Consider the following 72089-nt stretch of genomic DNA (forward strand, 5'->3'; position numbering starts at 1 on the left):
GATGGTGGGGACTGCCATTTGTGACCACTATCCGGGTTTCTTTTTCCTTTCATATTCCACAATGCAACGTTCCAACTATCCTTGTTTTCATGTTTCTACCCTCTTCATGGAGACAGATGCTTTCCCTTTTTTTGGTTGCATCATGAGTCTGCCAGCCAATGTGGAACTATCGCCATGTGTATTACATTTGAAATGCGTCCTGATCTATGTCACATTGGTGCGGGTGCGGCAATGTGGTACTTTAAAAAAACTTGGGTGCGGGGGCTGCAGGAGGGCATATATATAACAATTTTTGATCCAAGGCTGGGTTCAGCAGAGCCAAACCCAGAAGGGTTGGGTTCAGTAGAGTCAAACACAACCCTGTTGGTTCGGCACTTGCGGCAACGGGGGGGGGAGGAGGAGGAGGAGAGAGAGAGAGAGAGAGAGAGAGAGAGAGAGAGAGAGAGAGAGAGAGAGAGAGAGAGAGAGAGAGAGAGAGAGAGATTGGCAATCGCTGCCGTCGGAGGAAGAGAGGAAGGCAGATGAATCGTGCCCTAAACCCCCGCCCCCCACCCCCCTTTCTTCTTCTTATTATTTTTGGGTCCAAAATGGACTTGGTCAGAGTTGATCGAGTCCATTTTGGACAGATATAACCCTGGGTGTGGTTGATCGCATGCAGGGCTTTGTTGACTGCACCGGGTGCCGCACCTGCACTTGCATTGACGCGGGTTCGACACCTGGTTAGCCGAGTCACTGTGACTTAGGTCCAGATGATTAAATACTCATTAGATTTCTTCTCTTAGTTGGCATCTTTGATATTCCTTTATCTGCTGAGTTCGCCTTTATGCAGATGCGCTTGGTTTATTGAATTCAATTAGCTAGGGAGATGGGGACACACTTAAAAGCTTGGAAATTCTTACCCTTCAATATATGAGGTGGATATTCTGGCATATCAATTTCAATATGTTTGACTTCATGCACTAATTGGGTGTATTGTATGCTCTTTTCATTTGGATTCTGCTGACAAATGTTTTTTCTGTGATTTGCTAGGATAACATAATAGTGGAGATTCACAGTTTTCATCGTGGAACCATGGATAAATCCAGTACTCTAGAATATATAGATCAAAATGTTCCCAACAGGTTAGTCAATTCTTTCCATGTTGAAATATTCTTCCCATAGTTGCATATCTTACATAACTAGGGATGGCAGTGGACCAGGGTGGGGGCGAGGGACAAGGTCTCCTCTCCACCCCCGCCCTGTCTCAAAATTCTGCTCTCCAGGTTTTGATTTTAACCTCCATCCTCGTTTCATGTCCTCCATCCCCGGTCCAAACGGGGCGAGGTGGGGCGGGGCCCCGTTTCACCCCGGTCCACTGCCATCCCTATACATATCTTTAATCCATGTAAAAGTTTAATCATCAAGCTTTGGGGAAAACTATTACTGGTTTATGTGGGCTTTCATTTTTAGAAATAAATACCTGTCACACGAATCTTCGTAACCGTGATTGTTGTTGAATTTCACATACCGCCAATAAAGTTATTGTTTTCAGCTAATGATTCTATAATCTTGGAGTTGGTTGCTTCTTCACTCTCTATTTTATAACTACTTAGTTTTCTTTTTTGCCAATATTAAAGGTTCTTGGTGATGTCTTGTTATTCTTACTTTATACATAAGTAGTTGCATACCAAATGTTTGATTGTAATAGAAATGCTTGCCAAATGTTTGATTGGAGTGGAGCACTTGGGGGAGAGTGAGCCCCCTAAGTTCCCTAGAAGTGACTTAGTGCTCATTTCTCCTCTATGTGGATTGACGCCTTGCTCATCTCCAAAGCCTAAATGCGTTCTATTTGTAACATTAAGGGTATTCAGAAAGACTTCGACGCTATGTCACATAGGTACAGGTGCAGGTACAATGTATGACATGGTACAAAGGGATACGTATGGGGGTATGACCACACACACACACACACATAAACACACAGAAAAATGCACAAATGTACTATAATTTACAAAATGCTCTACAATGTAGTTGTAGATTGTGAATATGAATTGAAGGTCTAAAACATATATAGTTAACGTTGGGCTCTTTTCATCCTGACTGTTATCTACATGTTGATTGGATCATTTGAGTAGATAAAATTGGTCTTGTCAAGTCCAAAACTCAGTTGACCCATACCCGAAGTACCCAAGTGCTGGTGCGGGTATGACACGTGTACGACACGAGTACAAGGGGCTGGTAGAAGTACCCATGTTACACAGCTCGGAAGCTAGAGCAAAAATAAGGTTAATCCTGAGAAATGGGAATTGATCCTCATAAACCTCAGTCCTAATTGAGTGGATCAGTGGTGTGTGGACATTGGTTGGTGGGGGCCACACCCGTTAAATACATTTCTTCACTATTATTTGCCAGAGGATGTGCACCAAATATGGTTAAACGGAATGGTGAAGGTTGAATATTGCCTAGTTGGATGGAAGGCATGATTGCTATCCTACACTGAACAACTATGCTTGCTGAAGCATGTGCCTATGATTCTCCCCTTCTTTTAGATTCTAATGTTCAAAATCCTTAAGCTAGTAGTCTAATTCTCAACCGATGCCTCAATGATTTTCTCTAGTGTGGGAATGGAGATACCAATTAAACTCCACCTCATTGGGTGGGAGACGCTGTGCCTCCCTCTGCTCGAGGGAGGGCGGTAGAATTGAGAATGTTGAAAGATTGAGATAAGGTGTTCTTGGGTTATATGGATTAGTCAGCGGTTAATGGAAATTTAGCCTGGATCATATTCACAAATGTCGTTCTCAGTAAATTCTTTGCAATGGAATATCTTGGGAGATTTTGAAAATTTTTATTTTCTCGGAAAATTCTTGTACAATATCGGTTATTAAACAATTATAAATAAGTATTTAATAAAAAATATTAGAAGGAGTTATAACAAAACATTATTGATAATATGAGGTATAATATTAATTAATATTTGATAAAGCTTATAATATGGTAATACATAAGTGCCATGGGGCCATGGGTAAGTATCACCCAATCAAATTATGGGTAATGATTAATAAACCTAAAAAAAAATATTCCTATGATCGTTCAGCAAGAAGAGGAAGGGATTCTTCCTTTTCTATTTAAGAGGCAAGGCACCTCATTGTTTCCTTCATCACTGAATGTGGTAGGTGGCTGCATTGGGTTGTGAATGTCATGAACCAATGCTGTTCTTCAATCTGCCGCTTATGGGCTAGAACCAACACAAGAGATAACCACTTATGGGTTCAAACACAATAACAAGATTCAAGAAAGCCACTTAAGGGCTAAACACTCATGAAAAATATGTATTTGTATTAGGTAAATCCCTTAAGAGAAAGGAGTACCTGAAGAGGAGGGGGCAACCCCTTTATACACAAGAAGTAGGCTCTATAGAGCAAGAAATATAGCCGTTGGGTAGCCTCCAATGGCTCTAGAGAGCTTCCAAAAATGCCCTCAACAAAAGGCATATTTTACAATAAAAGGAAAAAAATAAAATACAAAAAGAAAAATAAGAATATGCACTATTGCAATTCTACATGTGAAAAAACCAAAATGCCCTTGAGAAACATATGTATATATATATATATATATATATATATATATATATATATATATATATATATATATATATATATATATATATATATATATATGTGTGTGTGTGTGTGTGTGTGTGTGTGTGTGTGTGTGTGTGTGTATACATGTGCGTGTGTGTGTTTACATGTATATTAACAGTGAAGGAGATAAACATCTCTTTAAATTCTTTAAAGAGTTTTAAAGGTTTTGAACATTGGGAATTGGTTTGAAAGAAGGCAATTTACAAATATGCCTCTTCATACCAAGCCTTTTTTCATGATAATACTGTAATAATATCACGATATTTTAGGAATAGGCGAGAATTTGAAAAATATCTCAATATTATCAAGAATACTGTGTGTTTCAAATATATCACAATAATATTGTGAGATTTTCAAAATCTCAATGATATTTATGACTGGCCTGGATGAGGTTTGTAAGGAGTAAATACCTCACAACCACAGGGAAATCCCTGTGGATGATAAAATATCTGGCTTGCGCATCATGGGCTTACAAGGGGATCCAATGGGGTTGGTGGGTTAGCCAACATTGGTGGTGGCAGGCTAGCAATGGCTGGACATTCCAATTCTTGGCTAACAAGTGGCAGAAACATGCCCTCATTTTAAGAGGTGGATGGAATGATGTGTGGGAGAATTAGCAAAGGGCTTGATATGACAGTAGCACAAGTGGTTTCCCTATATCAGGTGGACCCACATGCCTTCATTTTGGGAAGGGGATTCCTGTAGGTGGACAAAGCGGTGCTATCGAAGTTGCCTGACCAGCATTTTTGGAATGGCAGTGCATTGGTCAATATAACTTGTAGTGTGTTTTGGAGGAAATTCATGGTAAGGCCTGAGGGAGGATTCATGCATGCTAATTTGGTTTAGTGGGTGCATTCCACACACAACGTGGGTGGCTACCTTAGATGTGCTGGTCAGCTGTTCATGTTAGACAGGCTACAAAAGTTGGAGCGGCTCTCTCCAACCGTTGTTTTCTCTACGAAAGAGCATAAGAGGACGTGACATGTCTGCTGGTAATGAAATCAAAGTCGCACAAGGGTCAATACAAATGCCAAAGGCAAAACAAAAGCACATAAGTGCATGCAATGGGTACAAAGAGCTTAAATATGCATGGGCACAAGTTCACAAAGGGACAAAACACAAGCCAATCAATGACTAATACATAAGATCACAAGAGGTACCAATGGGCATACACAAAGGACACCAAAAACATAATAATAATAATCCTTTATTGAGTTAGAATGCTTAATAAAGCATTAGAAACAAATGAGGGTTTTTAACCCTAGTTATATACAAGAGGTGGTGTCAATAGTAGGGGTGGCAAAATCTGACACGACCCGCCAACCTGCTTTTTAGCCAGGTTCAGGTTTGGCTTAAACGGGTTCGTGTCGTAAACGGGTCGACCCGCCTAACCCGTTTATTAAATGGGTCAGGTTCGTGTTAAGGGTATGCCAACCCGCCAACCCGTTTACACAAACCTGTCAACCCGCAACCCGTTTATATTTAAAATGGTTCTTTGGGATGATTGAATTCGCAACCCGTTTGTAATCCAAACTGGTAATCGTGTCGACCCGTTTTAAATATACACGATACTTTTAATATTTAAAACCCGCACTGCGGAAGTGACAAGACTTGAGAGCAATAACATTAAATGTGAGAGAGAGAAAAAGGTGAAAAGTTAACCGCAGAGGTGACAAGACTTGAGAGCAATAACATTAAATGTTCTCATCTGAAAAAAGCGTTAATTTTTTTTAACATCAAATCAAGCTAAAAGTATAACTCTTTAATCTTTTTAATTTCTTCTTACTTAAAATAACCCCCCCCCTTCTTATCTCCTACTTGCAACATCTTTTAACGGAGAGATATAACCGTGTCAGATCGACCCGACCCGTTTATTAAACGGGTTAATTGTGTCGGGTCGGGTTACCCGTTTAATAAATGGGCCGTGTTCGTGTTTGCCACATTCGACCCGTTTAATAAATGGGTTGGGTTCGTGTTGAGGTGTTCTGACCCGCCCACCCGACACGATTGCCACCCCTAGTCAATAGAGCTATTGGAACAGTCCAACAGCTAGAAATAGAGTTGTTGGACTGTTCCAACAACTCTATTGACTAGTCAACTCTATGTTGACTTGTCCAAAAACAACCTAACTAAAAGAAAAAGAAAGAAAAAGAAAAAAAAATAGTTTCAAATAGTTATAACATATATATATATATACACATTATAACAATTACATGTGTAAAATGACCAAAATGCCCTTATATGGGAAAAACCTATTACAATAATAAAATAGTTAATATATATATCTATGTATTCATGTCCAAAGCGGAGAATGCATGAAGAAGTATTTGTGAGAGGTTCGGGGTGTTAAGATCCCCTTTCAGTGGGATCAAAGAAGAATTCATTAGGTGGTTCTGCTAGGACGTTAGGGAGAAGTGGAAGGCCAAATGCTGGAGGCAAATTTATCATATAGTCCTCTGGGAGTTGTAGAAAATTCATATAGGCAGCCCATGTTGTGGCTGTGTATTCCGTTCGAAAGGTAAAAGGAGAAATGTAGGCAGGTTGTATCCAGAGCTTCCTTAAAATCCCTTGGTCGCCGAACGAGAGGCTGGTTATTAGTGTTTGGTCAAGTCTTGGATGAATCCCAAGTTGCTGGCTTCTGACTGGTCTGCAGGCTATTGACTTCTAAGTGGTATCCTCCAACATGGAGGGCAATATGAGTGAAGCTGGCATTCAGTGTTCGGAATAACAAGGACGTGTTCATTCTAGCAGGTGTAAGCCTTACAACGGGGATGTGCTGATCTCAGACATAAACATGTCAGTGAGCTGCTCAAATGAGGCGTCTCGGAGATTGCTGAAATCCATTAAGGCAGGGAGGAGAAGCTTAAGCTGTGAGTTCCTCCGGTTAAAGTGGGCACTTTCCGAACTGGTTTTGCTGGATTCCTCCCCCTCTATAGAGGTCTGCCTGCTCCTCTTTAAGAGGGTTCGTAGAGGGGAATGGTTGTTATGGAGGGATAAACCTCCTAACTGAGATGTTTTGTCAGATTGTGAAATTCTTTTGTGATCTGGTTATCTTCTAACTTGTACATATTGAAATAAAGGAAGGGGCCCTACCCCACAACGCACAATATGTCATTGGAGTATGTTATTAGATGTTAAACATGCACTCTTGAAGATATATAGTCAAAAAGTCATGCGTGCAGATTAAGGTGTGCTCTAGTTGCTATAAAACAGACTATAAGAGCTTGGTTTGAGGAATTAATAATAACAATTTCTTCTCATGTGTTCAATATGTGATCCACCAATGTCTGAATCTACCTCTAGAGGAAGAGCTGTTGGATGATATGGTAATCACTCGAGATGCCATTACTAGCATAAGGAACATTAATGTAGCTTCGACCAAGCTGTTCAAAATTGGAGTCTTGGGTGTTGTAAAGTATTTGTTATGCTAGAGGTGGCATTCCTTAAGAAGGATACCTCTTACTTCAACAAAAATATGCATCTAGATATTAGAGCACATTCAAAGGAGGAAACAAGGAAGGTAGAGAGAACATAAGTGAATGTGAAGTTTAGAAAGGATGGTGGTGTTCCATCAGTCTATCCTACATTGTGTAGGCAGTTAGTATGGAGCCTCATATACTGAACCATATCTCATCCTGGTCCTATTTCTGAGGTATATTAGTTCATGACCATGCTTGTTCAGTTTATATATTGTTCAACAGGTTAGAGAGATGTTAGAACATGGTTTAAAAATGCCATTGTGTTGAGGTGAGTGGTGCCTTTGAGCTTCCATCTTTTTGCCTCACCTTCCATGGGGGAGGAGGGGCATAAGCTTATCATAGGGTGAGGCTTTATACCTCACATGGGGTGTGTAAGCCTTCCCTTTCCACACATTTTTCTTTTTCAATTTCTTGTAATAAGAAGATGGGGTTTCTATATTGATCTTGTTTATATCTTTTTTCTCTTTAGGTTAGATTTTATTTCTTTTCAAAACATTTTTACTAGGAATTTGATGTTTAGTAAATGATCAAGTGTTTAATATTATTTTTTGGTTACATGTTAAAATTTATTTGCTTTTTGAGTTATGCTAAATGGTATGCATCTTCATTTGGTAAATTATGAACTGCCGTCATATGTTTTCATTAAAACAATTGTGCATTCTTTAACATGCAGAGGCTTCATTATCTGGAGTGGAGCTACTCATTCAAAAGATACGTTGTTGTGAAAAGCATTGAGGCGTAGTGAGGCGCTCCACCAAAATCTGAGGCGAGGCATAAAGCGTAAGCCTCAATTTTTTTTTTGAAAACTAAAAAAAAAAGTATAAAAAATATCTAAAATTATAAATAAATAAAAACTGCTTTATTGATGAATGAATTACGCTTTATAACAATACAAGAATAGCCAAAAAATAATAAACAGAGCATGTTTGGGCTTGGCTCATTTACCAAGGGTATGAGCTAGTGACTCGTCTTCTTCTTGGAAGGACATAGGACATTTAGGAAGATGGTTTCTTGAGGAAACCATCCTTACAGGTTGCTGGTGTGTGGTGTTGGTTCAAGTCTATCATCTTTCCATTGAATGAAAAAATAAGAAATTCTTTTTCCTACTCAATAACCATGTTATGTTGACATCTTCAGAGTTTGCTAATTTCATAATATTAGTTATTTGCATTGATCACCTAAAGTTTCCCTCTCTTTGCCTTAATGAAAGGCAAACCAAAGAAACTTAAGCCTCAAGCTCCTCTTCAGGTCGGAAACCAAAAGCAATTCTATGAGCAATACAAGTTCAGGTATCCAGCTTCCAAGCGGACCTGTACAAGTCATAGTGGAAAGCTACATGATCCTTCATGAATTGCAGAACAAGTGCCTTATAACTAATTTCAAGAAAAATATGATCAACTCATGGTTATGAGGAATGCTTACAGCCACTAGAAGTTCTACATTGTAGAAAATCTGAAACCGTACACATGAGCATTCAACATACCAATCACCTTTAAGGCTATAAAAGGACTTGTCAACTTGAAGCTGAAAAGTTTCATAAACTCAGACAAAAAACTACTCATAAATGTTCAAGTGGATTAGATATATAGTCAACAGACAAAACAAAAAGAATGAGTGGAGGAATCATGCAGATACATCATAGATCAAGGGAGGAAATAGGCATAACCCCAAATAGCTAAAAACCTATGTCACACGGACTCGGCTAGGGGGTCGACTCACCCGCGTCGACACACCCCGACATGAGTGCAGACACGGGTGCGGCTTCGGACATGGGACATACTCTGTCAATAGGTGTCAGACTCGGTCAACGCACTTGAGCCGAGTTCTACTTTATAGACTCGGTCAACTTTGTTTGAGTCTATATTCATCCATTTTTTAGGACAAAAAACTAAAAAAAAAACAAAATTTTTTATATTTTTTTAATATATATATATATATATATATATATATATATATATATATATATATATATATATATATATATATATATAGCCAGACTGTATGCACAGTCAGTCACAGACTATGTGCACAGTCACATGGCCAGTGCTATCTTATTACTTTGATCGTTCTCAGTGCTATCTTATTAATTTATTTGTATATATATATATATATATATATATATATATATATATATATATATATATATATATATATATAACCAAGTCTCTGTGTCCAAAATTTTTGAAATTACGCCGCACCCGCACCCATGTGACATAGCTAAAAACCATACATCATACACAAAGAACTGGTATATGTGAAAGACAAACATAACAACAATATGAGGATAAACTTAAATGAGGTGATAAAATATTCTTTTTAGGGCTACAATTCAGTACAACTCTCGTGCAACAGCGAGATGAACCCTAAAAGACCAACTTTTGAAAGCTCGGGTTAGGTTGATGATGAGACAAAAAGAGGTGGGAGAGACCGAGACGAGAGGTGAGAGAGAGCAGAGAGACCAGGGAGAGGCGAGAGAGAGCAAACGAGTGAGAGACGAGAGTGAGCAGCGAGTGAGAGAATGAGGCCCCCCGACCCTAATTTGCAATCCTAAATTTTGGTCAAATAGGGGCTTTGACCCCCATTTGACCAAAAAAACCAGGCGTATATGCCTCACCTCGAGGCGCGCCTTGCCCTGAGGCATACGCCTCAAGGCCTTTATGCTTTATACCTGCGCCTCAAGGCATAAAGGTCCTCACCTTAAGGCGAGGCATGATTTTTGCGCCTTGAGGCACATTTTTAATAACACTGGTTCTGAGATTTGCCATGTGGATGCAGAAATATTGGCAGCAGTTCACCAACAGGTTTGACCTTTTTCCATCAATTTTCCCTCCATTAGTTTTAGCTGATTCTTTTCTTGATCTTTTCCCTAAAGACAAAATTTTTATTGGTAAAAAGGATGAGTAGTAGTAGGATGGTAGAACCATTCAATTTCATTGATAGAGGAAAAGTTAGTTCATGAGAATGATACATCATATCAAATGGGAATCTCCTCAGCCATGAAATTCTTTTATTGAACCATCTTTCTGAGCCGTTCATGTGCTTGCAAAATCAATGACAATCTAATGTAGAGTTACCATAAGCTTCATAGATAGGTGGGAAGCGCACTTCCTCAACACTCGCTTCAAAAGCGCAAAACTCTTTGCTTCCAAAACTTGATAGAAATCTCAATTCTCCCACGCTTCTTCTATGCTTTGCATACGTTTCTTCTATGCTTCCCTACATGATTCTTACACGTTTCTCTCATGCTTCTTTTTATGTTTTTCATGTGCTTTTTTAACGCTTACCGCTCACTTCTCGTGTACTTTCTCTAAATTGGCAACCATCATTTTTATATTTTGAGAAGAATTTAATTCTTACACTATGAAATCACAAAATTTAAGAATAATCATTTTTATTTTAGTTTTTATTTTTTTCTCCTTTGATTTGTATTTTGCTTCCCACTTGATCCCATGTCACTTCCTCTTTTATTCCTATTTCGCTTTTAAATTGATTCCTCACTTCCCGCTTCTTAAATTTTTTAAAATATCTCACTTCTCACTTCCGCCTTAAGGGAACAACCCATCTTACAGGAATTCCAAGTGGGGCAATATCCAAACTGTTTGACTTGGAGGATTTGTATATGGATGGAAGTGCTTATGCTTGAACTGTGGAGGGCCTTCAAGAACTTTACTTGTTGCCACGTCTAAATTGTTTGGATATAAGAGTGGCAAGTGAAAATGACTATGATTACATCAAACAAGCTGCCACACAAAAGTGGACGGATTTCCCAGAATTGAACTGTTACATTCAAGGAGGTCACAAATATACAGAATTTGATCATAGTACAAAGATGTGGGCGACTAAAATAGAGATGGCCGATTTAATGCATCAATACTCGGAGCACGCAGACGTGTAGATGAGTTGCATATTCATTTGGAAGATTTTTTCATGCTTCTTGTGTGCATGATATACACTAAGTTGAGTACGTACTTTGGAAATGTGTTCTTTTTGGTATTTTTGGTTGCTGCATTTAACTGTTCAGTGTATGATTTGGGACAAAATATGAAGTTATTTCACTTGATCATCTCCATGTTTGAATCTATATTGCTGCCAAATAAAGCTAATATTTTATTTTTGAACTATTTTTGCTTCCCCCTCTTGGAAGTCACTTTGGGTTGGTTCATCTCCTCCATTCTATTCCATTTATATCAAAGAATGACATTGTTTCCTAGTGACTTACATTGTAAAGTTGCTTCTAGAGTTTGTTTTGCTTTCGTTGAGTCTGATGTAAGTTGCTTGGTTCTGGTTAATCAATACCCATAAGGGGGCTACGGGCTATGGGCTAAATTGTGAATGAATTAAATGTATTGAGCTTTCTTTTATTCACCCTCGTTGTGATTGCAATTCTTGTCTCTTTCTTCTCTCTTGCACTCTGATAACAAGCTTCCGCGACTAGCAATCGAGCGATAAGAAGGCTTGCAGTGATAAGGAAAGACCGTGATAGTCACATGTTTTTGAAAATGCATTTTAGGCCAGCCAAAATATGCAAGTTTATCTGCCCAATTATATATATCCATATAGGATTTTTACACCAGGAGGTAAGAGAAAACAAAAGCTCATAAAATGAAGATTAATTGTGTACCTATAATGAAATCTATGCATCAACTCCCCTCACTTCGCGATTTGAATACTTTGAATAAGGCCTTCCGTATTAAATGGCTTTCGACTTTGTGTTGCATGGACAAAGAATGGGTTGTGGTCATGAAAGCGAAATATAGGCTGAATGGATGGCCTTGGTGGTGGGCCAATAATTATAAGTCGCAGGCAGGATACAGAATTTGGAAAGCTTGGTGGAAGGAGCTTCAGCATCTTGTCGATGGGTCTATGGTGAAGGTTGGTGATGGGAGAAAACACACTTTTTTTGAAGGACCCTTGCTCCTCCAATCACCCTTTTTGGAGGAGTTTTGTTTCCTATATCGAGCGGCTAGGGATAAGGGATGTCTCATCATGGATCGTTAGTCCGCTCTTGGTGGGTGGGACGTTACCTTGCGGGTTGTATCATCTCAAGTGGTCGCTCATGAATGGTTGCTACAGATGGGTCTCCTCTCTTCCATCTCACTTGTCGGGGTCACGGATCAACTACATTGAAAAGCGGATGGGGGTAATGAATTACCACTTAACCTTGCATTTGAATGTATAGTTGTGCCTATTGGTGCAATGGCTTCCGGATCAAGCCTTATGGGGTAATTGTTCTCCCGGCAAGGGCATCCTTTATTGGTTGGTTGGTGCTTCTAGACAAAATTTTAACGGAGGAGAATTTGCAGATGCGAGGCTTTTGCTTCCCTAGTCGTTGTTCTTGTGCTTCTAGACAAAGTTTTTTTTAGGGTTGTTCTTAGGTTCAACTGTTAGCAAGCCTCTTTTTAATGATCATTTTAGTTTTGGTATGTTATTTTTAGTGCTGAAACTTTTTAATGATCATTCACCGTGTTCCGGACCGCCATGTTTTTCACCTTCTTGCTCTGATGTATATACCTCTTTTGCACTCTAGAGTGCCCCACAAGGCCTTACTGCCTAAGAACCCCATGTATTCAGACCCTCTCTTCCCCTCTTGATGTACTTTGCTTTCAAGTATCTATAAAGAAGCTTTTTGCATCTCTCTCTCTCTCTCTCTTTGTGTTTGTGCATATGCGTACTCTTGCTTCCGCTCGTGCGCGTGTATTATGCGTTGCTTGTGCGCTTAAAAGGCCTGCCTTCAGTGTTTGTGATTGCCCGAAGCTACGTCACGGGGGCCTTCGCTTCCAAGCCCATGACAAGTTGGTATCAGAGCCTTGTCGACACTGGGAGTGACAATGGCACCAAAGAAGATTGCCATGACCCCTTCAAGTAGTATGGTTCCTGCTGAAGAGGACTTCATGGTTGATGATCGGGTGTCAGCCATCTCGCGCGATGTTGCGGAGCTGATTGTGTCAGTGACCAACATGGAGAAGTTGGTTAATGGAACTTGTGTCGCTTTTAGAGATCTCAATGCAGAGATCAAGACAACAGTAGAGAGAGTAGAAGACTCAGTGGAAAGTCTTGCCACTAAACTTAACTACTCGGTGGAGAACTTTTCCACCAGATTTGATGATTTGTTGGGTCAGTTCAATATCATGGCTGCTGAATTGGATGTTGTTGGGTGAAAGAATGAACAGTTGGAGCGACAGTTGAGAACTACCCCGGCTGGAGGTGTTACAACATACGTGGATAGGCCACGTTACAGGCTACCTAAGCACGCAAAGTATAAAGACACGCAGGACTCAAAGGATCTTGAGAATTTTATCTACGAGATTGACCAGTTTTAAGAAGCTGCGAGGACAGAGGATGATGCAGATAGGCTGCGGACCACAACAATGTACTTTGCGGATGAAGCAACCCTTTGGTGGAGACGTCGCTTGAGTGATGTTCGACGAGGATTGATTGCTATAGTCTCATGGGAAGACCTCCAGAAGGAAATGCGAGACTACTTTCTACCTAAAAATCAAGAGAAAATGACCCACAAAAAGTTGTTGGCATTGAAACAGACAGGGTCAATGCATGACTATGTCAAGGCATTTTCTTCAATAATGTTGGAGGTGGAGAGAATGGATGATCAAGATCAGTTGTTTTACTTTGTCAATGGGCTGCAAGGATGGGCAAACCAAGAACTCATTCGGCATGACCCTGCAATGCTAGCTGAGGCGCTTGTGGTTGCAGAGAAACTTGCAGAGCTTGATAGAAATGACCATGCATTTCAAGGCAAACAACAGGGAAACGATCGCAACAATCGAAGAGACAACCAAGGACAAATGCTGGTCGGGGAAACCAGCAGAATCATGGCCGACAAGATGGCCAAAACAATAATCAAAATTGGAATAACTTTCAAGGCGGCAATTATCGTCGCCGTGACTGTCGTATCTGCCATGAGGATCATTGGCAGGATACATGTCCCAATAGAAACCGCGGTCAAGGGAATGGAGATAACTGCGCACCCCGAGTTACGAATACCGTTCAGGGTGAGGAAGATGACCAACCTGCAGAGGCACAAACAATTGGCGCAATGCAGATGATGAATGCAATAAAGGTCACAACCGTTGTGGAACCGACATCATACAAAGAATTGATGTATTTGGAACTTCTGCTCAACGAAAGACTGACCAAGGCATTGGTAGACACTGGTGCCACACACAACTTCATCTCGCTGAAGAAGCAGAACGATTGAGATTACAGTGGGAAAAGAAAGAGAACCGCATGAAAGCGGTTAATTCAGAGGCTAAGGCCATCTACGGCGTTGCTCGGGATGTACCAGTGTGGATCCATAACTGGTCAGGAAGGATCACGTTATCAGTCGCACCCATAGATGATTTTAAAGTCATCCTCGGGATGAAATTCTTGAGAAGCAACAAGGCAGTGTCGATGCCCCACCTCAACGTTGTCAGCTTCGAGAGTGAGAGTCAGCCCTACATGGTTACTGCGATGACATGGAAGCCTTGTGAGCGCTTGGTGTCTGCGCTCCAGTTGAAGAGAGGCATGAAAAGTGGTGACGAGACTTTTCTTGTCACAATCCGCGCTACAGATGAGGCAGAAGAAGTCGCGGATGTCCGAGAGGCATTAGCACCAGTATTGAAGGAGTTTGGTGATGTTATGCCCGTCGAGATGCCGAAGAAGCTACCTCCGAGGCGAGAGATAGATCATCATATTGGATTAGTACCGGGTGCACGACCACCTGCAATGGCTCCTTATCACATGACAATTCCTGAGCTGCAGGAATTACGCCAACAACTGGATGATATGCTCGAAGCGGGGATCATCCAACCTTCCAAAGCTCCCTTTGGAGCGCCCGTGCTGTTTCAAGCAAAGCATGATGGGTCAAAGCGATTGTGCGTCAACTATAGGGCACTGAACAAAATGACGGTAAAGAACAAGTACCCGCTTCCTTTGATCCCAGACTTGTTTGATCAACTTAGAAAGGCAAAGGTCTTCTCTAAGTTGGATCTGAGATCTGGCTACTGGCAAGTCAGAGTTGCAGAAAGGGATGAGCCAAAAACTACTTGTGTAACGCGATATGGGGCATTCAAATTCCTTGTCATGCCCTTTGGCTTGATGAACGCGCCCGCTACCTTTTCGACCCTAATGAATAAGATCTTCTACCCGCACCTTGACAAGTTTGTCATCGTGTATTTGGATGACATAGTGGTGTATAGCGACTCGATAGATCAACATGTTCAACACCTTCAGATTGTGTTTCAGACTCTGAAGGATCATGAGTTGTATGTCAAGCGAGAGAAGTGCCTATTCGGCCAGAAGGAAGTCTATTTTCTGGGGCATATTGTGGGATGAGGCACTCTCAAAATAGACCATAAAAAGATTGAAGTTATTCAAGCATGGGAGCCGCCCTCTAAGGTTCCTGAGTTGCGCTCCTTCTTGGGGCTTGCAAATTATTACCAGCGCTTTATCAAGGGATACTCCAAGATTGCGGCTGCGCTCATAGATCTGTTGAAGAAAGACAAACCATGGCTATGGTCTGATGCTTGCCAAAAGACTTTCGATGGGTTGAAGCATGCCTTGATCGAGGAACCAATGCTAAAGTTGCTTGACTGTCGGCAACCGTTTGAAGTACAGACCGATGCGTCTGACTTTGCTATTGGTGGGGTGTTGCTCCAAGAAGGACATCCTATCGCATTTGAAAGCCGAAAGTTGAACGACGCTGAACGTCGATACACTGTGCGCGAATGCGAGATGTTGGCGATTGTGCATTGTCTCCGCACCTGGAGACACTATCTTTTGGGGTAACAGTTTGTTGTGCACACTGACAAAGTTGCGACAAGCTACTTCCAAACTCAGAAGAAGTTGAGTCCAAGGCAAGCGCGTTGGCAAGATTTTTTGGCAGAATTTGATATGGTCTTCGAGTATAAGCCAGGCAGGACCAATGTTGTGGCCGACGCCTTGAGTCGAAAGGCGGAACTTGTAGCTTTGCTCGCTTGGGAGGACAGTGTGAGCCAACCGACGAGCGATATTTTTGAACAAGTGCGAGAAACTTCGAAAAGTGACCCAATGACGCAACAATTGATTGCATTGGTGAAGGAAGGAAAGACGCAGAGATTCTGGCTAGAGGATGGTTTGCTCCGCGCTGCGGGCGATCGTTTATATGTTCCGCGACAAGATACCTTGAGGAGGCGCTTGATGCACGAATGCCACGATACTACTTGAGCGGGTCACCTAGGGCAACCAAGGACCTTGGCATTGTTGGAACGCACATTCTACTGGCCGCAGATACGCGATGACGTAGATGCTTATGTGCGGACTTGCTTGATTTTCCAACAAGACAAGCCCATCAATCAGAGACCTGGTGGACTGTTGGAGCCCCTACCTGTGCCAAGTCGTCCGTGGGAGTGCATAACCATGGACTTCATTGTGAGCTTGTCGAAAGCACAATGATGCAATTCGATTTATGTGGTTGTGGATAGGTTCACGAAGTATGTTGTCTTCATGCCTGCCCCAGCCACCTGCTGAGCGGCAGATACTGCAAAGTTATTCGTGCGGAACATAATCAAGCACTGGGGAATTCTAGAGAGCATCATCAGTGATCGTAATGCACGCTTCACTGACAAGTTTTGGCGAGAAGTGTTTCGCTTAATGGGGACAAACTTGTATTTCAGCACAAATTTCCACCCCCAAACCGACGGACAGACAAAGAGAATAAATGGCATGATGGAGGAATACCTACGGCATTTTGTCAGTACCAACCAAAGGGATTGGGTTGATTTACTTGATGCGGCTCAATTATGCTACAACCTTCAAAAGAACGAATCATCCAGTCATAGTCCATTTGAAGTCGCAACCGAACAACAACCGCAGACTCCGCACTCCCTTGCTGCGCAAGGACGTGGCAAAACACCTTATGCATACTAGTTTGTCAGAAACTGGCAAGATCAGACAGAGTTGGCGAAGGCATATCTAAACAAGGCAACCAAGCACATGAAGAAATGGGCAGATGAGAAGCATTGTCCAACATAATTTCGAGTTGGAGACAAAGTGTTGGCCAAGATCTTTTCTGACCGCACAACTATCTTTCGGGGCCACCACCGAGGCCTTATTCGCAAGTATGATGGTCTCTTCACCATTATCAAACGTGTGGGAAACTTGGCGTACCGGCTGGACTTGCCAGCAAACTTTCAAGTGCATCCGGTATTCCACATATGCAACCTGAATCCATTCCACGAAGATGAAGGAGATCCTCAACAGAGCATGCCTCAACATGCCCCGATCCCGCAGCGCGCTCCTTCAATAGTCAATGTATCAGGCAGAGATCCAGATATCATCCTCAACCATTCCAACAACTATCTAGGAGAAGTAAAAAAGTACTTAGTGCAGTGGAAGGGATTGCCAGAATGTGAAGCCACCTGGGAGAAGGCCAACATCATGTTTCAGCATCGACAGCATGTAGAAGGCTACCATGAACAATTGGCGTCGAGGACGACGTCAACTTAGGCGAGGGAGCGTGTATAGGACCACCATGTTTTTCACCTTCTTGCTCTAATGTATATACCTCTTTGGCACTCTAGAGTGCCCCACAAAGCCTTACGACCTAAGAATCCCGTGTATTCGGACCCTCTCTTCCCCTCTTGATGTACTTTGCTTTCAAATATCTATAAAGAAGCTTTTTGCATCTCTCTCTCTTTCTCTCTCTCTGTTTGTGCATACGCGTACTCTTGCTTCCGCTCGTGCGCGTGTATTGTGCGTTGCTTGTGCGCTTAAAAGGCTTGCCTTTGGTGTTTGTGATTGCCCGAAGCTACGTCACGGGGGCCTTCGCTTCCAAGCCCGTGACACACCAAGTCTTACGTTAATTAATTTTCCTGAAAATAAAAATACTTTCTGGCATTAAATGAAAAGAACAATGCCTTTCTTGTAGGATTTCAAGATGAAATCCAGCTTGAGTTGGTTGTGATCTATGAGTTGCTACTCAAAGAGGTTTTTGTCATCGGCTCAATAATATCTTGTCAGATTTTTGTTCATAATTATTTCTATTTTCGCTAAAGAAAATCTCAAATTAAAAAAGTTTATAAGATTCTTCTCTACAAAATTGAGCTTCTCATAGAATTTCACGAGTTAAAAATGTTTTGCATAAGTAAAAGAGCCTTTCTCTATTGACAGAGAAGATAGCATGGAAATCGACCTTGAAAATGAAGATAAGCCCAAAAATGATTAAAATAAGTTCTTGTCTGATTCATAATGGAAAAATAAAATAATATTAATTTCTTGAAAACATAAGTGATTTTTTACTTAAGAAGCCTCCATGCGCTAGCATGTGTGATGTGATGAAGGTGCCGGATGAACTTATGGAACCACTGAGGGGTCGCCGCATGGCCAAAGGGGGTGGTTGCGAAGATGTTGAGATGAAGGTGCCAAATCAAACCCCACTGGCACACAGGTGTGTCCCTAGCTTTCAAAAGTGGGCCACGTAAGACAGGTTGGTCATGGGCCCATTCAAGGTTTTCTTCGTTGGGGGGCAGGTCCATTAAGTTGCCCGCTTCTCAGATAGGGTTCCTTGTCATTAAAAAAAAGTCCATGAATGTATGCGGTTTATGCTGTTCATGTTCTACTCATATTAAAAATGTAGTGGTCAACTTTCGTGACTAAATCTATATATGAATGTATAATTGTTTATTTTGTGCATGTCCTATTCAAATTTACACTATAAGAAAAATGTGTATTAGCGATGGTCTCCGTCGCTAAATGAGTTAGCACCAAATTAGCGATGAATAAATAAAATTAAATCATGACATAAATTTAATTTTAATGAGCTAACCATGTTTGTGGTTTTCGGGGTTTCATTTGAGAGGTCCTATGTTCATACTGGATTCTACTTGGATCCAACAAGATCCAAACTTGGAAGAGCCATTGCTTTAAAATCATATGTACGACTGATTTTTGCCTTGGTTTCAATCCAAATCTGTGCTTCTGACTACCATTTTTTAAGGTTCTTTGCAATATAGCCATTGTGTAATCAGTGATTTGCAAAAACCGCTCTGTTTTATCTTGTCCTTACCTGATTTGACACTAGTTCAAAAAGGTCTTTTATTAAATGGGTTTTTATTTAAACAACTTTTGTTAAAAGGGTGTTAGATTAATGATATCTACACATAGTAATCATAATTTTGTTAAAAGCTCCTGGTTCTCTCAAGCCATACGTCCAAGGAGAGAGCCTGTTCCACCTTGAACCATATACTGCTTAATTAAGAGATCAGTTTCTATTTTTCTAGTTCTTGTATTGGATGGTGACTATTGATGAACCTACTAGATGCTACCAAACTTTCTTGCGTGAGTTCCACGTTAAGGACAACACTACAAGAAACCTGTGGATTAGCGACGACCTAAATCCATCGCTAATCTGATGCTAATCCGTCGCTAAATGGTTTAGAGACGGATTAGCGTCGGATTAGCGATGTATAACTTTCATCACGAATTTTTCGACGCTAAATAGTGACAAAACTTATCCGTCGCTACTTTCGTCGCTAATTTGCGATGGATTAGCGACAGACATGATTCATCACGAGTCCTTCACTATTTTAAATTAGCGATGAATAATATCCGTCACTAATTCGTCGTTAAATTTAAAAATAAAAATAAACAAAATATTGCTCTCTGTCGGCGCGTTCTTTGGCAGAGAGCAATTTTTTTTGCATAGAACCGGTGCGTTCCGGCGTCGGGACGCTCTTCCGCAACAAGCCAATCACGGCGGGAGAAGGGACGTAGGCCGCTACAGGCGACCGATCAGGCGAGGGAGAACGACTCCCCCTGGAAGGAGACCGACAAGCTCTGTGTCAACGGCCAGAGGACCTCCGATGCCCGCTTCACGGAATAAACTGTCGACGAAAGAGTGGATGCGCGGGAGGGGGTAGAGGAGCAGCGTCGATCGACCGACTGTGAGCTTTTCGGGGTCGTAGTGGAGACGAGATCCGGCGAGGGAGAGGCGGGACAGGCGGGACAGGCGGTGGATACTGGCGAGGGGCACCGCCGGGAGGAGGAAGACGGCACAGGGGAGAGGTAGCGGGAGGAGGAGGACGGTCCGGGGGCTGACGCCAGTCACGCTCGGAGGGCCTCAGGCGAGGGAGAGGCAGGACGGGCGATAAAGACTGACGAGGGGAACCACCGGGAGGAGGAGGACGACGCGGGGGAGAGGTAGCAGGAGGAGGAGGACGCTCGGAGGGTCGACGCTAGTGTCACGGCTCGGGGGGCCGCTGCGCGTCGTCAGAGGAAGGGCAGTTTAAATCAAACGGGGGGAGGAAAAAACGGAGGGAGGGAAAATTTTGTGCCTCAAGTGGGACAGTTTAAATCGAAAATTAGCGACGGAATTAGCAAGGAAATTTTTCTGTCATTAATTTGTCGCTAAATAGCGACAGTAAAATTTCCTTGCTAATTTCGTCGCTAATTAGTATTTTTTTAGTGTTTTGGCGACGGAAAAATTTTGTCGCTAATCCATCGCTAAGTAGCGACGGATTTAGCGAGGGAAATATTTCCGTCGCTACTTTTGCAAATATTTCGAATGTTAGCGACAAATAGTTTTCTCTTGCTAATCCATCACAAGTTTGTGACGGAAAAAATCCGTCGCAAATTTTCGTCGCTAATTAGCATTTTTCTTGTAGTGCAAGGACAAAATGGAACCTATATCATTTGTTACATATAAGACTACCTAAGTAAATAAAATATATAATTTTTGGCCATTACCAACCTTCTTTGTCTCATGGCCAAAAGCATTTGTACCCTCTTTTTTCGCCAACTGCCATCACACTTGTAGGGGAGTCAACAGGTCGGACATCTACCAAAATGGATGGGTCCAGATCCAAAACTGATTAGAAGGCATCAATATTGAATTTGGATCTAGATCTGAATATGAATATGATTGGAATCTTTCATGAGAAAAAACATACTGGGATCTGATAAAGATTTCATAAACCCAATACAATCCATACTCAGTAAAATAATATTTTTTAAGTTTTTTTACACTAAAAATTTGCCGATGTTAATCAACACTCAGGGACCATATGAGTCTAACCCGAATAGTTAATTGGACCCTCTCCTTTGTTACCAAACCCTGACACCTACCAGATCTAGTACAGGTCGGGATTGGGTCCTACCCGATCCATTCATAACTAGATATTGTTAGCATTACTCACCCATGCAACACGTGTTGTAGACGGCTAGGTCCGATAAACATTGATTTCGTCTTTGGATGTATTTTCAGACCTGTAATTGGCCAAAATATAATGACCCCCTTTTGACCTAGTAGGATAAATCTTGATTTTGTTCAAAAATCCATGTTCGAGGTCAATGTGTCTAATGCAGACACACTGGAACTTTTGCCAACCTATATTACACAAATTCTCCATTTTGGGTTCTGATGAACATTGCCTTATTGTGGAAGATTCTGGCTTATCTTATCCCTCCTAACTAAGTTAGGTAATCTTATCTTTTTGGTTGTTTGGAAAGTGAAGGATTGTTTCCTTCTTTCAGTGGGTTGATAAATGTATAAATACCCACCGTCTGGATGTAATCGATTAATTATTAGAATATAAGCTTAGATCTCCCACCGTGGATGTGGGCCTGATATGCCAAGCCACGTAACTCGTGTGCAGCCTCTCATAATGCCTTAGTTTCTACATGGTATTAGAGCTCTCGTTCTTATTCTCAAGAAAGTCAAATCCCCACGAGTGAGTTCAACCATGGGAGATCACTTCAATAGCTCCAACGGTGGAAATGCAGGACAACCTTCTCATGGCGATGGATCTACCACCAAGATAGTGGTGCATGAACAAAGTAATCCGAGTCTCAAGATCACAAATAGTCTCTTGAACAGATTCAATTATCTTGCTTGGTCTAAAGCGACCATACTTTTCCTAAGAGGAAAATCCAAACTGGGATTTATCAATGAAAAAAAACCTAAATCTCCATTGAATGATTTTGTAAACACCCCAAATTTTCCTCATCCACGCCCAGACAACCCTCCTCGTGCAGTACCAACCCTGTTAGGTCAGTGTAGGAGTCAAACCCCGAGTCAGTTTTAGAAAATCACCACTTTACCCATTTTTACTAGAAAAATTACCATTTTACCCTTAGGTCATCCCGGAGCCCAGTCACTCAGAGTCAGCTAAGCTCATTGGTTAGTTCAAAACAGTTAAAATATCAGTCATTTCAAGCTCATTTGAGCTCATGGTGAGAAGGCCATTTTCATTTTTGACAATTCCTGCCAAAATGGGATCATTTCTTCATAAATGAGCTCATTTCTCACTCAAATCCAAGCCAATTGTCTTCGAGTCAGTCATTCATAATCAATCATATTCCTCTGAGTCTAACTTGAGCTCACCATGAGTTTAAGTGCTTCAGTTTCAGTTTAAATCCACTTTCAAGTGTCTAGGAGCCAATTTTAGCCCGTTTCAGCTCTTTCAGCTGAAATTAAGCTGAATCTGGTCGATTGAGCTAGTGTTTAAGCTTTAATTTTAGTTTATCTTAGTATTACTGACCTTTGTTCTAACTCAAAGCCAGCTCAGATCCGTAATTCACTTCACTCCAGTGACCATTCCGTATCATTTCTCTAAAAATGACAGTATTTCTTGAAAATTTAGTCGGAGAGTCCACTTGAGTCAGTATCTTGTCAGTCCAGTCAAGTTCTGAAACTCAAAAACCTAGCTCAATCCAGTTCATTTCAGTTCAAATCAGTTCAAACCCCAATTTTCAGCGTCACTCTAGCTCAGTAGAGCCTGAAAACCATTTCTTCAACCATTTTGCAAATTTTATCAATTTTAACACTTTTTGAACTGGTACAACTACCAATCGGGGTCTAACATCCAAAATTCTTCATTCAGGGTCTGCATTTTGCATATCATTTCATATCATTCCTTATCGTTTCATATCATTTCTCAACATTTCATAACATTTCATCACATTTTATTTCATTTTCGAAGTCCAAAACTCCAGTTTATAAATTTCAATCCAGATTGAGTTTTTAAAGTTTTCAAAAATCAATTTCAAACCATGGGTTTCCAAAATTGACATTTTTACCCCCGAGAGTCTAAATTTGAAAATATTTTCTCGAGAAAAACAATCTGGATTTATTTCAAACTCAAGTTTTTAAATTTTACACTGGATTTGCTTCGCAACGGGGTATTGAACTTCAAAATCCAAGCTCATTTCAAAAACTGCCAAAAGTTTTCTGAGAAATTTTACAAAGTCATTTTTGCTTTTGTCACAAGTGGGACCCACTCTGAGTGGTGTCACACTGAAGCTTTTGGTCTTTATTTCAACATTTCTTTTTTTTAGAAATCGTGTGGACCCACTCCAATATGGCGCCCACTCTGAAACCCTTTTGAAAAACTGTGTGGGCCCCACTCCAAGGTGGTGCCACATGAAAAAAAATAAAAAAATAAAATTCTAGATTTTTCTCTCTTTTTCTTTCCCTTTTCTTTTTCCTCCTCTTTCTTTTCTTTCTTTCCCTTTTCCTTTTTCCCTTTCCTTCTTTCTTCCCTTTCTTTCCTTCTTCCATTCCCTTCCTTCATTTCCCTACTTACTCCAGCCCATTCACGTAAACTTTTTTGCTTTCTTTTCATTAAGCCTATCAATACCTAAGTCTATTCATTCATTAAACCCTCAGTTTTCTTGGGTTGAAAAGAACACTACACGGCTGCCACTTTTGATCCATCTCACGTCTCTCTCTCGCTCTCTCTCTCTCTCTCTCTCTCTCTCTTGGGCTGCAACCCCCATTGCTTCACTTTCAGCCTTAAACCAACCTCCACCATCACCTTCAACATAGCAGTAGCCACCAAAGGGGAGCACCAGCCGGCAGCCACCTTCAACACAGCTTCAGCCACCTCCTTCACTTCCAGCATTAACTCTAACAAGGCAGCCTCCGACCATCATCAACCTTCGGTCCAACAGCAGATCGACTACATACTTGTTCCATCCGGTACAGCTGAAGGCAACCTTCCCTCAACACCATCTCAAGCTTGGCTGCAATCATATCCTAGCAGCCGATTATCTCCAATCGATCCCAGCAGCAAGATCCACATGACTCCAGCACCCTCCAAGGTTCCAACTTTCATCAATAGTCCATTGATCAAACTCTTTCAATCTCGCAGCCATCTCCCTTGCCGATCCAAGGTTTTATTCATACCTTTGCTTTTGTTTTTCTCTATTTTTTTTTAAAAAAAATGGAATTTAATTTCAAAGGCCCCTTTTAGTTTATCATATGAATTTTTGATATTCATTTCAAGTATTCTTCATATTTTATGTGCAAGAAGCCATGAAGTGAAAATCCATCTAGCCAATGGATTGGATTTTCACTTCATAAGTCAAATAATAAAATGATTCAAGCCCCTTGATTGGTTTTGATTTAATTTTCATGTTCCATGTACTTTCATGCATGAAATATACATTTAGAATAGTTTGTAATTCATTTTATTTATCCTATGTAAGTTTCATTATTATTTAATTTAGAGCTTATAAATTATCATTTATGTGTAAAGTCTATATGTTATTTCATGTGAGTTATTGCACCAATAAATTCTGTAAATTTTAGAGTAATTGGGTTTACATGTTTTTGTTTTTCTGCCAAAAATTTGATTCTATTTGGGTTTTGGAACCCTATCAAACAAACCAAATCCCAAACCGGGATTTCATATTTTTGAAAATTCCAGGTTCTATTTTAGCAGACAAGAACCCATGGGATCTCTTAGATGGACGATCCGAATCTCTCCCTAGAAATTACAGTAGATTCATGGTGGAATCTACTAATTGTCTGAAAATTTTGGGATCTTTAATAGTAGATTTGACCTCTGTTAAAAATCAATTTTCCCAGACCCCTGGAAAAACCTCAATTTTTCTTTGTCAGGGTATAGACCGACCCTAATGTGCTGTGTCCACTCAACCCGTAGCCCGAATGCGAAAACTTTCAACATGAAAGTTATTCCTAACCCATTCCACTGTCATTTCCCAAAATTTGGGAATTTTTGAAATTGTTCAAGTATTTTTCCCGAAAGTATCTTTTCTGTCTGACAGATTCTAATATCCAGAAATTCCAGAGATCTAGGTCTTTGATAACAGTGTACCTATTTCCAAACTGTAACCTGAATCCCAATGCTGTAAAAGGAGGAAATATTCCTCTGTTTGTCAGGGACATTTTTCCATAATTTCATCCATTTTACCATCTATTTGCTATTTTCCCCACATTTTCTTCCAAAACCTGTCTGTTTGCCCTAAACCCTAGAGTCGTCGGATTCCGATCCGACTTGCCGGAGTTGTCCAGCTCCGACCATAGGTAAAAACCAGAAGGTGTAAAAGGAAAAAATCGTTGCCTAACTGTCCTCTGTCACCCCATAAAATTTAGGAAATTTTTATGAAAGTTTGATATCCGAAATCCCATTTAGAATTAACATTTTAGGCAAAATTCTGATTTTTTAGGATTTTAGCTATTTTCCATATTAAGAAAATAATAAAAAATAGCTTTTCGATTCTATTCTGTTCATACAGTTAGTCTAGGTGTCCATGTCAAATTTGGCTCAATTTCAAGTTCATTTGATTTATATGTTAATTTATTTTTAAATTCAGAAGCGAAAATCAAGTGAAAATCAAGCGAAAATCAAGTTAAATTTGATATTTTGTGATATTTTTGCTATTTTAGGGTTTTTATCATGTATATAAGTATATAGAATTATATTAGGGTTAATTTCAATATCATTTGCATTTCATATTTTCTATTTTTGCAAAATTTATTTCAGAAAACCCTGGTTTCAAGGCCATAGTCTTGTTATCAGGGGCATTTTCATCATTTTGACCTTTATTTCAAAATTTCAAACTTCAATTTTCCAAAATTTCGTGCATATCATCATATTTCATCATATTATGTTTGATTTGTTTCATTTGATTTTCAAAATTCCAAATTTTACAAAAATTCTTTCAGAAAACCCTGATTTCAAGGTTATCCGAGGCATTTTGGTCATTTTGACCATAATTTCGAATTTCCAAGTTTATTTTCAAAATTTATTCATTATTTCTCATGTTTATATCAAAGGGGGTATGAATTTGGGTTTATATCTGAATAATATCTGATCATTTCCAATATTTTCGGATAAATTCAGAAAAACCTACATTTTTGTGCTAACATTGTTTTCTAGTTTTGCAGGAACATCGAAGAAGAAGACTTAGCTTTATTCTTTTATTTTTATTCAATGTAAAGATGTAATGATTTGGAATAAGAATTTACATTTCTGCTTAGATTAGGACTACATTGCATATAGTTTAATTTCTGCAAATTCTGATATCTGATGCATCATTCATGTACATTTTCCAAAATCACTATGGTTGACACGAATGACACGTGCACAAGCTCTTATGGAGTTTATAAACTTGGTGGAATTTGTATTTTTGGTCATAGTCAGAATACGAATGAAACCTAGATTTATGATCTTCATATTAGCCACATTCAGCCTGCACTCTTAGGCTAACTTCAAAAATGCACTGCATTTCTCAAATTTTCAAAATGATTTCTCAATTCCTCAATGAAATATCTTTCAAATTCATATTCATTCAATTAATTTGCATTATTTTCAAATTCATTTTCCAATTCTATTTCAAAAAAATCAGTTTTTCCAAAAATTTCTAAGTCTTTCTCAGGATTTGATTTTCCCAGAACTCTGAATTTTCAAATGAGATTTCAAAATATTTTCCAAGTTCAAACCATGATTTTCCAAGATTTTCACATTCCCAATTTCATTTTCAAGTCCCAAAATCAATTTTTCCAAAGTTCCTTAAATTATTTCAGAAATTAATTTTCCCAGAATCCTTAATTCCAATCTCAAAAATCGATGTTCTCAGATTTCCCATTTTCCATTTCAAAAATCATTTTCCAATGAACTGTCTGACTTTCTCAAGATTCTCAAATCCATTTTCTCAGAAAAGCAATTCCAATTTTCAAAAATCAACTTTCCAAGATTCAAGTTTTCCTGAGAATTCATTTTCTAATCCAATTTCTGATTTCCAAAGAAATTCAATGATTTTCCCAGGAATTTCAATTTCAAGCACTTTTCCAGTCATTTTTCAAGCATTTTCCAAAGCAAACATCATATTTTTCAAACTTGCATCTTTTTCAAAATTCCATAGCACATGCCTGATTCTTTGTGCATTCTAAGAAAATAGAGCATAATTTAGGTAATTTAACTTAGTCAAAGCACACATTTGATTCTTGGTTCGATTACCCCTGGTAAAGGCACCAGGAACGGTCGAACCTCGTATCGACAGGCGGATCCCATTCCACAGATATTTGCCGCAAATTTTCAAAACGGAGGCGAGTAATTTTCAAAATCAATTTTCAAAAATTTGGTTGAGTTTGACTCGCAGAATCGTTTCTCTCACTCTCGCAGAGGGAGGGAGAATTTTTTTTTGCGATGATAACAGATCCTAAGTATGATGAATGAGAGTATAATAATCATCTTGTTATGTCTTGGCTTTTAAATTCCATGGAACAAAAGATTGCTGATGGATTTCTTTTTCTTGAATCTGTCAAGGCTATTTGGAATGCTGCCCATGAGTTGTATAGTGAGCAATACAATATTGCTCGCATATACCAACTCACTCAAGAGATCCAAAATAAAAAAAGGGAAAATACACCCTTTAGTGAATATTTGGGTACCTTGAAGGGAATGTGGGATGAGCTGGACTCTTACATCACATCAACCACCGTCCCTCTCAGATCAAGAAAATAAAGGAACAAGAAATAATTTTTCAAATCCTAGCCGGTCTTGGAAATGAGTATGAACAACTCAGAAGCCAAATTCTTATGACCCAAGACATACCTTCTCTGAGTGTGGTATGCTCCACGCTTATGCGAGAAGAATCTAGACGTCGTGCTATGAGGATTCATCATGAGACCACTATAATTGATGAGGCTAGAAAAGTAGACAAGACTACGTTTACTGGTTCTCGTATCAGTCCATTTGAAACTGAAAAGAAGTATCAACCTGTCGATCGAAAGCCTCGATGCTCTCATTGTCGTAAGATAGGTCACATCAAAGACAACTGTTGGTTTCTTGTTGGTCACCCTGGAAAGAATAGCAGCAACAATACTCACAAAAGAAGCTATGACCGAAACAACCACAAAGGCAAAACTAATCAGGCTAGTGTCAAAGACAGTCAAGTTACTTTGGAGAAATTAGCAGAGATGGTCAAAAGTCTTCAAATACAGAAATCGGTTGGGATGGCCGTCGGCTCATCTGAGCCAACTTTGGCTAACACAAATGACTCAAAAAATTAGTTGTTGCAATAATGTTCAATGGATTATGAACTCAGGAGCCACTCATCATATGACAAACTGAGCAAATATTTATGATAATCTTGATTTATCCAAAGCTAGCAATCTCGTTATTGCAACCAACAAAACTCACATACTGATCGAAGGAATGGGAACTATGCATTTTTTTTTTCATGATATAGACAATCTATACATGCCTACCATTATAAAAAATATTTTATCTATTGCCAAAACCACAAAGGATCTAAATTGCTATGCTATATTTTTTGATTCGAATGTGGTGTTTCCGGACAAGAAGACTCAGAGAACGATTGGTGAATGAAGTCTTATTAATGGATTTTACTGTATAGTCATTTCTGACAGAGCTCTCTTTGCAGGAAATAAAGGAGGTCAGTGGCACCGAAGAATGGGTCATCCTTCTACTCGCATTTTAAAATTTCTTTTTCCTAATGTTAAGTTTAATAATGGTCTTTGTGATATTTGTGAGCATGCTAAAATGACCAGACCATTTTTTCCTACTTTCAAAAATCTTAGTAAACGCAATTTTGATGTGATTCATTCGGATGTATGGGGACCAACTCCCATTGACTCCATTCACGATTTTCGATATTTTGTGTTGTTTATTGATGACTACTCCAAAGCAACTTGGATTTATTTGATGAAAAACAAGTCTGAAGTCTTCAATCATTTTAAGACTTTCTTTAAAATGATGGATACTCAATATGGTCACAAGATTAAAAATCTTCGAACCGACAAAGGGACCGAATATAAAAATCATTGGTTTGAAGAATTTTTTAAAGATCAGGGAATCAATCACCAAACCTCGTGTGTTGACACCCCTCAAAAAATGGTGTCTCTAAAAGAAAAAACAAACATTTATTAGAAGTCACTAGAAGCTTAATGTTTCAAAGCAACGTTCCAAAACATTTTTGGAATTTCGTAGTCGCCACAACTTGCCATATTATTAACTGAACTTCCAGTAGACGGTTAAACTACAAGAGCCCCACTGAACTGTTAACCGACTCCAAGGCTAATATCAACTACTTCCATACTTTCGGGTGCACGACTTATGTTTGGATACCATCTCATAAAACAAATAAGCTTAGTCCTCGAACAAGAAAGTGTGTGTTTGTAGGATATAGCTCTAGCACAAAAGGGTAGAAATGCTATGATCCAGAGAATAGAAAACTCTATGTCTCTCGTGATGTCTGCTTTACTAAAAGAACTACCTTACTTTGTTCTTGATATCTGCTCACAGGATAAAAGCTAGGGGGAGAATGTTGCACGAATAATGGAGGATTATGATGATCTTTTGTTCACCATTGAAATAACCTCAGAAAATGGTCAGACATTTAGTCAGATAGACACTCAAGAGAATTTTGAACCTAGAAAGCCAACAGATGATGCTCCTCAACTCAAAAGGTCTGAACGCACTCGCAACACTCAAAGGTATCTGACAGACTACGAGACTTATTGCTCTACTGCCTGTCCCATAGAAAATCAAATGTGTTATAACCAGCTCTCTAAGAATTATGCCATGTTCATCAAAGAACTTGATAGCAAAAAAGAACCTGAAACATATCTTGAAGCAAAGGGTGACAAACACCGGAGTAGAGCTATGAAAGAGGAACTTAAAGCCTTAAACAAAACCACACGTGGGATCTTGTGAAACTTCCTCAGTGAGTCAAGGTTGTTGGTTGCAAATGACACTACAGTTTGAAATACAAGAGCGATGAAACTCTTGATAGATATAAAGCTCGTCTTGTAGCTAAAGGCTACACTCAAACTCAAAGTATTGATTATGAAGAAACCTTTGCACATGTTGCTAAGATGAATACTCTTCGCATTGTCCTTTTGATAGCATGCAATTTTGATTAGGATCTTCATCAACTTGACGTCAAGAATGTGTTCCTGTAAGGGTAGCTAGATGAAGAAATTTATATGACTCTTCCTCCTGGTCATCCTCAAGAAGGTAATGGTTATGTTTGCAAGCTCAACAAAGCCATTTATGAATTGAAACAATCACCCAGAACCTGGTATCTAAAACTCAGTAAGGCCCTTGGAAAATTTGGGTACTCTAGTTGTTACACTGACAACATCTTGTTCATGAAGAAAAATAAAGAAAGTATAACTTTTATACTTATCTACGTCGATGATATTATTTTGACCGGCAATGACACCAAAGAGATAAAGAATCTAAAGGATAATCTTCAAGTCACTTTTGACATCAAGGATTTTGTAAGAATAAAGTATTTTCTTGGAATCGAGATAGCTCACTCTCACAAAGGGTTGTTCCTATCCCAGCGCAAGTATGCTCTTGATATTCTTCGTGAAACTGGAAAGATAGGTTCTCGGCTAGTTGGTACTCCTATAAATGCCAACTGTAAGATCGGTTCTCAGCCCGATGAACCCCATATAGACAAGGAAAGATTTCAACATCTTGTTGGCCGATTAATTTATCTTACTGTAACTCGCCCAGACATTTGTCATGCTGTTAGTTTTGTTAGCAGGTTTATTCACGATCCTCGGGCTTCCCATATGCAGGTTGTAGAACACATTCTTCGATATATCAAAAAGGCTCCTGGACAAGGTCTTTGATACAAAAGGAACACAAATATAGATATTACTCGGTTCACCGATGCAAATTAGGCGGGTGATGTTCTTGATAGAAAGTCGACTACAGGATACTGCATGTTTGTTGGAGGGAACTTGGTTGCCTGGAAAAGTAAGAAATAAAAGGTTATAGCTAGGTCCAGTGCAGAGGCTGAATATCGTGCTATGGCAGATGGAGCTAGTAAGCTCACATGGACAAAAAATCTTCTTGAAGAAATGAGTTTTTCTGTCAGGAAACCTATCGACATGTTCTGCGATAATAAGGCTGCTATACACATTGCAGCAAATCTTGACTACCATGAGAGAACCAAGCACATATAAATTGATTATCATTATGTGTGGGATAAGGTCATTACTGGAGAAATCAGAACTCTCTTCATCAAAGGAAATGAACAGGTTGCAGATGGTCTAACCAAAGGAATATCAAGAATCAAATTATGTGAAGCTATGAGCAAGTGGGGATGTCATGATATAGGGGCCTGGAGTGATGAACATTGCCTTATCGTGGAAGATTCTGGCTTATCTTTTTTAGCTTTCCTTATCCCTCTTAACTAAGTTAGGTAATCTTATCTTTTTGGTTGTTTGGAAAGTGAAGGATTGTTTCCTTCTTTCTGTGGGTTGATAGATGTATAGATACCCACCGTCTGGATGTAATCAATTAATTATTAGAATATAAGCTTAGATCTCCCACCGTGGATGTAGACCTGATATGCCCATCCACGTAACTCGTGTGCAGCCTCTCATAATGCCTTAGTTTCTACAGGTTTCATTCTTTTCACCTTGTATGTAAGTAAAATAAGCCTTAACTAGCTACTTGATACTTCTTATTGACAATTGACTAGCCTGCTGCAAAGCCAATGTTGGGACTTTGCAGGATGAAATTAAAACCCAATGGTATAGGGTCTGCCTAACCCCAGCTTGCCTTTAAAAAAAACCCATAAGAGTTGACCATCAACGGGAGCTCTGCTTGTCTAGCAGGAGCAGTTGGTGAGACAACCAGCATTAGAAAACAACACCAGAAACTCATTCCTACGCCTATTTAAGGACTCCTCCCTTCCCTTGTTCTTCACCCCGTGCTCTCTCTCTCTCTCCTTGTTCTTCACCTCGTGTGCTCTCCACATGCCCTCTCTCTCTCTCTCTCTTCCCTTGTTCTTCAATTTGCGCTCTCTCTCTGGTGTTTCGAGGCACTCCCCAACAACCAGGTAATTGCGAGGTGCGTGCATGTGGATTTGAAGCCTAGAGGCTCCTCAACCATTGAATCCCATTAAGTTGACTTTCCTGAAATGCTCAATCTAGCTATCTCAAACATCTTAGCTCGGCCTCTACAAGTCGTTATTCAGTCGTTACTTTGGAGTCCGTAGATTGGTAGAGATAGCTAGGGAACAAGATAAGTAGCTCATGAATAGGCTTGGCTCGACTTAAGAAAAGTTCGATTAGGTTTGTAAATTGAACTCGATCGATCCACCGACAAGCCAATCTATGAAATGCTTGAGCTGAGGATGAACACAAGATGCTCAGCTCTGCTCAGGTTGCGTGTTCAAGTCCTGTTCATATGAGGTTTTATAATCAAATTGCCTAGGCTTGTGGTAAGCTTGGACTTCACTCAGGTCGCCACAAGCTCTAACTCTGTTTCAGCCCTAATGTGCCAAGCTCCGCTCATTCAATTCATTTAATTAGCAGCCCTATATCCAGTCAAATACTTGCATGGTGGGGGTGTTTTCTTACAACAACTCTCATAACTTTGTGAATTAGTCATTTGTCAGTTAGTTTCATAGACCTCCGAGGGCCTGGGTTTTGTCTCCAAGAAAAATGAGCAGTATTCTAATGTATTGTCGATGCCGTTCACTTTATCCCTTATGTCATCCATATCTAGGGCTGCCAACGGGTTGTGTCAGGGCCGGGTCAGGGTCAACCTGGACCTGCCCATATAATTAATGATCGAGTTCGGGTTTGGCCAGGTCATGAAAATAGAATCCCAAACCGGACCTGCATAACTTCAAAAAAATTATTAAAAATACATATACAATACTCAGGTCAGGTCAGGTACCTGGCGAAAAAGCCAGGCCGGTTTCGGTACTCGAAAAAAAATCATGACCCAAACCTGGCCCAGACCCAGCTCACATATTGGACCTGTATATTATTCGGGTGGGCATTTTGGATGCCCATACCTGGAAATTCGGGTTTACGTCAGGTCTAAATACAAACCCAGTCCGTTGACGGCCCTATCCACTTCCAGATCTCATTAGTGCAAGTTGTTTTGATCAAATTTTGGCCCTATAAATTGACATCATGGTTGATTTAATAGGAATCAACCCTTGGATTGCGCTTTTTGATGTAAAAACATGTTCTTGCAAATCACAATTTTTTTTATGTTTTTAGGTCATCTTTGCTATAATATTTGGGGGCTACTGAAATTACTGCTTAATGATATGTTGTTTTACCAGGAGGAGCGATGTCAATATCAAAGATGGCATCAATCGGATACTTTCTTGCAATTATGTTTTTTGACACTCAATTCAGTTCGAGGTCAGACGCCGACTACGTTTCAAGTAGCCGCATCTCTGCAAATGTTTGTAGTTCAACTACCAGACATGCCAAAAGTCTATGGTTACTACTCCAATGTAGGTAGATCTCCAAAGCCTAACAGTATCACCAGGGATACACAATGAGCCGAGCTAACTCGGGCAAGACTTGGGCTCGGCTAGAACTCGTTCAAAAAATAATTGAGTCTAGCTTCAACAAGGATTCATGCTCGATACATGTAAACGAGCCGAGCTTGAACAGCTAGTCCAGCTTGGATAAGCTTGGTAAGCTCGATTAAGTTCGACTCACATAGGTATATAAAGAAATTAGACTTTATATATGTATTATTCTGTTCATGATATGGTTATAAATAAAGGTTCTACCTTAATTGGTCGATTGCTGGTCTATCCTGAAAGTGTGTGTTCATATCCCTTGTCTTCCTTTTTTCAAAAAGGCTTTTGACTCGATTTTCAAAAACTTTTAAAACAATTTAAATTAAATGTATTAATCTCGAGCTGACTTGCTCTAGCTCAGCTCGAGCTGATCCCGGGAAAATGGTGTTCAAGCTCGGCTTGAGCTCAAGCCGAGCCAGCTCAAGCTCCGCTCAAACCCGGCTAGCCCTAAGCAAACATTAACCCATTAGGATTACATCACTTTGTAGAACTCAAGGTTAATCCCGTTACAAGAATTTACTTGCGACCCACTTTACCTTTCCTAGCAGGCAGATATAATTTCTTAGTGTTATTGGGGAATGAGACTGACTGAGATAATTAACCTGCTCTAGCTTGCATTTTATTGGTGATATGTTGATCGGAAAATTATTGGCGAAGACTTGTGACCCGTGTTTATGACAACTAGTTTCCTTTGGCTTTATATTTAGTTGGTGAATGGAAGGTGTATTGCTTATGAAAAATGCTTCTCAATCCAGTTTGGATTGTGGATGCCAACTAATTTCAATTGCATGCATGGTTGGGAGAGGTTGGGATTTGGTAGCTCAAATCCTATTACAGTGACATGCCGACACTGGCGCGTATGGACATTAGTTTAATATTTTTAAATATTATTTTAGTACTTTTAATAATATTTCAGTAAATAATGCTTTTTATATATTAAAACAAAAAAATAGTATTTTATTTATTAAAATATTAAAAAATTCTGTGTTGTCGTATCTTACTAAAAAAAATTGAACATGTTCGTTGAACTTGAGTCACGTATCGGATCTTTGTGACATAGCTCAAACCCCTTCTCAAGAGAACTTGGATAGCCAAATGACAGCTTGGAATGACATTAAACTTTTAGGATATATTTCAACCATAAGCACTCATGCAAGGATGATTGAAGAGATCGATAAAGAAGCACCATTGATCTGAACTTTCCATCATGAACCCTCGAATTTCTCTCGAGCCATATCGACCTCCATGCCAGAACGACCCAAGTCCTCCACATCTGTTGCTCCATAGTCTGAATTGTTCAGCCAACAGCAGGTCCCTAACACATTCAAAGGTGAATGTGCCCCAGTCTATATGCTTGTCAACCCAAGTTAAAGTTCCTAGATGGTGGAAGAAAACGCAGGCATAAGAGACATACTCTCTCTCTCTCTCTCTCTCTGGCTCGTCTTTTGTCCACTATGATTCATGAAAGAATGATGTTGTAAAAGAAATACTAAACATCATCTTTGCTGAAACTTCTGCATCTATGAAAGAACAGAACAGAAGAATGGTTGGTGAAGGCTGAGAGGTTCCATGATTAATATACTTTGGGTTGTTTTACACATACCAATGTTTTAAGTTGTATTGAATAGCTTGCACATATTCACAACATATCCATCTCGTCTTGATCTGTGCACTCTTGGCACAAGAAAGTTTTGGTATGTTCAAATGAGTTTATTAATAGTCCACATCATTTACAATAACTAGAATAGATATCATATAAAGAACTAGAATAATACGACCTCTTAATCAACAACCAATATGGTGCAAGGTGGGACAGTCTCTCTAGCCCGTTCCCATGTTCAACTTCTTGGACCTATAACTAAGCCAACCAGGAGGGTTTTGACAACTGGGTAAGGGTTCAATATGTTGTACCCTGTGCACCTCTCTTCCAAGATGTTTGTGTTCTATTTGTAAAATGGTATAGATCCACACATACACACAATAAAACACACACATACAAAAGAACAACCAGGGATTTTTACGTGGTTGGGCTATACTGAGCCTACGTCCACGATAATATGCTTCTCTCTCTGTTCTCTCGTACGTTCTACATGAAAGAGAGAACTTATATTGATAGGTCTCCATCATTACAAAACCAATAATATCCTTCTATGGACAGCTCTTTACAAAACAAGCGAATTACAGCAATTCAACACCAACTTGACTAATAGAGAGATCCTTCTCCTCAAGTCACGTCCCACAAGTTTCCTTTAATGTATTTCTTATTAGGGGTGGCAATAGTGTCGGGTTGGCGGGTCGACCCGACGGGTTTGCGGGTCAGCATACCTCAACCCGAACCCGACCCGTTTATTAAACGAGTCGGCTGTGGCAAACACGAACCTGACCCGTTTAATAAACGGGTAACTCGACACGACCCGCCAACCCATTTAATAAATGGGTTGGGTCGGGTAAACGGGTTCTCAGGTTCGCAGGTCGGGTTGTCGGGTCGGGTTGGCGGGTTGGGTTGGCGGGTTAACGGGTCGGGTTGGCGGGTTGGCAGACGGGTTGGCGGGTTGACGGGTCGGGTTGGCAGGTTGGCAGACGGGTTGGCGGGTTGACCCACCCGCCTAACCCGTTTATTAAACGGGTCAGCCGGGTTGGCGGGTTGGCATACCCCCAACCCGAACCCGACCTGTTTAATAAATGGGTTACGCGGGTCGACCCGTTTATTAAACGGGTTGACTTAAGCCCAACCCGAACCCGCCTAAGACGCGGGTTGGCGGGTCGTGTCAGGTTTTGCCACCCCTATTTCTTATCATTTTGTTGATTCCATTGAGAAGAGCTGGACGATTTCTTCCCTTCTTGATGTTCTTTCAGCTTGAAAACTTTCATTTGAGGAAAACGTCGCAATTGACGCATATGCTGATCTTTTCTAGATTGAGCTTAGGATAATGACCCAGCTTGGATCCTTTTGGATTCGGTTGGAGTTGATGACTCAGTTTCCTTAACACTATTTACATGCTTCTTTAAATGCACTTTTTCTCAATCCTTTTAATTTTTTTATTTTTTCTCTTTTCTTGTGCTTTTTCCTAGTGCGTGAATCGGGGGAATGTCACTAAGATCTCCTGTGATGAAAGCCATTTTTTTTAGCGTAATGCAATAGTGTCTTTTATCTCCACTTTGTTTAGTTAAACAAAAAATAATTAGCAGATAGTTTAGCTCTGATTGGAAGCTTAATTAGGTGACAAACCAACATGGCACGACGTACCCTTGATTGGATGATTTCACATATGGAGTCCTCATTGTTTATCTTTCTTTTAGTTCTTTATTAGTGAACTAGCAGTGGTTGCCTTATGCCATCTTCCAGAACTTAGAAAGGGAAGACATCCTGTAACTTCAAATAAAAAGACTCTTGGAACTAAAGAATTTTATTCCGCCTTGTAACAGATGACTACATCAATTGAAAAATCATTACATCAAGAAATATACTAAGGGTCACCAATAGAATAAACACAGCCAAATAGTAATAGTAATAGTAATAGTAATAAAAAAGTTTCCATATGCCCATCAGCACAAATTCCTGCTGCACTTGTATGTTTTCCCGCAATCAAACCAACTTCAATGGCCTTATCATAGCATTATCTTCATGGTCCAATATCTACATCCAGCAAAACAATTTAAAAATAGTTAGTTCAGAAGTTAATTACATGCATCAATGGGCATTGGAAAAAGGGTTACACTAGGTATGATTCTCAAAAAACAAGAACATATGTTTGTCAGGATCAAGGCAAACTAGTCCCCAATTTTTAACAACTAATTTGCAATTTTCCTGTTCCTGATCTATAAGCAATCTTAATTCATAGACGTAGAAAATGCAGGGGAACTTACATGACAATGATACACATAGCCGGGTTGTGCAGTCGCATCAAACGGATATGGCTGGTTTGTGTGGACGAATCCAAACTTTACGATGATTGTGGTCATGAATCCAGGGGACATCTTAACCACGTTCTTCCATGTCATTTCATTGGGTGGAACAGGGACTAACGGCCCTACAGCATACTTGCTAATGTTGCATGCAACTGCATCATTGCTCACAGTCATGCAAGCCAAGAAGTCACTCACGTTTACCAATTGCCTTTGTTCTATGGCCTGGAAGAGACCCAGATGCAGGTGCAAAGGATGGTTATCAGGAGTCAAGTTTAAAACCTTCCATATCTCAGTGCTTCCAACCTTTGGCATCTCGGTCACCGGATCCTCGAACCGTTTTCCATTGATGTACAAATGAGTTGGGTTTCCGCTGCCGTACTCGTACATGGCAATGTACCTTGTGGTAAATGTGCTCAATCTCACAGCAGGTGGGTATGGAATCATGCTGGGAGGAACAGTGGAGTTGTCTGGCACGGTTGGGGTGCCGGGTGCGATCACAAACTTCATCACATTCCCGGTCTGTGTATTGACCGAGGATCCAGTTGGGTACGGGTAGGGTGCATCATTGATCATCACAGCTTCATTTGTTGTTGAAGTGGAGAAATCAACAACAACATCAGCAGCTTCTGCTGGAGCTAATAGTATGCTAGACACTCTCACCGGGCTTTTCAAGTAGGTCGAGTCCGAAGCGACTTGGGAAAAGGTGAGTCCATTGTTGAGGGACAACCTCAAGTACCTGGCATTGCTCATGTTTATGATCCTAAACCTGTACCTCCTACGCTGGACATTCATGTAGGGCCAGGCCTTGCCATTGACTATGATGGCATCACCAAAGTACTCTGGCTGCCATTGTGGGTGTATTGATGGGTTATTGCCAACTGGGTTCATGTATATGGACCCATCCACATTGAAGCTCCGGTCAAAGACGAGAAGGTGCCGGTCAAACTGTCCCGATGGGAGGTCATATGGGGTTTCCATCGAAAGGTCTCGAATGACATAAGCACCAATCAGACCAGCTAGTAGGTTTACCCTGGTCAGGCCAAGGGCGTGGTCATGGTACCAAAGGTTGCCGGGGAGCTGACGTTGGTTCGGGTAGGTGTAGGTCCGCTTGGTCCAGGCTGGCCCAGTTTCTTTGAAATCTGCAGTGAACCAAGCCAGAGCACTACCATCACTCTGTGGCTCCTGGATACCACCGTGGAGATGGACGACCGTGGGTACGCCACCTGTTTTTGGTATCGCGGTCGGGACTGTCGGGTCCCATGGTAGTATGTGCTGAGCAGGTAGATGATTTTCCCATGTAACTGAAGTCGCTATCCCATCGTAGGCTTCAATGGTTGGGCCAGGAACAGTGGCATTGTCTACTGAGGTTCCGTATGCGAAAACAGTGGTGCTTGGTAGATCTCTGTGGAATTTCTGTAGAAGCCAAAGACGTAGAAGGAACAGGAATCAAGATTTTGAATTTGGCTCATATTGAACGCAGACATTCAAATTGATAGACTGAGCCCTGGGGGCAAGGGACCTACCCTCGGAGTTTTACGCTTCCGGCACGACGACCGTAGCCATGGCAGGCTGAGCCAGCGCAACCAGGTCTTCGTGTAGGGTGTGGTTTCTTCGGGTTATAAATCCAAAAAAAAAAAAAATTTGATAGACTGAATTGATCTTAATGGTAGGAAATGAAGGAGTTGATGGGCTTAGTCATATTTCAATGGACCTAGGAAAGTAGGCATTTTCCCCTCACTCAAGTAGGAATGCTACAACATGAAAAAAATTCTCAAGAGAAACTAAATTTAGATACAAAAGAGCATAGAGATAATTTACCCATAATTTCTGAAACATGCCGATGGTGATGCTGCCAGGCTGTGGAGATGCACCCACATAGGAGTATCCGTAGACTTTAGGCATGTCTGGTAGTTGATCCACAAACATTTGCAGAGATGCTGCAACTTGAGACGTGGTCGGTGTCTGACCTCGAACCGAATCGAGTGCCACAAACAAAATTGCAAGAAAACAGACGATTGATGCCATCTTTGCTGCTGTCATCACTCCTCCTGGCAAAAGCAAACAGAAAATTTCAATGCATAGTAGTAACACACAGAATTTTCATAAACTGAGTTCCATTCATTTTGATTTTAATACAAAATGAAGTAATTTCAGTTTTTTATCCCATCAGAGAATGGAAAATCTGAAGCTAAAAATTCAAAATTAAGAATCATATACTGTAGAACACACCGGTCAGGCAGGACTTCATTTCTTACGCATATATCAAACAAACATATATCAGATTTCGATTACTACAAACATGTTGTTGCTGCAATTTCACTAGTTCAGACAAGGGCCGACTGATATATATTATTGCTAGCAGTCAAAACCGGATCCCAGAAAAGGTCCTATCATGACGTACAAGCTAAGGCCCTTGATATGAATTGAGCATCTCAGGTGAGTGACATGACAAAATACAAATTTTATGTATGTTGAAGTTACCACTATATAGCATTGTGCAATCAGTGGCGCCCACCCAAAAGTGATGATGTCATCACACAAAGAAAGGTGGTGATTGAGCCCAAGTACTTTACAAAGTATTCCTGCCAAACAAAATACAAACACAAAAAACCGCTACGCAAGCAGCAATTTTCTACGTAAAACACAAAACTGCTGCATAAACTGTTGTTTTCACTACTGGGGCAGCAATTTTCTATGTAAAACGCAACACAAAATTGCTGCATGTACAGTGATTTTCTGTGTTTTACACAGAAAATATCGCTGCATGTATTTGCAATTTTTTGTGCTTTGTGTGGCCCAAGTACTTTACAAAGTACTTCCCGATCACCTAACCAGGCCTCTGATGACTGCATGGTGATTTCGAAACACAAAATGTGTGCTCTGGCATGTCAGATAATCCAAACTTAAGGGCCTCTAGACCTCAAATAGTTTTGGGACACCAAATGTAACCGTTGGGGTACACACATGCAGAGAGAGAGAGAGAGAGAGAGAGAGAGAGAGAGAGAGAGAGAGAGAGAGAGAGAGAGAGAGAGAGAGAGAGAGAGAGAGAGACCTTGCAACTACTTGGTTGTTGGGGAATAACTGGAGACACCAGAGGGAGAGAGAGAGAGTGTGGTGAGCACACGAATTGAAGGACGGAAGGGGGGACTGGACTCCTTAAATAGGCATCGGAACGCGGTTTTGGTGTTGTTTTCTAGTGGTGGGGGGCTCGAGTCAAACGCCCACATAATCCTTTGTGAATTGGCCAACCACAAGATGCTGCGTCCTATCATAGTCAACAATGTCGCTCTCTGTAATTCACACTAAACAAAGACTAAGGGTGGACACACACTGGGGCAATGGTCAACTAATACAGTAACTTATTCGCAAATGTGTACAAATATGTTCATGATAAAAAAGACCATGTTCAACATATGACTTTGATATTCATAATTTCATATCTGAACTTGTAAAGAATCCTCTGCTTTCCCCCCTGCTAAGCAAACCAAGTTAATTTAGCATTCACCCTCCGGCTATATATATATATATATAGCAGTCGGCAGGGTTGACTTCTGTTTTCTCATCCTTGGCCTGCACTCTACTTGCTCATCTGAGGCCTTAAAAAGTATTCAAATCTTCATCCTAAACCATAAGAATTAGGTTTCACCGATGCCATGACCAATAATCTAGTTGAAATTTCCAAAACCATATATGGAGCATCAGCAGCTTGACTTGAACCCGAACAAACAAGAGCTTGTGTGGAATTTACCCTAGCTGAAATAAGCTGGATGGCCTGGTGGCACTGAGTCACAATTTGGAATCAGATTTGGTTTGAGACGTTCCAATGTGGTTGCATGGACTTAGACCCTGGATTATGTATATTTTTGAACAAAATCATGATTTAAACAAGTAAAAGTTGACTTATATTCTGCTCAAATTGCGCCCTGAAAAGGATATGGAAAGACAAAAGGACCAAGTTTGGACAGAAATCATGCTATATCTGACTCGTTTATAACTCTAGCTAGCTAGGTTGCCGGCATTGGTGAGTAATGGTTACATTACCATTGATGGCAATTGGGATAAGAGAAGAGAGGGTATAGGTGCCTTTGGCCATAAGAAATGAAGGTTGGTGAGGTGAAGACCAAAAACTCTATACTTTGTTTACTTGTTTGTTTTATACAGATAACTAATGTTTTGTAATGAAATAAAAAATAAATAGCAAATGATTTAGGTTCTATTGTATGGCTTTGCCCACGGCCACGACATATTCAATTTGTTCCGACATTGGTACTCTTGGCCAATGTGATCAGTATTAGTGTGTATCGGTCCATACGCATCGTATCGGCAGAAATTTGATACGCTGCATGCAGGCCTGAATCAGCTATTTATTAATAAATATAAAAATTACCAAAAAATATTTTTTAAATATTATTTAAGAATTATTTAATGGTTTTAACACATGTCACGTTATGATTAACACATAATAAATTTTTATTATTTTTTGGCCGATACAAAACAATTCAGTTGAGTATCGGAGTCGATACAGCTGAATGGGTAACCCAACGATTCAGGGTGGATACGATACTGACAACATTGCTCTTGGCCCAAGAAATAAAAAATAAACCTCCTGGCTTGCACGATAAGAAATAAAGGTTGTTCCCTAAGTCCCAACGAGCTAAGTTCTTTTCGTTTTATAAAAGGCAAGCTGGGGTTAGGCAGACTCCGTTGTTATTAGTCATTGTACCAATGGGGTTTTGAACCTTTAACGTCCCACCACCACCACAGGGAAACGAGCACTGACAGCTCCTACCAACCACGCTGAGCCCCCGTTGGTACCAACGCTGAATATCGTAGCACAAGAAAGTTTGGTACGGTCAAACACGTTTATTATCCAGTTGTTATCATATATAACAACTATAATAGTGCTCATTATATAGGAACCACCATAGTGACAAAAGTTTAAAACGGCAAAATCTCGGGAGTCAAAAAAACTCGGGAGATTTTGAAATTTTTCACAAATCTTGCATTTTTTGGCTAAATCTTGGCAATAAAAAATATAAAAAACAATTTTTTATAGAAAAATATAAATAAAACACATTTAAAAATGAAAATCTCATGATAAATATCTGCTAAAATGGTAAATACTGTGATATTTGTTACATATTGAAAATCTCATGAGAAATTACCGTTTTAAACTTTCGGGCAATTTCTCACAATATTATCGCTAGAATTTTATAAATCTTGCGAGAATTTTGCAACTACCAACAGGGCTCCATGTGATTGGGACGTTGCAGGTTCAAACCCCAGTGGGTAAGTTGAATAGTAACTGGTAGATTTCTGCCTAACCCCAGGTTGCCTTTCAAAAAAAAAATGATATAGGAAGCAGAATCACAAGTGGCCTCATAATTAATAACAAATATGGTGCATTGTGGGACAGTCTCTCTTGCCAGGTAAGTGAACCCAACACCCGATGTTGAAACTCGGCTCGTTCTTGGTGCAAACCGAGTGGAGCTGAGATGGAGTACATGGCAAGCCTGAGCAAACTAAGCCCATCTCGAGGTACCCCGTTTATAAAATGATATATTTTTTTTCCAAAATTGAAAATAATAAAATTTTGAAGTCTAAACCCACTAAGCGAGGCTCAAACTTGTTCATTCAGAAAAATATACATTGTCTCAAAGTTGTAAGCAATAGGATTTGGACTCTTAAATTTTTTTTCTTGTATGCCAAACACTTCAACCATCAACACTTTATAATGCAAAATATTTCCCACACTGAAAAATCATGGGAAACGCCAAACAAATCATGGGAAACGTGTTTCCCACACTGAAAAACGTGTTTCCAATAGAAACAAGTTTCCCATAGTGTGGGATATGCATTTCTCACAGTGCAGGAAACACACTTCCCATGCATTTCCGAAATGATTCCCTTTCATGGGATACATGTTTTTCATTTTTATATTTTATTAATTTATTGTATTACTTTTTCTTAAACGTTTCTCATGTGTTTCCCAGTCGCTTCTCAGTTTGTTTCCCGTTTCGTTTCTCATTTCCTGTTTCACATGCACTTGAAAAACCTCATTTCCCATTTCAGTTTCCCATAATGTTTCCCACTTTTGTTTTCTACTTTTGTTTTCCTTTCTAATAACCTTGGAATGAACCCTTTATGCGATAAACAAAAGCCTAGCCATGAGCATCTTTGCCTCATTTTCCAGCCCATTTCCATACTTAACTATTTAGATATATTGCATAAGCCAACCAGGAGCTTTTTTGATATGCACATGTAGGCCAATGTCATCAATTTTAAGCTCGTTTCCGAATGGACCTCATAACCTAATGTGCGCATATGAAGGAAAGAATAGCATAGAGGTAAGGTCGTAACAAGCCTTCTTCAGGAGGAGGTATGCTCTCTCACTTTTCATATGTATTTTCTGAGTAAGCCATCTTCCTTATAAGGGAGAGATATTAGTTGGCGGTTTTCACTCCTTGGGTAACCGTTATCCAACTGTTATGAGACTTATCGATTTTCTCTCTAAGGAGAGAAAATCGATAAACAGTTTCATCCTTAAGCTTATCCAAATGAAGCACGTTCAAATATGCTTTATTTGAATAAGGCCATCTACCAGGCAGTTTCAATCGTTAGAGAGTGGGCCCACCTCTCTCCTCAACGCATGAAACCCTGTGTGAAACATGGCCACTATGGTCATGAATGACCAACATCTTTTACTTGGCCATGTGAAAATAATCACGATGCAGGATTTTACCTCCTACTATCGGAGTATTTCACTTACACCAATGTTCCTAAAATGAGTTATATACTTTAATTACTCATCCAACTATATGTTTTATCAGACATATCTTAATCCCATACAAGACACATGTTTCAAGAATATTTTCTCTGTTATGCCTTTTTATTAAGGGATCAATAATCATATCAAATGTAGGTAAGTAACTGATTTTGATTTTATTCCTTTCAATCATATTATGAATATAATGATATTTTACCATTATATGTTTACTTTTAGAATTGTCTGCTCCACTCTTCATAAGAGATGATAGCTTGGTTATCATAATAAATTTGAACTTGCCCATTCGTTATATCCTGCTTCAAATCATTAATGAAGCGGCTTATCTAAATGACAAATGTGGCAGTTGTATTGCATGCAATATATTCTACTTCCTAAGTATGCTGGGTTACACAACCTTATTTTTTATAAAATCAGAAAACTGCTCCTTCTCCAAGGAGAAAAACATATCAAGAGGTAGATTTATTATCATCTATGTTGCCTGCAACGTCAGCATCAGATATCCAGTTAATTTTAAAACATCATCTTGAAAATATAATTTCAAGTTTATAGTCCCTTTTAAATATCAAAATATTCTTTTTACTACTTGTTAGTGAAGTCGGTCAGGATTACTTTGGTAGCGACTAACGAGGCTAACATCAAAGCTGATATTAGGTCTTGTACATAGCATAACACTCATCAGGCTTTCAATAACTTATACATATGAGACATTCAATGTTTCTTGCCCATCACCATGACTATCATTCCTACTCAATTTGACACATTTTACCACATGTGTTCTAACAGGCTTGTAATCATTCATTTTGAATTTCTTGAGTATATTATTTATATACCTTTCTTGACTCAAGCTTAAAAGTTTAGAATTTCTATTTTAAGTAGTTTTAATTTAAAGAACATAGGATGCCTCTCCCATGTCTTTCATCTCGAACTGAGATTTAATAATGACTTGGTTTTGACAATCATATCATTATCGTTTCCAGTAAAAAAGAATGTCATTCACATATAGTGAGAGAAATAACAAATTTACTTCAACTTTTTCAATCATAGACACAATGGCCAAATTTATTTGTCACAAACTTTAATGACATAATTGCCTTATAAAACATTAAGTACCATTGACGTGGCGATTGCTTGAGTCCGTATAGATATTTTTTCAACCTATATACTTTATCTTCTTTGCCTTTTATTATATAACCTTAAAGTTGTTCCATAAAAATGGTTTCCTTGAGCTCACCATTAAGAAAAGTAATTTTAACATTCGTTTGATATAAATCTAGGTTGTAGTGATCTACAATAGCGAGAATTATCCTTATTGAGGTAAATTTTATAACATATGAATATGTGTCAACATAGTCTATTCCTTCTTTATGAGAAAATCCTTTAACTATTAACCTTGCTTTAAATTTATTAATACTACAACCAAACTTGAACTTATTCTTCAAAATCCATTTACATCTAATGACTTTTCTTTTCTCAGGTAAATCAGACAATTTTCAGACCTGGTTTTTCTTAATGAACTTAATTTTCTCGTTTATGGCTTCTACCCAGTCTGTTGACTCACGTGATTTTATTGTCTTATCATATGATAAATTATCTTCTATATCATGCAGGTATAAATCATAACATAGTTCCTCTGACAGGTATAAATCATAATAGTCATCCAAGCGAGACCAGAGAGCTTTATACCTTTTGTTGCCAACCTTAGACTGATGAGAAGAAGATAGTTCATCACTACTTAACTTTTCTTGTGAGTCATTAGAATTATAATACAAATCAAGAGAATCATCTTTATTTATTTCAAGAATAATTTTTTCCAGGTTTTGATCTTTTAAAAATATAACATCTCTACTTTCGATTAAACTTTTATCAGGGTGGTAAAATCTATAACCTTTGGATCCTTTGAGATATCCAATAACAATGCATCTTAAATATCTGGTATCGAGTTTATCTCTTGATCACTTTATAACCTTTATATGAGCTACTAAACCCCATCTATGAATGTGACTTAGGTTAAGTTTTTTTTCTATTCATGATTTATAAGGTGCAAAGACAATAGTTTTACAAAGAACCGTATTTAAAACACATATTGTTGTATGTATTGATTCTCTCCAAAATACTTTGGATAATAAAGCATTAGATAGCAAGCATCTAACCATATCAAGAAGGGTCCTATTGAATCTTTCAACCATACTATTTTGTTGAGGGGTACCTGGAGTTGTAGTTTGACGTCTGATCCCATTAGCCTTACAATATTTAGAAAATTTATTTGAGATATATTATCTTCCTCGATCAAACCATAAAATTTTGATCTTTCTACCTCGACGATACTCTTTAAATTTGTCTAATGTTTCATACTTATAAGGTATACATAACTATATCTTAAAAAGTTATCAATAAAAAATATAAAATATTATATTCTTTTATGAGTTTGAGTCCTGAAAAAACCATAAATGTCAGTTTGTATAGTTTTTAATAATTCAGATACTCTAATTTCATTATGTGAAAAGTTTTTTTTGTCATTTTTCCATAAATACAAGGTTCACATGTGTGAAATGAAGATTCATTAAAGTTAGGTATTAGATTTAATTCAACAAGTTTCTTTATTTTTTTTAAATTAATATGTCTAAGTTTTTGGTGCCAGACATTTATATCCACATTAAAAACATTCTCAATATAAGCAGAAATACAAAAAAAATTATTGATGTCTGAATAATTTTTTTTGAATAGACCATGTTATTTATTAAAGACTCCATCAAACAGGATTCAAGCATGTTTACCCATAGTAACCTTCTCTGGTAAAAATCTTACTTTAAAACTCTTTGCAATCAGGGTCGAAAGAGATACTAGATTATATCTCATGGATGATACACACAAACCATTTGACAACAAAATATTATTTCTAGAAGTTTCAATACGATAAGTCTCAATACCCATAAGATGAGAGTAGGTATTGATTTTCATGTACGACCGATCTTCACTGGGTTTATACTCGATCATGTCCACCATTTCTTTTTTACTCATGACTATATGATGTCTCACCCTAGAGTTTACCTGCCATCTAGAAAGAGCCTGCTCTGCATAAGAGCATTCCGATATTACACATATTATATCATGCCTCTCATTTTGCTGGCCATTTTTGTTATTTCTGCTATTGTTATTGTTTGTTCAACTCCAGCAATTGCTCTTGAAGTGTCTATGTTTTTCACACTTGAAGTACTTTACCTAGGAAGCGGTTGCCTACGACTTACATAATGTTGGAGCTTTTCTCTTATCAAATTTGTCATTACCTTTAAAAAAATTCACTTAAAATGTGAGTGTCTAAAATAGCTATGGTTGTGGTTTGGAGCATCTTTCGCAAAGTATAATTTGCTTTTTTGTCTTATTGCATATGTTTTTGCTCAATTTTAAATTGAGCAGGAAGCTCTTTCAATGTTAGATTTTTCAAGTTCAGTCTAAGAGCAGTTTGTACCATCTTTCATGAAGATGAGAGACTATGTAGAATGATGAATATCTGCATAGAATTAGGAATCACATTCTCAACAATCACCAAATCCTTTGTCATTACTAGCATTTTGTTCATGTGGTCAACTACATTGTCATTTTCTTGCATCCTACACAAATTATATTGCTCAAAGAGCAATTAAATGTGAGTTTCAGAGGTGGTATAACATCAAACATAGACTTTGCTATAGAGTAATCTTCAACTACCCTAATTACATCGTCATCTATATAGGTGAGCATAATGGTTCTAGCCAACATGTTATCTCTTATATATTTGAGAAAAACAGTTTTGTCTGCTTTGATAGCTTTGTCACCATGGTCTCTTATTTCATCAGTGAGTCTCGATGCCCTCTAAGGTCAAAGCGAGAGGAATCCTCCTATTTCAAATATGAAAATTGATCCCATTTAGTTTATCAGTTTTGACCAATTCAATTGCATAAACCTTGTCATTTTTCTGAATTCAAGTATTTTATGATGGCAAACCATGATAAAGATATGTCCAATATTCAACAAGTAGATAGATGAAACAATATTAGTTATGGACTCGTAAAATATCATGTTCATAATCAATAAATTCATGATATCAAACTTATTTTGTCTTGCAAATACCAAAAAAAATGGAAGACAATCAATTTTTTTATTTCAACTAAAATAAAGATCAATGAGGCAAACTGCAAACTTTGAGCACTTTTCTATAATTTCAGAAAAGTCAGAGATGAGTACTTCAGAAAAAAAAAATAGAACCCCTAAAACAGGACTTTAAACAAAAATTCAAGGTGTTTTAGCAAAATATCAAAAATATTAGCCTGTTTTGGATATATTTTAGAGTTCAAGCCTCTTTTTTGAAAATTACCAGAAATTAAAAACCTGTTTTGTAAGGCAGGGATGCAGACATCTAATATAAAAATTAACAGGGGCAAAGCAATAGCTTTATTGTAGCAGCTTATAACAGGTAATAACATAAAAGAACAAGGGCCAAAATGTAAGTGAATCAGACAGGGACTTGATTGATATTAACAGAAAAGACTAGGAGCAGTAATGTAATATTACCTGCTACCGTAAAAAAAGATCCAATCTTTAGAGAAAACAAAAGCTTCGAGAGAAGAGAAAAAAAATGAGTTGGTGAAGCTTTGCAGAAATATTTTTTTTCTCCACCAAAGGGTGATGAGGGTTTTGATCTACTTCTATATATAGCTCGTTTGGCTTACTGGTTGGGTCGCCGAAAAACCAAAAAAGACATTAACTCTTGTTGATGAGCCAACGACGAGAAAAGATTGCATGTAATCTGTTTTTTTTAGAGAGGTCGTCGGATGCCGGCGACCCTCTACAAAACTTTTTTCAGTGAAGAGAGGTCTCTGAATACTAGTGACTCAAAAAAAACATGTCCTTGTTCGAAAAGTGAAAACCCCTTTTCCTTTTTTTAGTATTTTTTTTATGTAAAGAGAGGTCGCCGAATACTGACGACCCTCTGCAAAAAATTCTCGACAAAAATAAAACTTTTGTTGATGAAACCACCGAGCAGTAGCGTTGATCAACCACCAGCGCTCAGGCCAGTGTCGAGTTGATATTTTTTTAGGAAAAGGGGTCACCGATGACTTGTGAACCCCTATAATTTCCCTTTTTCATTTTTTTTTTATTTTTTAATAATAGCTGAGTATGTGATCTCGATGACCATGGTCACCATAATCTGGCAGTGACGGCACTAAAGGCAGATGCTGCAGACCCCAACTTGGGTCTGCCTCTTAAAAAATGATGATTTTTTGCCTTTTGATATTTTTGTTTGTTTCAGTCTCTACCTTCTTGAGGATGGATGCAGATCCCGATTCGGCGTCTATGTTAGGGTAATCAGATGCATAGGGCACAAAAAATCATGCCATGTGATGGAACCTGATATTTTCACCTATGCGAGATCATTTTCACAATGCTAATTAGAATGTGAAACTATGGCATCCTTTTGTTTATGTGTGGATGGATGTACCATCCATTGTAATCTTCATTCTAGCACGAAAAGCGGAATCACATCTGGTGTGAAGTACGCTGTGAAAGAGTAAAGACTATGAATGAAAACAATAATGAGATTTCAATTGGTTGACTGAACTTGTTGTTGGACGACAACATTTTCAGTGCTAGAAGATACACGAGATTCCACTGTGCCCATTAGAGCGTTTGCATCGTACACCACACTATGGTTTTCGATTGTTGTGCCATTGGGATATGTTTGAATCACTATCCCCTGCCCGAAATGGGATAAATTGGATGTGGGGGATGGTAATTTCAACAAACGTTGGATGCGATGGATGCTCAGAACTACATCCACTGCATCCTTAAAAAAGGTGTTCTTTTTGTATGAGGGTTCTTAGATTAGGGATTTTTGTTTGATTTTATTGATCAGGGTTCTCTTCTTGATTAGGATTTCTTCTTCTTGATCAAGTTTTTTTCTCAATTGATTAGGGTTTATTCTCCTTCATAGTTCTTTCCCCCCATCAAACAAAGGACATTTGTTGGACTTGGAACAAAAAGAAAGGAACTAACAGAACCAATGTTGTGTTAGGTTCTGTTTGTTCATTTCGTCCAATATTGGACAAACCATCAAACAACCCCGAAAGGAACAACGTACTCTCACCCTAAACCTTAAACTTGTATGAGGTCCTGCGATACCGACTAGTGGCTGAAAAATAGAACTGACTCAAGCGGGTGAGAAAGTTAGCCCGAAGACACTGGTTTGGTTGAGAGGTTGGCAACGAAGAACCCGATCATTGAGTTCAGAAAAGTGATTCAGTAACGATAATGAAAGATTAAATCACAGAGACGCTTCCCCTTAAACCCCTAGGGAATGGGGAGGTAGGAGGGGAAGCAGAGGAAGACCTTGCCTCCCCCTTTTGCATTCTTTAATTTACATGTTTCTATTTTCTCTCTCTACCTCTCCTGTAGTGCTCGTGAATGATGTGGGGGGGGGGGGGAGGGGGAGGGGGGATGACACTAAGACCGCGTGGAGGGTTTGGTGGTTGTCAGTATGGAGGCTCATTTAGCTTGTACATGATGATCACATTTTCAGGGGGTTGCAGCACTGTCCGGATCATCTCCTCCATCTCAAATGGGAAATAAGTGGCAGGCTGCGCAGAAAATGGTCAGACAAAGACGTGTGGTGGCTGGGTCTGAATACAGTGCTTCTTTAGATGCAACTGTTCTCTAACTGCGCCCTGTTCTGTGATGCTGTCTGGTCCAGTTATATTCTACTCTGTTTTTCCCGATTTTTTCTGTTTACTGTATTTTAGGCAGCCTCTTCTGACTGCTGAACTGTGATCGTTGGTGGATGAAATCTCATCACTCCCACATTTTTCTGTACGCAATTTTATTTTCCTCTTTTGATTGAATATAATTTTCTTTCAGAAAAGACACTAAGATCGCGTGTGATATATAAAAGCCATTTTTTTAATGTAATGCAATAGTGTCTTTTATCTCTCCTTTTGTTAAGCTAAACTAATCAGTGATCAGCTTAGAGTTCGGCTGTGATTGGATATTTAATTAGGTGACAAACCAACTTGGAACGACAGACCCCTTGATTGGCTGGTTTCACATATGAAACCCTCAATTTTTTATCTTTTCCTTTTTGGTCTTTTATTAGTTAAATAGCCCTGAATGATTGACGCCATCTTCCAAAACATAGCCAGGAAGGCCATCTTGCAAATTTTAATAAAAAGGACTCTTGGAAATCTCATACTAAAAGTTATTCCCTGCCGTGAGAGATTATTACATTAATTGAATAATCACAACTAATAGTGCATAAAAATGATTAAAGGATTCCAATCAAATAAACATCCTCAAATAGTAAGAAATAAAGTCTCCATGTCCCATTTAGCACAAATTCCTTTTGCATTTGTATATTTTCAAACACTCAAACCAGCTGCAATGGCCTTATCATGGTGCTACCTTCACGGTCCAATATCTACATCCAGCAAAACAATATGGAAATGGTTAGTTTAATAGCATATCAGATTGCCAACCATGCACACACACATCCACATACACATACACATACACAGAAACCACAAAATTTTATGTGGTTTGGCCTACATCGATCCATGGGAAAAGCTCTTCTCTCTGTTTCTGCCAACATCAAAAGAGAGAAGCGTTATTATTATATAGAGCTCACCCAGATACAATGGGAAACCTGTTTAAGATAGGCTTCCAACTCTGAACAGGTTTCCTAATATAGAAATTTGATAATTTAAATAACTCAATTACCGAGTTTCCTTTATTGGAAGCTATTGTTGTTCTTTCCTTAATTGATTCTCTCTTATCTTCATCCTTTGCATGGGCATGGGCCCTTGCTTCTGCATTAACACTACCCCGCAAGCTTATCTCTCCATCTAAGAGATTAAGCCTGAATCTGATGGCCTCGAATTGAGCTGTAGACTGGTTTTGTCAATATGTCAACTAACTGTTCTTTAAAACTAATAAATCTCACCTCAATTTCTTCTCTTCACCTTCTGCCGTACAAAATTGAAATCTATCTCTATGTTCTTCATCGGTGCATGGAAAACAAGATTTGCGGCTAAATATGTTGCCCCAAAATTGTTGCACTATATGATGAGTGCATAAGATTGAACAACATGCAACTCTTTCAATAAGTTCTTTAGCCAGGATAATTCCGAGACAACAGCAGCAAGGGCTTTATATTCGGCTTTTAGTACTGGAATTGGCCATGGTGTGTTGTTTTGATGAGCTCCATGAAATCAAGTTTGACCAAAGAAATGTCAAGTACCTGCTTATAGACATTCTCTCATTTGGGCAACCAGCCCAATCAGCTTCTACATATCCTGATAGCTAATAGTTGTAAATAATCAAATTTATGTACAATCGAACTATATATATATCCTATCATAATACTAAAAAAAATTAAGAAAACGAGTGTCCTATTTCCATGTTCTCCTGCTTGGTGCAACTGAGGAGGACCACGGAGCTTATGTACATCAATTTGCGCCGTTGAGATCAAACTTCATTTTCTGATTGCTTAGAACAATAGAACCGAGAAGGTAACTACAACAACAACAAAAAATTGGCCAGCATTCTTTAGGTTAGTCTATATTTGTAGTAGTAGCCTAGATCAAATTGCTGCGAGGGGAACCTTATCCAAACAATGATCAAACCAAATTCCCTCCACGGCCTGAAGTTGGATTTCTAATGCCCAATTACAGCATCATTGCTGAATTCACCATCATGATTGGCATGTCTTTGGTCAGCTGCATTATATCAACTTTATCGCTTTACATGCTAGCAAGCTATTTTCTTCTTTCCCACGAGGCCAAGCAGAGGGATAGAAAGTGGGATTCGGATCTGGCACTTGCTAGGAGATTGGCAACCTACCAACCCATTCATCCAATTTGATCACATCTGATAAATCTTGTACTAGTGTATTTAGCATAGATTAGCATCTGAATATCCATATGATAAATAAAGTTCAAGTTCATATCGCAAAGAAATGAAAACTACCAATAATTCAATCAATATTTTCCACATGCCCAAAGCACAGTAAAATAATGCACATGATTAAGACTTGATTATTATAACCTTCCCAGACGAGTAGACAAGTTCTATAATTCTTAAGAACAAACCAAGAAAGATCTGACACGTTTACGTGTTTGAGAAATAAAGGAAATTAAGAACTATGTTATATAATATTAGTCTGACTCGTTTACGTGTTTGAGAAACGAGTCTCCATATATCCCTCATGACCTACGTGAGAATAAACCCTTTATCTTATATATTCAACCTAGAACTATGTCAAAGACACACCACATTACTACCAACTCTTAGAAGACTTTAAGGCAATCAAATTAGAGAGCCACCACCCCCATCCAGAGCCTCATGTAATGTTGACCCAGATTCATGTTTCAAACCAAGGGATTAAAAAACAATAGGCGGTAATAATAAAGGACACGGTTTTTTTACAGGTAGGATCAGGTGCAATGTAATTGCACACTTTTAGTGTGCTGCTGCACCTGATCGCACCATCTTTGAGATAGAGCCTGTCAGCTGTGGGGCTCACCAGTAGATGGTGAGTGATGAGGTGCAGCAGCACACAAAAAGTGTGCAATCACGTTGCACCTGATCTGCCCTTGTTTTGTTAGGTCTATAATCCCTCCTTCTGCAATGAAAAAGAAGCCATCAAGTTTGGTTAAGCAAGCATCTTACATTATTTGTCAAGACTTTTTCTCTTCAGGCCCCACCAACCACTACCAACAAGCAATTTGAATAATTTCCTGCCTTCTTTCTTGCGCTTTGCATGTCATCCATCCCCACACTTTTTCAAAGTGCAACTTGCATTGCGGTTTCTTTTTCATGGAGTGATCCGGTTCTCGGCGATGGTTCCTTGTTATAAAAAAAAAAGAGGAAAATATTGTTAATTCTAAGATTCTTCAATTATATATATATATATATATATATATATATATATATATATATATATATATATATATATATATATATCAGAAAAGTGGTAGGTGACTGAACATTAGGTAATTGACACATTTAGTCATCTTTAGTCATCTATGGCGTGCGGAGAACTAGGCCACTTAATGAGCCCACCCCATACAAAGTAAACCTTGGGTGGGGTCTGGATACTCTATTCCCTACAGAACCCACTAATTAAAGGCACCCGCACACCAGTGGAAGCCAAACTTGGGATGAAGAGGTCAGCACCTTCTCCCCAAGCTTGCTGAACCAACTTATGAATATGAAGAGATTCAATAAGATGAAGGATAGACAACAAATTTAAGTCTGCATAATTTAACCAAAATTGTTTCCAGTTTGCAAACCTGAAACACCATCCAGAAATTCCACATAGTTTTGCACTATTTCAGTTCAGCTGGAGCCCCAACACCATCTCCTGGTTGAATGAGAAAAATGTCCATATGATATCATCATGGTTCAAAAGGTGGCAAGGCCTTTGCTGGGTACACTTCTTTGCCCTATCTAAACTGTCTTGTAACTCAAAGCAGTTCATTGAATCAATGGACAATGCATGCAAACACCCTTCTGCAAAAATGTTTGAGAACCCATGAGAATTAACACAACTACATGCCCCATGTATTTAAGGTTTAGTGCCTTGTACTAATTAACATCAGTACAAAGTACAAAGTCGGTTGTACATGAAGGACATGCAGAAAAAGATAATAAATACAGTCCAAGTTTAGACCAACGGCAATCAATATGAATGAGAGTACGTAGGCAAATATTCCAACACTTGACATTAAGGTCAAGATTGGAAGTGCAAAAAAAATGTGAAAATTCAGTACGAAATGGGAAAGAGAACCTTCTCATGTACTTTCAAATTAGAGGAAATTTTTTATAGGGTAACTTTTACTGATGCAGCCCCGGTTTTTTAATGAAATTCCATGTCAGTGTCACTTTTCTAAAATTCCTGATACAGTCCCAGATTTTGCACACAATTGTCAAATAAGGTCCTACTTTAAACTACCTTTACCTTCACCTAGCTACCTGAGATAAATATTCTAAAATGCCAAAAATACCCTTCTACTTTATTCCCAATTTGTTAACTTGAGTTGAATATTTTTATCATTGATTTTACCCCCAATCTGTATATATGCTATCAAAAAAGCATGGTATGGGTATATCTCTATTCGGAAATCTGATCCATTTGGTTATTCGTAAGTTAATAACATTTAAAAGTGGGTGGATGTCAGTTCTTAACATGTAAGAAGGGCAATTAATTTATTTTGAGATAATAAGGGTGAAATAGAGATTTTAAAACATTTCATGCGGTTGTGTGAGTGAGAGGTTAACTCAAGGTCCTTACTTGGATATTGCCAATAAACCTTAGGATTATATCAGAAATTTCAAAAAAAGTGGTGATTTCCTTATTAACCTTTCAAAACTTTAAACAATTTCCTCCTTAATTTTCCTGAAGTTGCCCACACTTAAGGTTTCAACTGATTTGGTTTGGTTCGGACCCAGGTGCAATCAGACTTGAATCAGAATTTTAGGTTCGGATTTGAGTCTAATTGGATCTACTATAAGAGAAACTATACCTGAAACCGATAAGAATTACATGAACCAGACCGAGACCATACTCAATAAAATAATAATTTTTAACATTTTTATATTAAAAGATTGCTTGTCTTAATAAAAAATCGGATCAGACCTGGGTTTAGTATAACATTACAGAAACTATACCTGGGCCCATATATTAAGGACTAGGGTCTCAATCTGGTCTTTTTATTTGTCACTATATTTGAACCCTATAGGGTTTGGTCTGGGTAAACCCTTCCCGTTGACACCCTTACCCACTGTCACAGGCCTATTTCCTTTAAGAGGTCAGCGCAACACAATGGTCCTTCGGTTAAAATGCATTTCAGAAGGCTCCACATGCGCAACAGTCAGTTCAGCCCTGTGGCTCAAGGCATTTGCAGCTACATTGGTCTTCTCAACCTTATACTCTAAGGCAAAGTTGAACTCAGCAAAAAATATATGATACCAAGCTTGCTCTAGCGTCAACTTTTTTTGTGTTTAAAAATAGCTTGTAGCAACATTGTCCGTCTTGACGACGAACTGAGCACCCAAAAGATAGTGTCACCGGGTCCTGAGGCAATACACAATGACTGTCATTTCACGTTCATGAACCGTGTAATGCCTCTCTGCATCCTTTAGCTTACGACTCTCATATGTGATGGGATGATTGTCCTATATAATAACTTTATCGATGACAAAGTCTGAGGCATCTGTGTACCTCAAAAGGTCTCGAGTGATCAGAAAGTCGTAGCACTGACTCCCTCACTAAGGCTTTCTTCAAGTCGTAGAAGGCATCTTGGCATGCTCCTGTTCAGAGCCATACCTTACTCTTCTTTAACAAGTTAGTGAGGGGTGCAACAATGAGGGGGTAACTTTTAATGAATCATCGATAGTAATTTGTCAAACCAATGAATGACCGCAACTCTAGCACTTTGCTTGACGAAACCCATTCCTGGATGACTCTTATCTTTTGCCCATCCATGTACAACACACCACGCCCTACAACGTGGCCAAAAGCTGATCGTTGAAGAGACATTTTTTTTATTTAACACAGAGGTCATTCACCTTTAGCACCTAAAATACTGTTAGCAATTGCCTGATATGTTCTTCCATGTTGCTATTGTAGATCACGATGTCATCCAAGTAGATTACCATGAACTTGTCTAAGTAAGGGTAAAAAATCTGATTCATTAAGGTCATGAACGTGGCTGAAACATTCGTCAACTCGAATGACATTACTAAGAATTTGTAAGCACCATAGCGGGTGATGCAAGTTGTCTTCGGCTCATCACTATCTGCAATCCTCACCTGCCTGTAACCTGATCTCAAGTTTAGCTTTGAAAAGATCAGGCACTGCCTAACTGATCAAACAAGTCTGATATTAGTGGCAACAAATACTTGTTCTTTATCGTGACCTTGTTTAGCGCATGGTAGTCCACACATAACCGCTTGGAGCTATTATGTTTTATCTGAAATAGGTCTGGGGTGCCAAATGGTGCTTTGATGGATGAACAATGCCTGCATCCAATATCTCATCCAGCTGCCTACGCAGCTCTTTCAGCTCAATTGACTCCATGCAGTATGAAACCAATGCAAGAGGCTTCACTCCTGAGGTCAATTCAATCTTATTGTCAACCTCACATCTTGGTGGTAGACGCTTCGACAATTCTAGAGACATCACCCTCTAAAACTATGCCAACAGTGGGGCTAGGGTTGACGAGACTACTGCTTGCACCTTTCTTTCTTCTGTGCACACCGCAACTAATAATGTCTGCTCCTCACTTTTGACACATTTCTTTAATTGTATTGCCGATAACACTGAAATCTTGCCTTTCTGAGTAAAGCACTGAATTGTGTGTGACATGTTTGGCCCTATAATCATCAACGAGTTAAACTTTGGAAACAACATCACATTCTAGCTATGCAAGAACTCCATACCCAAAATCATCTTAAAATCGTAAGAGGCACCACAGCGAAGTTGGCCTTGCTGGCTCAACTCTCAATTTGGATAGCCACATCTCTTGCTTCACCAAGGATGGGCTTGACCTCAGAGTTCACAGTCTTTATGGTCCTCTGCTTTAGCCCAGGCTTCATGCCTAACCACTTCGCCTCTTCTTGCGAGACAAAATTATGTATGGAGACTTTCTATTTGTAATGATTTTCAAATACATGAGTTCCTTATTGACCTACATGTTTTCAGCTGCGCAACTTTTAGCTACGTTAATCGATCATATTGCCCTCATTTTGGGTTACATGGTCTCAGTATCACTGCATTCTGCCTACACTGCACTGACTTGCCCATCGTCCTTTACAATGTGCTTCAGACACTGCTTGGTGATATGCCTATAGCCACACAACCAACAAGTAACAACTGCTCCCTTATTGTTGTTGTTATACTTCTTGAAGTATTATTTTTTATCAAATTGGTGGGATGTCGAGGCCTCACCTTTGTTGTCACGTCGCTCATCCTTCTTGCCTCTGTGGTCAGGCTATTTTTCAATCTTGGTTGACAAGGTGAATGGCTTGTGATGAGTGTCAGCTAAGTGCTCGACTGTTACATATGCATCTTCCAAAATATTGGGGTTACTTCTTTCCACTTCAAACTGTACCCATGGTTGAAGTCCCATAATGAACCAGTTGAGCTTTATCTCATATGGCGTGTTAGGCACCTCAAGCATACACTTTTAGAATATTTTGACATAATTTTGCAATAAACCAATATGTTTAAGATCTGACACCATCATGTAAGCATGTCTTTGCGCATTCCTCAGCATGAAGTAGTTATGCAGTGTTATTTTGAAGTCGTCAAAGGTGTCTATCACGCGTTGACCCCTCTCTGTGTCACTTCGCTTCCGCCTCCACCAAGTGATAGCATCTCCATCCAGTAGAGTTGTTGTAGCCTTAATCCTGAGATCTTCAACCATCACGTTCTGAACATCTAAGTAGTCTTCTATTTAGAACAAGAAGTTATCAATGGCCTTGTTGTCGCGGAAACCATTGAACTTTTTTGGTCTTTGCACATCAATCCTTAATGGCCTCTCACCATTTCTCCTATTTAAGGTCACTGTCCGCTGCAATATGTAGTTCTTCAACTGAAGCTTTCCTACTTTAGTTTGCAAATCGGCCACTCTTATCGTCATTGAAGTGACCTATTTCATCAGTAAGATCACTTGCTCTTACAGGCTCACCACCACATCATTCAGTCCACCGAATGATTCAACTGCGCGTGAAACGCTTCTTTGTGTGAAGTCACATCTTCCACCAGCTTGTTGACAGTCGCAGTCATCTGCTCTTGCCCCCGAGGTGAACTCATCTCCTTAGCTTCAACAATTGTCTTGCCTTTGGTATTACAAAAGTTTTGATAGGGCACCATGATGTCTTGCTCATAAATCGTAGCCTGTCGGTGCGTCTGTCGACAATGACTTTGGAGTCCCTTCCCTAACATGAGAATGGGCTCTGGTACCACTTGTCATGGGCCTATTTCCTTTAAAAGGTCAGTGTGGCATGATGATCCTTCTGTACCGCCGCAATCCTTCTTAGTGCTCGCTTGCCAATCACGAAAGCTTGTAATCAGAATGCAAGAGAGCAAGAGAGAATAGAGGAAGAAGAATTACAATCACAAGAAGCAATCACAACGAGGTTGAACAAAAGAAAGCTCAATACATTTAATTCATTCATAATTCTGTTTGTAGGCCTCTTACAGTTCAAGTATATGGGTTGCCCCTTCGTAGTATTAATTAACCTGAACCAGACAACTTACATCAAACTCAACAAAAGCAAAACAGACTCTATACACAACTTTATAATGTAAGTCACAAGAGACTCTATACAGACTCTATACAGTACTTTTATTAATTGTATAACTGCAACAAAGGTACTTTTTTAGAGTGCGTGAGTACAGATCCATCATTTGACATAGGGTGGCTTCCATCTTACATTGAATCCTAGCTCTCCAATCAACATCTAACATTGGTTCACATTTTCACCTGAATGTCAAATTATCATAGCCTTCCAGATGCTTCAAATGGACGGCAAGGATTGACATAGGATGAAACTAATGGATGGGATCCTTTTGATATGTGTGTATCAGATCAGAGTGACCTCAGATAGTAATATACCTCAGAATTCGATCACACTCCATAATCACTAATAGATGTGTCAAACCAACATGGCTAATATCAACACATGGAGTGTTGACTAGGCTTTGATGTAGGGTACTTGACCAATCCTTTTCATAGTTCAAGTGAGGTTTTGATGAGGGTTTATATTGGTCAAGCTCTAGCTTTCAGATCTACCTCTAAGTTTAGACCTAAAGTGTTGTTCTTTTTGAAAAGTTTCTTCAAAAGTTTAGGGATTTCTTTAAAAAATGATGTTGGTCATAATTGAGGTGTCCATATATATACCAAAATCCATCTATAAACATAATGATCAATCTTTAGGCCAACAATTTGGTTAAATGGTTGTGAGGCCCGTGAAGGCTTTAAGTTGGGGTTGCTATGCAAATAAAAGGAAAAAGTCAGTGAATTCATTCAAGAATAGGGATTACCAAGGACCAAACATTACCAAGTTCCTTCATTTTGAAATAAAATCCATATTTTTTAATTTTACACAACTAAAATTATGAAAATTCAAAATATCTGTTGATAGAAATTTATAAGCTGGCAAAGGTTTGACTTGCTCATATTTAAAAAATCCTTTTGAAAGATGTGAGGACACCGTATGTAAGGCTTGACCATCTTTTGTCCAAGAAGAATGTAAAGCCCAAACATGTTTTCCAATTTTCGTAGCTCAAATTGCATCATCGAAAAACCTAAATATGCAATAAAAACCAATTGTGTGTAAGTATCTATTCTAAAATATTAAAAACTGAAATAAAAGAACAAACTTAATTAAATGATCTAAAATATTATCTTTTTTTAACTCGAGGGTCTGTTTAGCTTTTACAATCTTTTTCATCCATCAGCACCTTCGTGTAGGTACGATGGTTCTATGATGGATTCAGAATAGAGTGCAGGCAAAGCTTAGCTAGGCTTCTTATCTGGGTGAGCACTTAGTATGAAATTTTTAGATGTTCTGATCCCCAACACTATAGAAGGCCACCCTTATTTATAAAAATTTTGTATAGGATATGAATTCAAGAATTATTGAGTTTAAATCCAACCCAAATAGATATGTTCTTATCCTTATGAAAGATAAGACTCATCCAAATGCAATTTTGCTTAGGATATGACTTTGGGTAGGATATGATTATATTTTTTGGGGGCTCTAGGGAGACAAAGATAGACTTTTGGTTAATTTTTATCCAAATGGCATGTGTGGATGGAGTTTCTATAGGTTTACTATAAAATGAATAATAAAATTTTGGATCTTCACGCTTAAATAAGGTCGTACTTCAGACTCATTATGATAAGGTAACTTGTTTTGACCATAACTTTATATGTAAATGTCAGATTGAGGCACTGTTTAATGTGTTGAAAATATAACATCTCAACTTTAATTCATTTTTTAAGTGAAAAACCAAATTCAATCATTTTGGTAGTAAAAAATGCACTCAAAGTGGGCCCTATCTGAAAAATAGGATTTTCACTAAACAAATTACATTATTTTTCATCATAACATCCTACTCTGATATTATATTAACCTCATTTTTAGCTTGTTGAAAAGTTAAGATCTTTTAGTTTAATTGATATTTTGAACAAAAGTCTAAAGAATGCCATTTTGGAGACCAAAAGTTTAAGCTAGCAGAACTTTATAACAACCTGATCAAAATTGATGTGTGAAAAATATCATAGGTAATTAAAGTTTATATTTAATTAGTATCACATTGTTTCCACAAAGGGGTTTGGCATAGTGGGATAAAACCTAGGTTGCTAGTGTGTCAACTCCCTGGGGGCAAGGGCTAAGCCCATAAAGTTTTATGCTGCCAAGACAACGATTGAAAGTATAGTAGGCACAACCAGCGTAGCTAGGTCTCCGATCCTAGGGCGGTTTCTCCACATAAATATATAAAAAAAAATAGTATCACATTGTTAAATAACAAACACCTTGAAGGGAGGAAAACAATTTCTACTGCATTTTATTTTATATCCTAATAGGAGAATAATAGTTCCATAGTATAGGACACCATTCCCCATGGCAAAGTGATCTAATGGTGCTTGTTTGCTTGCTTTGTCAACTTAGGAATCAATAGACTTGCATTTGTTTCAGGGTTCGAAGATAGCAACAATGTTTGGTCTACTAATACTTTTGCTGAAATTTGTTCTCTACTAGCTGATAATATTTCAAAGAACGAAATACAAAATCTACATATGAAAAGATCAAATTTCGTATTCAAACAAACACAGTACATGAAGAAATTTTGTGTTTCACATGAAGCAAACAACTTTATGCTAAAATGACATGGAAGTCACTCACAATATAATTGGCAAATGACCTACATTAAGACAAAAAAATTGGTTATCTGGTATTATGTTCTTTCATAGATGCACCCATAAATGGAATGTTATACCTTCCATTTGGATTGAAAAACATCTTTTATAGGAAATGCATGTAAAACCACCCTCAACGAAAATGTCAGAGGTGGGAGAAATTAAAAAAAAAAGGAAAAAAATGAGTTGTAGAGAGAGGAGGAGACTTACCTAACTGTTGACAATGCATGCAAGGGGCTTGTTCTCTCTTCTTCCTCTTTCTTTTTTCAATTGAACTGAAGGTTGACAGCCATGGCTGCGAGCGGGTTGCAGGTGCAGAAAAAAAACTCAACATCACTAAGTGAGAGAGAGAGGGTCGGTCGACCGACGTCGGTGGTCGACTCCCTCTGCAACAGAGAAAAAGAGAAAGAGAGAGGGTCGGCTCCAATGGTCGGCCCCTCTATGTCTAAGAAGAATAAAAAAAGATGGAAGGGGATGTGCCTCTTACACCCTTTTCTTTATACATGGCAACCAACATGGGTCGGTCTAGGTGCAACCTAGACTGAACTGAGTTAGTTTGGGTTGCACCCAAACCGAATCAGGTAAGAAAAAAATATATTTTGGTACCGAGTTGAACCGGTTTAAACCAAACCAGTTCATATGGAATCAGTTCAGACCGAACTAGTCCAGACCAACTCGGTCAGATAGAACTGGTCTGGGTGTGAACCAGACCAAATCGGGTTTGATTGGGTCTCGGTTCTCAGTTTGGATCTGGTCTGATCTAGATCAGACTGAATCTAGATCCAGTTCATTCCAGTCAGTCTGGACCAATATAAATTGAACTGGATCCAGACAGATCTTGGTTTTGATTTTGTCGAATAGATTTGGATCCAAAGCAGAATTGAATCTAGTTCGAATAAGAACTGAATCCATTTTGAATCAATGTTGGATCTAGATCAGAATTGGATCTGGATCCAACTGAATGAATTAGTTCTGGATTTAGATCATAATTAGGTCTAGATCCAGTCTGACAGTTCTGGATCTAAATCAGAGCTAGATTCTGATCCAAACTAGATGAATCAATCCTAGATCCAGATTAGAACTGGGTTTGGATCCAGTCGGACAGTTTCAAATTGATATCAGAAATGGATCTGGATCAAGTTTATGATTAATTACGATTTTTGAATATCCAATTAAGTTTTGAACCAAACCCAGATGAGTTAAGACTAGGTTCAGTAAACTTAGTACTCTAAGCTGAGACTGAACCTATTTTGACCTAGGATGAATCAGGTCAAAGCATAAGAGTCAAAATAACCAAATTACCCTTATGTGTATCCAAAATCTGATTATGTAAAATGGGCACAACTTTTCACTTACAACTCAAAATTGAGTGAGGTTTGATGTGTTAGACTCGTATCGTAAAGGAGAATCTTTGTGTTCTTTGGTTTTGGTCAAATTAGAGGCATAAAAATCAAGGTTTGATGAGTTAAACTTGAGAGGGGTATTTTGATAATTTTGGCAAAATATAAGAAGTTATATGTATGAATATGAACATGCTTGTATGATGATCAGATCCTATTATTAGAGCTTCTTAAGACTCGATTACGACCAGAGCCCAACATTTGTATTTAAGGTAAGAGATAGTATAAGTAATTTTAGTTATGAATAAATGATATTGCATTGCATGTTATTGTTGATTTTGTGAATTAACATTATTAGAAAGATAGATCTTGAGTGTGAACATGATATGCATAAAATGACCATGCATGAAATTATGAGATAATTATATATACATGTTAGTCATGATATGTTATGCATATTACAAATAGATGGTTTTTGTGATAACATATCTATTTATAACATGCATTGTAATGAGATTGTGATTAGACTTGAGTCAATTTATTCTTTTCATGTCATGTAAATGTTTATATTGAAATTAGCATGCATAACTCCTTGAATTCCTAAAGTGATGACCTGTGAAAAGGGTTGTCTGGTTCGCTGCTAGAGTGCAACTACCATGGAAGATGGACTACTGGTGATTTAACGATGTATGAACTCTATATCATTACATGCTTAGTATGAGATAAATATGAACCTTAATGTCATTAAAAGATTAAGAGTGAGATCTGTTGTGATTATTTCATAATATCACTCGTGCGAGAACAAGTGAAACACAAGCTTGAAAATATGATTCAATGTATGAACTTAAGATATGACTTAAAGTTATATTCATATAGTTCTTGGGACTCTAGACGATCATAGATGGTTGAAAGCCATCATGGTTAGGATGTAGCATGAACCATGCCAAAATTTAGATTGAGCATGACCTTTCGGCTAGCTATCGATGGGGTCCTCTTATTGTTTCATAGTAATGCCGGATGGTTCAGGGATTATTGAGAATGTATGGTTCATTGTCTAGCAAACATGTAAAATTGAGATATTCTACATGGGTTGCTATACCCATAGATGACTATGACCGGTATAGCTGAGCTAATGTTTTAGTTTGATTCGAGTGAGTATTTGAGAGAGTCAAATGAGAGATAATTAAAACATACAAACTTGTGTGATGTGTCAAAAATTAAACTCAGACTAGGAGATTAGAGCCAACTACAATTGTAACTTAAAGTTTCTAATTGCTTATAATATTTCTTACTGGGTTGAAGACTCACTTTCTGTATAATTACAACTGTAGGTTTCAGGCACACTAGCACATACATGACATAACCGGCTACTTCTACTTCAGCAGAGTACTTGATAATTTTTGTTTTCTTGTCATGGAACATTTATGCACTTGTTATTTTCTCATGTTACGAATGATGAACATTATGAAAGAAAGTGAGTTATTGGTAGAAAAAAAAAATTAATCATGTTTTCTCTGTGTGAACTTTGTATACTTTCTCTCTGAAAAGTAATACCAGCCGGAGTCAGACTCTTGAAGTCCCAGATCGAGGTATTACAGTACACCTCCCATTCACCAACTAAACATAAAGCCAAAGGAACTACTTGTCATAAATACAGGTTACAATTAGTCGCCAATAATTTTCTGATCAACATATCTCCAATCAAATGTAAGCTAGGTTAGTTTAATCATCTTAGTTAATCTCATTCTCAAATAACCCTAAGATATTCCATGTGTACTAGGAAAGATAAAGAGGGTCTATTCACATAGATCCAAAAAACCCTAGAAGACTAAATGGCTAGCTGCAAGTAAATTCTTGGAACTGAGTCAGCCTTGATTTCTAGCTACAAACTCATGTTATCATAACAATAAAAATCAAGAAAACTAGGGTCTTGTTTCCATGTTCTACTTCTTGATGCAACTTAGGGGGACCAGAAAGCTTATACACATCAAATTGAGTTATTGAAATCATTCATGTTTTGATTACTTTCAACAACAGCACCAAAATGACAAGTGCTGCAAAAAAAATTCAGGTTAGCATTCTTTATTTGGAGTAGCCAGCCCAGACCAGGAAGATGCACCTCTGGTAGGACATCATGGAGAGCAAGGTTCCTACATGTCTAGTGTCCCAGATCAAATGTCTGCAAGGGAATCTTATCCAAACAATGACCAAACCAATTATTCCCTCCATGGCCTAAATTGGATTTCTATTATCCAATTAATCCGTCATTGTTGAATTCATCATCATGATTTATCATGTCTTTGATCAGTGGGATTTGGATCAGACGCTAGGAGATTGGCAACATACCAACCCATTCATCCAATTTCATCAGATCTGCTGAAGCTTTTTCTAGTGTATTAAGCATATAGATTAGCATCTGAATACCCATTTCATAAATAAACTCCAAGTTGATCGCCAAGAAATAAAAAATACCAATAATTCAATCAATAGTTTTCACATGCCCAAAGCACACTAAAATAATGCGCACGATTGAGAGTTTGATGATTATAAGCTTGCTTGCTGAGTAGACAAGTTCTAGAATCCTTAATTTCCATTATTTCAACATGTAAATGTGGCCGAGACCATCAAGACTTTGGACCGATGGCAGGTTCGACAGAGTCATGTAGAAATTAGCCATCAACAAACCAAGAAAGAGAAGAGTTTCCCTATCCCTCATGACCTAGTTGAGAATAAGCCAAATATCTTATGTATTAATTCAACCAAGAACCATGGCAAAGACAGAACATTAACATACTACCAACTCTTAGAAGACTTCAAGGCAATCAAAATAGAGAACCACCACGTTTTCAAAGCCTCATGCAATCTATATGTTGAGCCAGATTCATGTTTCAAACCATGGGATTAAAAAACAATAGGTGGTATTGATAAAGCACACGGTTTTGTTAGGGCTATAATCCCTTCTGAAATGAGAATGAAGTGACCAAATTTGTTAAGCAAAGTATCTTGTATTATTTGTCACGACTTTTTCTCCTCAGCCCCCACCAACCACTACCAACCTGCATTTTTTATAATTTCCTGCTTTATTTCTTGACTCACCATGACCCACATTTTTCAAAGTGACAACTTGCATTAGGCCTTCTTTTTCACAGAGAAAGGACGAATTTTCCAATTGGCTCACATTCATAATGGGGAAATTAAAATTTATAATCATGATATCAATCACTCTCAGAACGATCCTAAACCACTGTGAGAGCCGGTACCAAGTCAAAATCATAATAATGACTTTTATAATCATTTGCAAATATTTCTCATTTATTTGACAGGTTGGCTAGGCCTTTAAGTATATGCAAGAGCTAGGTTGAGTTCCCACCCCCATCGTCTATTCTTTGCACATTCCCCATAACTCCCTAACTTTGGTGCAAACGTAGCCGTGACGGCAGCAACAATGGCAACTATATATTCCTAATTGATAGATTTTTCACATATATATATATATATATATATATATATATATATATATATATATATATATATATATATATATATATATATATATATATGTGAGTAAATATTGTCTACAAATGAAGGTAAGAAATTAATAAGTAGAAATCACTTTTTTCTTCAAAAATGTCTAACTTTAGAAAACTTGTTTTGAATAATGTGATTATAACAAGTAATTAGGTTTTTAAAGAGGTCCAAAACTCAATGGCCCACAATGTGCCAAAATTTCAATACTCAAAAAGTAACATTTTTACATAAAAAAAGCAATGATCCAAGGCTTTATCCTTAGCAAACAAACCATGCTGACAGCATCTATGTGGTTAGATTGAGTTGAACTTGCACCTTTGATTTCTAGCTCATTAGTTTCTTACTTTCATTAGTAGCCAATATTTACCATATATATATATATATATATATATATATATATATATATATATATGTTTGAGGCATAATTACAAATTTCTCGCTCCCTGAATTTTCTCGAGAATCACACATAAGTTTTCAATATTGATAAAAACATTTGTAAGGTTTTTTATGGTTAATAAAAAAAGCCCAGGTTTTACTTTTGTCAAATTTGTCATTAAATGTCTGCTGTAACTATCAAAAGACTAGTGTGTTTTTTTATTATTATTGCCAAAACTTTAGGTGTGTTTTTTAAATTTTCTCAAAAAAAATTATTGTTTTGAGGTTAAACCAGAAACTTTATCCTCGAACTCAAGTTGGATTAATGACAACACAAGTTATATAGATGGATTTTTTACTAACCAAATGAAAATTTAGGCATGGTTTTAGTTATTTTCTAAAATTTTAGGTGTGTTTTTGAAAATTTGCCCAATATAAGTATGTAGAGATTGAATAAGTGAAAGATAGACCACAAATTCTTTCTCACTGGGTGTGCAGGTGCTTTTAACCGATGGGCTCCGTAAGGGCTTGGGTGTCGATGACCCCACCCAGGATTTACTTCTCAGGCAGGTGAGCCCATTAAGTGACCTGCACCTCGGTGAGGGTTCCTCATCATAAAAGAAAACCATAAAAGAAAAACCAAATTAACTAGTCCGCGCATAATTTAACCAAAATTATTACCTACTTTGCAAACCTGAAACACCATATCCACACAGTCCACATTCTTTGGAGTCTATTTCAATTGGAGCTCAGCACCACACCATGCTTGTATGAAGAAAAACTATGTCTTGCTTCAGACCCAGCAAGGCCTTTGTTAAGTATTCCAGTTGGCTTTGTCCTGCTTTGTTGTAACTCAAAGTAGCATTGTGAATCAATGGAGAACTAATGCACAAAACAGCCTCCCACAGCTGGTGATTGAGAAGCAAAATCTCACAAGTCACATGTATTTAAGGTCTACTGCCTTGTACTAACATCAGTACAAAGAGGATGGTGCAGGACAAGGAAAAAGACAATATTGCCCAAAGTTTAAATCAACTACAAGCACTATATATGAATAAGAAAATAAATAATTATAGTTGAAACTATGGGCACAGTTTTGGAAGTGGGAAAACGAAGATGTGAGAGTTCAGTACAAATGTAAGAATAAAATCTTTCCATGTTTCAGAAGTAGGGATGGCAGTGGATCGGCCGCCCCCGCCCCATCTCAGAATCCTGCCCTCCATCCTCGCATGGGTTTTGATTTTAACCTCCATCCCCGTTTCATGTCCTTCATCCCCCGCCCCATCTCAGAATCCTGCCCTCCATCCTCGCATGGGTTTTGATTTTAACCTCCATCCCCGTTTCATGTGCTTCATCCCCCGCCCCATCTCAGAATCCTGCCCTCCATCCTCGCATGGGTTTTGATTTTAAACTCCATCCCCGTTTCATGTCCTTCATCCCCCGCCCCATCTCAGAATCCTGCCCTCCATCCTCGCATGGGTTTTGATTTTAACCTCCATCCCCGTTTCATGTCCTTCATCCCCCGTCCAAATGGGGCGAGGCAGGGCGGGGTCCCGTTTCACCTCAGTCCATCGCCATCCCTAAAGAAGGATAGGGGATGGGGATGGGGCAGGGTGGGGTAAGGCGGGGATCAGGATGAGGACGGGGCAAAGCGGGGGAAAAAGTAAGTCCATCCCTGCACGAGTTTTAATTTTAACCTCCTCCGCCTCCATCCCTGTTCCATGTCCTCCATTAGGGCGAGGCTGAGAAGGGGCCCGTTTTCCCGGTACACTGACATCCCTATTCAGAAGAGAGAAATTTTGTTATGATATTTTTTTATGTTTTTGTAGAATTATATTAGTCTTACACATAGTTACGAGGAAAAGAAATGGAAGTGAGTGTTAAAAAATGAAATGAGATGTGTTGTTGGTGAATGGTTGCCCTAATACAAAAAAAAAAATTTGACAGGAAAAATTCTGAATTTTTTCTATAAAAAATTATACTTAAAAAAAAATCTTTTAAAAATGTTCTCCCGTTTACAATAGTTGAAAATTTTATAATTTTTTTTCTTGCTTTCACTTTTCTACTGTTTTCCTCACTTCCAAACTTGCTCAAAAGCAATGTCAAACAATTTTTCAGTTGTCTGACGGCCCTTAAGATCGTAAGTAAGACCGCGCCGAAGGGCAGCACGCCTTGTATTTCATAAAATGGTGAACACCCATGGTGATTTGCACGATGAAGGATGTTTTGGAATTCTAGAACCTTCAAGAATGTTCCTTAAAAACTTCTTCTTCATAAATTTAATCCCAATGGGCAATGGCATCATTAGTATAATACCTCTTGTGGCTCATAAAACATAGGCCCTGTTATCTTACTAGAATTTTTTTGGAATAGGATCCACTTTTTTATGCATATCCTATCCCTTATCTGTGAATAGGATCCACTTTTTGATGTGTACGGATCCCATCATTTGACATGGGATGGGTTCCATCCTACATTCAAGCCTAGCCATCCAATCAATGGCTAAGATTGGAACACAGTTTCCCCTTTATGTGGACTGATCCTAGCCATCCAGTTACTTCACCTGAAGGGTTAGGATCAAACCATCCAATGTCAAAGGATTGAATCCTTTTTGCTTTTTGAGGCCTGTCGTTACTAGGTAATAGACAAGAAGAGATTTTACCAATTGGTTGTGAAAATATTATTTTACCCATACTTGTAGTTCTAACAATTTTTTTTTTGGGTGAATACTGCCAATGGCATTGTTTGACTACCAAATTTAGGGGTTATTTGGGAAAAAGTTCCCTTAGATTTTCCATCTTTCTCTTCCGAAACTCTTTAGAACGTAGGGTAATTTACACAATGGCGCCTAATGTATGGTGAATTTGTTTCTAGTGCCACAAGTTTCATATATTTCATAGAAAACACTTTATTTTATGGCAATTGCTTACCCTCGAAATTACTTATCTGCCGTTAACTGCATGCACCAACTTCTCATAAAGTTGACAAACTACCAATCTTCATTCTTTTAAAAACCACCATTTTGTTTGCGAAAAGAATGGCTAAAATTATCACTTAATAGTATCTAATAACACACACACACAACACCCCACACACACACACACAGAGTAACGACACAAAGTAAGGAAGAGCCATCCTTACAGAATGGCATCAATCCATGCCATGCCTAGGTGCATAGAAAAAACTTATTCTTCATATATCATGTTGTTGCCTATCATCGAAATGATATACTAAGAATTATAGTTATGGTATATATTTAATATAGTTGATTGTACCCACAATCTGGTTGGAATCTCATGATATCCAAGTTGTTTTGACCCATAGATGTGTGTTCAGCGTGGTGGAATCGACTATTAGATCATGTTTTTTAAATGAAAAAAATATGTTTTATGAGTTGAAAAAAAATCGATTCCGGTGACTATAAATTTTTCCATCACCAGAAAAAACTGTATAAAATCTGATTCCGGTGACTCAAAAGTCAGTTCCTACTAAAAAGAGGGTATAAATCACATCCATGAGGCCAGTTCCATTAAAAAATAAGTTTGCTAAGTCATTTGTACATATAAACCAATTCTATTTCTTGTTTTTCTTCATTTTTATGAAACTGAATTCTAATTTTTGTTGTCACCTGCCATGTGGCATGGATTTTATACTATTATTTAATTGATAAAAATGAATATTTATTAACGAAAATATTATTTGATACTATTAAATGATAAAATATGCATTTTGCGTGTCATAGAGTGTTATGAGGGGATGTGTAGTGTCGTGTCCCCTGGACAAGGGAACCTTGTGACATAGGTTTCAGTTTGATGAGAAGTCCCCTTTGTATAAATAATTTCACAAATGTATGACAACAAAAATTGTTCTTTTTTCTCATTTTTTCCCCTAACCATCGCAACTTATTGAAACAAAGTAGCCTAAATTGTAAGAAAGTTGCATTATTATTTGTAAGAAACTGTGAAAATCATACTGAACCAAATTTACCCTTCATGGACCTATATAAAAAAACAATTGGGCTAGCTGCGTTGCTTTTTCTCTTTTTACAGATTAATGTGCTATTTGGGGGTATTTGATAAAATTAATTTGGGAGTATATCAAATATCCTTATCATACCCTTCCCTATGCAGTAATTAAGAATATTTGGTGATTCCAGCAACCCCCCTCCACTAGCTCTCTCTTGAATGTTAATTTGAACTCCAACTCATGGGGAAATGGGGAATCCTATATATCCTATCTTTAACCAACTCCCAATGCTAAATTGGATCATACACCATGGTCCATTACACTTTCTGTTGATTTGTTGTTAAAGATAGAAAATTTTTTCTGATGATGAGAAAACCCTGACCTACAATTAGGGGCGGAAATAGAAAATTTATAGCTATATATATATATATATATATATATATATATACTAAATGGCAAAAATTAGTTATTTGACCTGATGGTCTATGAATGTGAGATGGAGGATGAAGAACCAAGTTACCAAC

General features: G+C 38.5%; 1 protein-coding gene and 1 long non-coding RNA gene across 2 annotated transcripts; one reads left to right on the forward strand and one right to left on the reverse strand.

The window, feature by feature from the left end:
• Positions 1–838: 838 nt before the first annotated feature.
• LOC149827393 (uncharacterized) lies at positions 839–33577 on the forward strand. Its single transcript, XR_016434737.1, has 3 exons — positions 839–914; positions 1030–1121; positions 33452–33577. It is a non-coding gene; the product is annotated as an uncharacterized LOC149827393 (long non-coding RNA).
• A 3646-nt stretch (positions 33578–37223) lies between these two features.
• LOC149827394 (multicopper oxidase LPR1 homolog 1-like) lies at positions 37224–40694 on the reverse strand. Its single transcript, XM_090020303.1, has 3 exons — positions 40665–40694; positions 39431–39660; positions 37224–39025 (listed from the first exon to the last, which is right to left on the reverse strand). Exons 2-3 carry the CDS (start codon positions 39650–39652, stop codon positions 37535–37537), a joined length of 1713 nt encoding a protein of 570 aa, XP_089876429.1. The 5' UTR covers positions 39653–39660; positions 40665–40694; the 3' UTR covers positions 37224–37534.
• Positions 40695–72089: the final 31395 nt, after the last annotated feature.

Source organism: Nuphar pumila, chromosome 10 (assembly GCF_984573655.1).
Source record: "Nuphar pumila chromosome 10, dmNupPumi1.hap1.1, whole genome shotgun sequence".
Taxonomy (NCBI): domain Eukaryota; kingdom Viridiplantae; phylum Streptophyta; class Magnoliopsida; order Nymphaeales; family Nymphaeaceae; genus Nuphar; species Nuphar pumila.

What these genes read in the sequence shown, in the direction of transcription:
- LOC149827394 (XM_090020303.1), bottom strand. Translation starts at nt 39,652, where the DNA reads ATGACAGCAGCAAAGATGGCATCAATCGTCTGTTTTCTTGCAATTTTG. An exon ending in GCATGTTTCAGAAATTATGG is followed by an intron (nt 39,026 to 39,430) that starts GTAAATTATCTC and finishes TGGCTTCTACAG; the next exon opens with AAATTCCACAGAGATCTACC.